This window comes from Molothrus aeneus, chromosome 1 (genome assembly GCF_037042795.1).
Source record: "Molothrus aeneus isolate 106 chromosome 1, BPBGC_Maene_1.0, whole genome shotgun sequence".
In the NCBI taxonomy this organism is placed as follows: Eukaryota; Metazoa; Chordata; class Aves; order Passeriformes; family Icteridae; genus Molothrus; species Molothrus aeneus.
In genome coordinates, this window is record NC_089646.1 from 118308566 (window position 1) to 118366986 (window position 58421).

General features: G+C 40.3%; 2 protein-coding genes and 1 non-coding gene across 4 annotated transcripts; all 3 read right to left on the reverse strand.

Annotated features, from left to right (window-relative positions):
- Positions 1–4681: 4681 nt before the first annotated feature.
- MYBL1 (MYB proto-oncogene like 1) lies at positions 4682–25779 on the reverse strand. 2 transcript variants are annotated; one of them, XM_066547052.1, is made up of 16 exons: positions 25724–25779; positions 21943–22045; positions 21749–21820; positions 18949–19041; positions 17557–17777; positions 15657–15840; positions 15360–15434; positions 13779–13883; positions 12307–12540; positions 11644–12003; positions 11037–11179; positions 10704–10818; positions 8985–9101; positions 8788–8892; positions 6708–6887; positions 4682–4869 (listed from the first exon to the last, which is right to left on the reverse strand). In XM_066547052.1, the coding sequence occupies exons 1-16, from the start codon at positions 25741–25743 to the stop codon at positions 4741–4743; spliced, it is 2256 nt and encodes a 751-aa protein (XP_066403149.1). In that variant the 5' UTR covers positions 25744–25779; the 3' UTR covers positions 4682–4740. The 2 variants fall into 2 exon arrangements, with proteins under 2 accessions (XP_066403149.1, XP_066403141.1); XM_066547044.1 differs by lacking the exon at positions 6708–6887 and having other exon boundaries at positions 25724–25743.
- Positions 25780–26535: 756 nt separating this feature from the next.
- TRNAY-GUA (transfer RNA tyrosine (anticodon GUA)) lies at positions 26536–26625 on the reverse strand. Its single transcript is given in 2 exon segments — positions 26536–26571; positions 26589–26625. It is a non-coding gene; the product is annotated as a tRNA-Tyr (tRNA).
- A 10131-nt stretch (positions 26626–36756) lies between these two features.
- VCPIP1 (valosin containing protein interacting protein 1) lies at positions 36757–52633 on the reverse strand. The gene is made up of 3 exons (XM_066563622.1): positions 49945–52633; positions 44901–44987; positions 36757–41964 (listed from the first exon to the last, which is right to left on the reverse strand). The coding sequence occupies exons 1-3, from the start codon at positions 52631–52633 to the stop codon at positions 41093–41095; spliced, it is 3648 nt and encodes a 1215-aa protein (XP_066419719.1). The 3' UTR covers positions 36757–41092.
- Positions 52634–58421: the final 5788 nt, after the last annotated feature.

Genomic DNA, 58421 nt, shown 5'->3' on the forward strand with positions numbered 1-58421 from the left:
ACTTTTGCAAGGAGTAACTATGACCAAGTAACTGGTCAATGGTGGGCAAGGAAGCAGGTGCTGAGTATGCAGAACTCTCCCTCCCAAAAGAGAAAAGCACCCCTTCCCCTCAGACAGTGACACAGGACAGTGACACGTGTCCACCACTGCCAGCCAATACACAGCCCATTCCCATCTTGCTTGCACTAAGGCTGTTAACATCCATTCTCTCTGTAATCAGAGGATGTGATGACACAGGAAATCAGAGGTCAGGTAAAGTAATCCAGAGGACTCTAAAAATAAACCCAAATTAGAACCCAACATTTCTGTAATACATAGTAGCAGGTAGGCAGACCTCCCATTGCAATAGCAACTGCATCACTGGGGTGATACAGCCCAAGAGTGGGCACTGTCAGAAGGCTCCTTTCAGTTCTGTGCCTCACAAAAACCACACACAGCATTGAAGCAGAAGAGAAAATGAAGTTAAGAAAGAAAACCACACCACCAGCAGAAGCTGAAACTGAAGAATGCCATATTGCACATCTCCTACTTCAGAAGCAAACAGATGCTGCACTACTGAAGTTTGTTAAGGTCATCTAGTATGAGCATTTGGATTTTTGCTTCATACAAAAATGTACGATTGTATATAAATGTCCAAAGCTTACCTGTTCTTCCAACACATCATGCTAGCAGAACTACAAGGATCCCATTGTTCCCTTCAGCTGCAGGGCAAGAATCCAACCCACTCAAGGGATAAACTGGCTATCTCCAGGGGAAGCCACACACACCAATATGCTGCAGCTTCAAGAGGGATGAACCTTTTGGCTCTGCTGGCTCAGAAACAGTAATCCACAGCTTCCTCATGAAAGTAAGCATTTAAGCCTGTGAAGCTTCAGCTTATCCAACGTCAAGGAAACTTATGAAAAAAAATTACATGAGGTCTAGCATTAGAAAACATCAGTGTATTTTCTGTCTAGGTACTGAACCTTTACCAGAGTATTGTTACAAAACCAAATGCAAGGATCTATTTCAGTTTCAAAATTTTTGTTGTTGGCATTGTGCGTCTTGGTCACACAAGGTATGGTGCAACCTTGGTGTGGGTCCATGAACATTCAGTGTTAAAACCCTTATTTCATAAAGCTTGATTCACTCACAGCATTGGAATAGTTCTAGTTTGGTGCAAACCTAGTAGAGTCATTCTCATGCGAAATCTGATTAACAGCAGTAGGAACTGGGATAGTTCTCACCAATCAATTCCTAAAGACCATTTCCTCCAAGTAAGTCAGACTCATAAGAAAAACTTCCTGAGTTTTCATATAATAAATCTTGGGATTGTAGTTCCTGCCAAACCTGCCTTATTTGCTGTCCATCTGCTCTACTTTGTTTCACTGAGAAAATTCAATTCAGAAAAATGAACTTGCTACATCAGTAGACTTTGCTTTCCTCTACCTACACTTTGCTCCCATTTCAGACATCAGCAGCCAGCACAAACAACAGCTCTAGTCAGTCCACCTCACTTGTCCCAAGTGATGGAAAACTTCACTTGCAAACACGCACAAGCATGTCTGCAGGTTACTCATACAGTGGCTATGACAGCCAAAGCCCCTGGAACAGTCAAGAGTTTGCTCATACAGCTTAAAGCTAGATGATACAAATTACCAGGACCTATTTCTGAAGAAGTGGCTCATGTTAGTCCCTCTTGTCCTTCTTCTTCAACAGATTACCTTAGTTATCAATTATACTGTGACAAAACTGGGAAAGGAAACTGAAATTTTGCATTGAATGCCCATGTTTCGATCAAGAGAGTTTAAGTCTAACACTAACTCAGATTAATACATGTATGTGAGAACTACTTAGGGGAGGGGAAAAAAATCATACTGCATACCTTACACTTGCATTTACCTCCCAAGACTCAGGCACACATACTAAAATACCTCTATCCTACAAATGAAAGGAATGTAACTAGAGCTTTACACTATCAGCATTCATCACTCAAATTGTCTTCTATACCTAAAATTTTGTGTTACAGCTTTGAGAGACAAATATAAACTGATAATCAGGTACAAGTAGGCTTACATGCAGGTTGTATTGAAGCAGGTCAGGCACTGCCAAGGGACTCCATCCTGCTGTGTAACCCACTCTGCTGTCTCTGCCCAGGCCAGAAAACACAGGTCTCTTGCAGTTCCACAGGCACACATACATACACGTTGCTTTAAGAGGACTGAGTGTTACAGCTTTCAAACAAAAGACACTTACAGTAACCTGGTACATAGATGCTTTATTTCTGACATTAACGCGGTCTGTATTGTGAGATCCTCTTACATAAAGGAAAAGTTTGTAGTACAACAAAAACTAAGATAAACAAGGCATTTGTTGCACGTTATGTCAAACCTTAGAACAAAAATATGGTGTAATATGTATTTAGGTTTCATGCAAGTTTGGCTGCTGCATGTACAATTTACCTATAAACTGAAAGAAATGCAAATGCACACAACATTCAAAAAGTAATAAGATGCCTGACATATGAAAGATTAAAACCTTCCTGCTAAAGCAACAAAGTAGGAGTTAACTAAACGATCCAACCAATACCAACACAAATTATGACTACTTACCATAAATCTATGCTTAAACTTGGTATAGGTAGCTTTGATGATACCATTTCTACTTCAACATACCATCCAGATTCTAGATAGTCATTCTGTCTTAATGTCTGATTTCATTTTTTGTGAATTAAATGTTGTCTCCAGCATTACATGTTGCTGTTAAATCCATTCTGGTAATGCACACCTAAATCTAGTACTGCCAAGAATTCCAATTGACTCCTTTAAATTTTGCTAGGTGAGGAGTAATCCTGGCATGATGGGCATTTTCTGATCCCTTGCTTATAATAGGATTCCCGCCCCCCTTAAAATTTTGATGTGAATTAAAAACTGCTAAAAATGTTTGTGCCTATTACTATCAGAGCCAATATCAAAAAGCTCATAAAAACAAGGATTGTATAAGCTTTGAAATGCTTTAAAAAAGTTTAAGAACCCATTACCTTCCTTGTGCCACTCATCACATGTTAAATTTCTCCATTAATTAATTCTTCTCTACCATCTCTGATATTAAAGTGTTAGGAACACTTTCCACACCCTGCATAGTACTGGTTGATCTCATAAAGTTAACTAGAGAACCTGACATCGTGTAATTTTACATACAGTGCATATGATGCTCGCTCTTTCCATCTCTCATAGCAGCAAGCCGATTCTGCCACGATCTGTAGCAGCACACCCGGGAGTGGAGAGGAAGAGTGTTTGAATTATAAATAACTAAAACTACAGTGTACAATTCTATTTACCTGTCAGTATTCTGTTGAGAGCACTCCATTATAACTTGCTCGAAATTAACTACATAAAAATCTCTACAACAAAAGCAAACCAAAACATTCCTTCAAAACCAAAAATAAAGACATAAAATAAGTGCAAATACCTAAAATAGGCAACTAAAGCAAGTGTTGTGACCTGTATACCTTTAAATAAGGACAAAGACTTTTCATAAATAAAAGAATGTTCTCTTTGCTCTTCAAACATTTAGTCAGTATATAATGGTCAAAGTTAAGTGCAGATAAATTGTTTTGAGATCCAAGGTGCCAAGTTTCTTAAAAAAAAAAAAAAAGGAATAAAATATACATATTGTAAATGCATTAGTTTTTAGTTCCTATGCAAGACAAAGTACTCCTCAGTCACATATAAGACCCCACCATTTCTTTCTAAATATATTTAAACAAGGTACAGGAACAGCTGCTGTATAATATAGGAATACCTTGTAATTATGTTGTAGACCAACATGATTTTAGGGCTATAGTGCAATCTTTATGTAGATGTAACAGAGTATAGATTTTTACACTTCACCACTGTAATTCTTCTGCCATTTCATATATTTTAAACTTGTCCTTTTTCCATCTTAGCTGTTTTAACAGGAAACAACATTGGCCTCTAGACAACCTGCATACATATAAATATCTACATTTAAGCTTTGAAATGGAAATAAATTATAAAAACAGACTCCTTTCCAATTTACAAAATTTTGCTTGTTCCTACATACTGTACAATACATTCAACAATCATCTCATTTTGAGATTTATGAAGAAAATACTGATGCTTTACACTAAACTTAATTCACCCCCCTCTGCCTACTTCTAGTACCATTTGCAAATAAATATATTTAACACTGTAGTTAATTTCATTGTTTTGCAGCATACCAAAAAAAATTAGTAGTGCAACTTTCTATCCTTCCTTTGTACTCCTTTCCATTGTGTTTCTTTATATACTAGAAAATGCTACATAAGCAAAAGCACATTCAGTCATGTATGTTGCTCATTTGGAAACCAGTAACAACCTATAAACCTACTCTATATTGAAAATGCTCTAACAGATAAAAAAGCGATGCAAGTCAAAAGAATAAATATGAAAAATAGACCTAAAAACTGTATGTTGTCAGTACTGCAATGTATTTTACCCTTCTTTATATTTTAGGGGATTACTCTTTTAATATCTAAAAAAATCATTGCAGAACTGTTTGCGGTATCCCTTCGTAAAGAATGCAAGAGCTTCGTGTCTGTTCTTTGTCAGTCAGAAGAAGAAAGGAAGCTTTAAGGTAGCTTTAAGGTTTCCCTTGGCAGACTCTCTCAAAGACTCAATTCCCAACTATGGCACGGGAATGGCCTTCAACATTGTTTCAGTTTCAATGGAAAGAGATGGTTGTCAGCTGCAGTGACCATCACAGTATCAGAGACCTTGAATTGCTGTTGGTAGCTGTGTATGTGCTCAGATACCTTCTTGCTTGTTCAGTCATGATAAGCTGGTCTTCTGTTTTTCCATAAACAACTGCCTCCCAATCACGACTTGGCTGCATAAAATAAAGTTCTGTTAAAAAGGTTCTTTTAACAAACTAAAATACTTAAGCAATTCTCATACAATGTTTCAGAGTAGTACTAAATTATTAAAGCCTAGCAATAATATATTTTACTGAGAAGGATCCAGTTCTACAGTACAGTACCTAAAAGTTGTGACAGAGCTCCCTCATCACCCCTTAAATCCAGCTCCCCAGCAGTGCATCTGGGTTATGCTTTGAGTTCAAACACACAAAATGAAAAACATTCTTCAAGAGAGTCTAACCAGTTCAACAATTAATACATAAAAGGGAAGCTAATTAAGTTATCTTCTCTTTGAATATCTTCCTCTTTAAATGCACAAAGTTCAACAGGCAGAAAAACACATTACTGACAGCTGTCTGGAGACAGCAAGGAAGGTAAAATGATTTGGGAACTGAAAAAGAAGATTGTGAAGAACTTCACTGAACCAAGTGACGGCTGTGGAAGAATGGTCAGATTTTTGGGGAATATATTAGAAACAGCAAAGGAATTGAGAATGATAATGATGAATGGAATTAAGCTACTAGTCCTGCTTTTTCCATGAAGCAAAGCCTACATCTTCACATAAGGTACTGAATCTCAAGCTGATTCATTTCAGCTCCAAATTGGATCTGACACTGGCTGATTGTAGCTTGATGAAGAATGCAAGATCCTCTCCCTCCCACATGGAGCTGGAAACTGATCCAAAGGATCAGTTCCACATATTGATTCACAAAGAAAATTAGCTGTTTGAGCTTCTCTGTAAATTTAGCAGAACTTGATTCATGGAAGGGACTTGGGGTTAGAGAGGCCACAAAACAGAGGGATTTTCTCTGGGGAAAGAGAAAAAGGAAAAAAGATGGTTCAGTGAAAATATTTGTGAGTATACTATGACTAAGCTCCCCTTTTAAGTATTCTGAAGACCATACTTCTGGGTTAGATAGATGTATTCACCTTTGCTGCAATTCACAGCAAAAGAAAAAAGAAATTTTTCCTTTTTTTTTTTACTTTTAATATCACAATTAAATGAACTTTGTTCATCTTCCTCATAAGAAAAGATCAGAAAGCAATACTGCTGTCTCTCTACTTAAAAACATCATTGTTAAAGCAATTAAGTAGAATATGGAAGATCAGGCTCCAGGTGTCCTGTCTTCTGGGTTTTCAAAATTTTTTTATTAATACAGAGTAGATATTCTGAGAAGACAAAAATACCTTATACATTAGCTCCCTATTGGACAAACTGGAATTGGTACAAAGTCAGGTCAAAGAAATCTCTTCTTAAAGCTGGTGATCAGGACAGAGGGAAAACTAGCTTCAGTGATTTTACCAGTACGGAAAATGTATGTATGTAAAAGAACAGGCCTGTTACTAGAATAATTACCAAACAGAATCTGTGGATAAACTCTGCTTACTGAATCCCACTGGGCTTATTATGAAGAGTAAGCACCAGACAAATTTGAGAAACTGAAGTCATAAAGAAGTTTGGTTTGCACCAGGTCAAGTTTTCTAACTCTTAGTCTTGGGCACCCAAACCTGTTTTGTTGGTCTCCCCCTACCCTGTTTTTTTTACCTCCCACATCCAAATCTTAGTGAAACATCAGTTTGTTTCACTGAACCAAAGTGTGAAACATCAGGGTTGTGTTTGAAGAACTTAGCTATGAATAAACACTTTGCAGAAAAATGACCAACTTACAAGAAATAAGAATCACAGAAACACTGAAACTGGATCACTGCTTTCAACAATTCTAGATATTAGCGCAAGACAGAAATAAAGCAATACAAAATTTCTTTGTTAACCCACTAACAGAATGAACAGAATTCTTTGCATCCAGACCTGAAGAGTTTTCTCCATTTTGACATTTTTTGTAGCACATGCATTCAGTTTCTTCTTAATTACTGCATTTGCTTTGTTTGCTGGATTTGTATCCTGTTTTTCTGATGTCAGGTTACATCTGTTGTCCTGTATTTCCAACAATGGTGTCATTAATAAAGATGTGGTATATGCATTTTTTGACTATTGACAAAAAAAAGAGTAAAGAACAGGAATAATAATTAGTAGTTAATACAAAAAGACTTCAAATGCTGTCTTCAGAGAAGCCAAAATGTAAATAAAGTAAATACCATCAGAAAGACCCTAGGAAAGAATCTGAAAAGAAAATGTAATGAAGTACATGAAGAACTAGCCTGTCCATACTGGGATCCATAGTACAACAAGCAGCTGCAAGCATGGTTTAGGTATCACTGAGTAGACAGTTTCTTTACTCTAAAGCCATGCCACTCCGATATATTTTGTAAAGAACAAGATTTGATAAGGTGGTAACCACTGAACAGTTTAAAAGAAAAAAACCCCTCACTTTCATGTCTAGGACAATCCTTGTGAAAGTCAGGACAAGGAGACTAGAGTCACATCAATTTTAGGGGGAGGAACCGCTTTAAGAACTGAAATAAGCACTGGATGGATCATTCCAGAAGAGTTTTATATATTGGTAATGTCTATGGAAATAAACATAAATTAATTCAGCTTCAGTATACAAAAGTGGAAGACAGATATATGTCAATTTTAAAGACCAAAAGTTAGTTCACAGTAACAATGGCTAAGTATTTGCTTGCTTACAAAAACACCCCATTAAATTGCATTAAACCACCTTTAAGTATTTATTCTTCCTCAGACGTTATTCCTAAATTATCATCACATGGACACACAATTTCAACTTAAAGATTGGTATATTTTTCATTTTAATTAAGATACTACCACTATCTCTCTTGCTAGGAGTGAATGTTCTTGTTCCACCAGCATTCCTTATAAAAATGCAGGAAAAACCAACTTTTCCCCAGTCCCCAGCCTTTAAGAGACCAAAACATCACGGTGTATCTTAACCTGGACTCAGTGATCCACAATGATGTGTGACAACAAGACATAACTAAGAACAGCAGGCATTTTGGTCATGACTGGAATGGCTGCAGCACTGCTGCTCCTCCCAAAAGATGTTCCTGGGGAAGCTGGCAATTCCCACTAGGTGGCAGAGCACCCAATACCCAGCAGGAAGATTCCAAGGCTTGGCAGGCACAGAGTCTAAGAGGCACTTTAGAAGGGAATTTAGAAAACCAGCTAGAAAGGAGTATGACCTAAGCACCTTACACTGACTTTTTAAGGAATTTGGCACCTACATCCTGTATATAGCCTTAAACCTCATCAAGAATCACAGACATTTAATCTTTGAGCATTAAACACATACATGCATTAAGAACTCATTAGAACAAAGTTTTCCTACAAGACTAAAGAGTAAGCTATTCAATTGCTCAGCTGAAAAAACATTGAGCTTCTTTTTAAAGGAAAGAGGGATCAAAATAGCCTCATATCTGATTTCTTCATGTCCTGATTGTTAAGGCAGAAGTACTCAAATTCCTTTAGGCAGAAGAAGCACACAAACTTCATCTTTTACATGCTTGATATTTGTTAAAGTATTCCCCTACTATGTGAAGCAGGAAGAACATGCTGCCTAATATGCAATTAGGTATTTTTAGAACACATTTGCCAGACTCAAACATGCACAGCACAGGAGCAAATGTCACCTTCCTGGTATATTACAGACAATTTCAACATGCTGTGTAAGCTAAAGTTTATAGACAACCAGCATGAAAACAGCTTTGCTACAAACTTGTAAAGCATTCACATTATTTTACCTACTCTGAAGGAAAAATTCATGCATGAATTCAAGCCCAGTGCTCACCTATTTCTTAAGTACTTAAAACAATATTTCAAACTGAAGGTACTTTTCACTTTCTAGATGCATTAATCTAGCAACTTCAGTCCAAAAATTTATTTTAATGGGCAGAACAAAAGATACACAGTTCCATATTAATATTGCTGCCAGTGATGCTCTTCAGTTAGATTAGTTTAGTTTAATTCTTACCTGTACATCTAAACTATTATCTTCTGTCAAACGCTGGGCCCCAACCTCTTCTTTATCCTGTGGATCTAGGACCAGTGATTTTCTGACTTTTTTAGAAAAGTTGTGCTGAAATAAACATTTTGCAAAAAAAAAAAAAAATTGTAAAATATTATTTCAAAGCAGTTATTACCTATTTGAAATTACTATTGTCGTATTACCTCCTGCTTGCAGTTTTTATACAAAGTGTCATCTTCCTCCTTGGGAAATATATCTGTTCCAGTTTCCTCTTTCAAAACTTCCCTAATGTCTTCCTCCGAGAAGGCAAGTGGTTGTGACTAGACATTAATTAAAATTGAAGAAGAAAATACAGGAAGTCTATTAGTGGCCAGTTCTTACAACATTTGACTTTCAGCTAATGTAGGCCAGAAAAGAGATCTTGCAAAACATAGCATGAAAAGACCTAAGCTACTGTAGTTAAAAACCACAGGGCTACATTTCAAGGCTATGAAGATTATTTTAAGTTCATTTTACTCCACATTATTTTTAGCCAGATAAAACATATATATGCACACAAGGCCTCAAAAAATGCAAGGTAGCATTGAAGAAGACAAACTACTTGTTTGCAAATGGTTATCCACTGATAAAAGGGATAAAAGTAATTTATATATACTAAATACCTACATAAAACCCATATATGTATATATACATGCATAAAAACACACTAAAAAACTGTACTGGAAATGTGTAACTGTTGTTGTGAAATGAATTTGTACCAATTTTAACACAAATCTTTGAATAAGACATTGATAGTCCTAAGTACAGTACAGAATTTCACAGAAGCCATACAGATGGCTCCTTTGTATACCAACAGGAGAAGAATTCCCTTAAGCCCTCAAAATTTGATTTTGAACAGGAGGTTAATAGTGGACAGAAACAGGAATGCCAAACCACTGCATTTGCATAGTGAGGGACTGTGAATCTATAGGGTAACACAGATGGTGCCAAGCCCTGTGGCAAAGTCTGAGCTACCTTCTGTGTTTGCAGAAAAGAAGCAGTCAATATATATTGGCTGGAATCTTTTCAGAATTTGAAAAGCATATGTCTCCTGAATTCCAAAAGTTATTATGCATTAACATACCTTAGCTAGGCTAGGAAGAGAACAAAAATTTAATTCATTTGGAACAAACTAACAAAAAAAGGTAACATTATCCATAGTCAACAAAACAAAAAAAAAGAAGTGTGTGACAGTGTGACAGCCAGCTGAATCAGAGGATCATGAACTGCTATACTAAAATTTTGAGATTTAGGATGAAGAAAACTGCAAACATCAGTCAAGATTACCATACTGTGGTAAACATCTAGTTTCAGTCCTAGTGCTGTAGAAGCACCAAAATCAAAGAACAACTCAGCTCTTACATAGCCCAGAGGATACAAAGATAATGCAGTTTTTCAAGTGAAATGTGAAAGTTCTTTAAAATAATGAGGCCAGTCATACTCAACTACAGCAGTTTGCTCTTACCAGATTACCCAGCTGGAGGACCCACACCCATTCATTCTCTGATTTATAATTTTTCTTTTGAAAAAATAGAATCCTAAAGTATTAAATTTCAGGCATTTATGCAGCCACCTTGTAAGAGATACAGTTTTAACAAGGATAGGCAAATTTAAAACAACTCACAAACATGAAACTGATGCATTTAAGATTACTGTGGATCAAATGATTATATGTACTAAATTACTATTCAAGAAGACCATGCCTTCATACTACACTGAAGGATACAAGTCTAACAACCACATCCAAAGTGGTTTTGATTCACATTCTAGCTGTTCTCTAGGATAAGTAAATGCTTTTTAAGATCACACTGAGGCTTCCAATACCTCAAAACTAAGAGGGCATTTAGACTTCAACAAAGAAAAGAAACAGTATAACCACATACCATAAGTCTGAGGGGACCATACTTTTTTTCCTGAGCAGCCAAAGCATTCTTAAAAGGAGTTGGTGTCCTTGGTGTTGAACCCAAAAGAGATCTTCTCATTGTAGGACTTCTAAAACTATTCAAGCATAGAAAAACATTCATAAGTGCATATTTTAATATTTTATCATTAGCAATGTGATAAAATTAATCTAAGAAACATTTTAAAATACTTTCATTTACACAACAGATATCACCACCATGCATCTGAAAGTACTGAGATGACCGTAACATTACCCCATGTGTATTAAACTTAAATTTAATAACACCACCAGATGTTTAATGTAATAAACCTACCCCACATTCTCCTTTTGATCTTGTGGTGTCATTTCCTTGTGTAAGGGAGTCGTAATAAGAACTTTCTGCCCACAGATTGGAGTTGATGTAAATGCAGGATTTTCAAAGTTAAATTGTTCATTTCCAGAACAAGTGTTGAAAAACTAAGCACAAGAAGAAAAAAAGCAACCTTACAAGACAAAATTTCACCATTGTGCTGAACAGCAAAACCCTCCAAATTATATACATATATCTTGAAGACTTTTACTGACAAATCCCAATACTCTATTCTTGACTTGCACTTATTGCTGAAACCTTGATTTTCTTCTTAAAATCCCCACTCCTTAATTAGGTCACAGAAACAAAAGGTCTCTATCAACAATTTTTTGCATGAGAAAGTACAAGCTGAGACACAGGTTGCCACTGCTGCTACCACCTTCCCCATTAGTCTTCAAAATAGAGGCTGTTTAGCAGTATATCTTTAATATATTTACCCTTATGCAGATGTTTTAAGAAGTTTTTTGACATGTTTATTTAGGCTACAATGCACTACCAGGAAGAAACTATTACAATTTATAACCCACCCAGCAGAGTCTTCACATTTAGCAGTATTTACAAACACACTCACCTGTGATGGAGAGAACGGTAGTGTTTTCACTGGCGTGCGCTTTAGTGCCACATTGACGGCATCGTTACACAAACCGTCATTCAGCTCGGGAACCGGGGACTGCCCAACACGCAATCTCTTCTTCTTTCTCAGGATAGCAGGTGGATTGCTGAACTTGTTTGAGGTTGATGAAAAAACTGTTTCCTCATCCCCACTGATGCTGCTTTGGTTTTTGCCATCGAGCATCACGCCGACGTTATACTGGCACTCGGCAGCCCCGTCGCTGTGCTGGAGCCGCATCAGTTTCACTGGGGCCGGCTTGACAGGGGAGACAACGGCCTCGGAGAGCTCAAAGCACGTATCGCTCCATGCTACCGGATCCTGTGGGGCAGGGGGCAAAACACAAGCAGGCTTATCCAAGACTACTTCAGCATGTCCAAGCCAATCTATCAGCCCTCTACCTCCACAAGGCATATTCTGAATTATTCTCTCTGTGTCTTTCATACAATCATAAAACACTGGATATTTTAAGATACAATTCTTTCCAAACAGGCAATAAAGCAGTTGAGAAAGCAGAAATTATACACGAATACAAAATAAGGTAATTTAAGAGTATTTTACACATATTGCGTAAGTTGACACTCCTAATTAAACATTTATTTTTAACAAGGAATACAAACTTACGATTTCCATAAGATCTAGTGCCTCTGCAAATTCTGGAATGGTCTGTAGAGGTGTTAACATTCTATTTGCTTCTACACCCAAATACTTAGGTGGTGAATTCTGCTGAACAGGTGTGATGCGGGTCTCATCCATGCTGTAGAAATTACTTGTTTGTTCCTCAAGACTACTTAGTGTATTAGGCATACAATCCTCCATGATAAAATTTCCAGACCAACAAGACAAGCTTCCAGCTTGCTAAAAAATTGTGAAGAAACACATTAATCTTATTCAACTTAGAGGCTGAAAAGAGTCAATTATGTGACTGCAGGGTGGGAAAAAAAGTAGTGTGTGGAAAGACTAACTATTAATTTTGGCATTTTAAAATACTAATTATCTGTTTCAATTAAAGAAATTAGCCTTCTCTTTACATTAACATGCTCAACATTCTCAAATTGTGTAAGATTTTTATCTTACCTCACATTCATATCTTATACACATTCACAACTTAGGTAATTATGGGCTGTATTGGAAGCCATCTCTGATGCAAGTTTCCTGCATACCTGAACACCAGTATATGAAGTCATCTTCAGTACAGAACACTGAACGTCTAATTTTAAGATAAGAAAATGTTTCTAGAGTGTGAAATACTACTTGTTTGATCTGGGTTTTTTTAATGCAGATTTTGCATTAATAGCTGAGTAAACTTCTAAAAGGTTATCCCACATCAGTAGACTGCTTAGTACTCAAGAAACAAATTTTCATTTTCACTGGAAATCTAGAAGCAAACCACATGCTACTAGATAAGCAGAACTGCACTGTTTCAAAAGAATGCCAGGAATAACTCTGCCACATAAAATCTGAAGTTCACCTGTAACCTAAACTAGTGATCAATACGGTTGGGTTAGTTAGGTGTCTGATACGCACAGCCCCCTGAAGAAATCAGTGATTGCCATCTGCAAGTCACCCTAATTCTACGGAATTAGGGAAATTCCACTGAATTTACACACAAATTGTGTACAGTGCATATTTATTTAGTGTTTGTCATGTCCAAATGTGGGTATTAAGTATTGCAAGCACTCACACTGAAGTTTGAGGAAAATATAATCTACAGGACATTTCAAAATCAAATGGGGCAAAACCCATGTATTTTTCACCTCTACTGGGCAGAGGCTCAACATTGCTGATCCATAAAACTGAATGGCAATGATATCAAACATGTCACCTCCTGAAGAGGATTAAAATACTGGGTCTTAGGAACTGCCAAATTGCTGGTCATATTGCTGCTGTCTTCATAGTTTAGAAAACTGCACTAAAAGTAAGTTGTCTCAGCTCTAATATACAGATTTTTGTTTTCCAATGCAACAGCCATAGGTTTGATTTTAGAGGGTCAGGTGAAAAAAACACCACACTAAACCACACAACCATTACTGAATTTCTGAGGATTAACCTCAGTAACATAAATTCAAATATTTAGAGAAATTTACAGTCCTTACAGAAGACATTTGTTTTCTTCTGATTTCATTCTCTGCTGACATAAGTAGCAATTCAAGTTCCTTTATTTTCTTTTCTTTATCAGGATCATCATCAATAAATGGCTGCTGAAAAATTTAAGAAAGAAGCCATTACTACTTTTTATTTCCACCTCCTCTTCACAGTAAAGATTTTGCATTATAACACAGTTGTATTTTTAACAAGAATCCACACAGAGAGGGAACAGAACTGTTCAGGCTGTATCCCATTTTGTAGTACAGAAGTCACCCACAACTGAAACAACTCTAACTACCAGGAGACGGATCTGATGTTAAGTGGTGTGTAAGGTGGTATTTTAACTGGATTCTAATATGGCCTGTAAGTTATCTGTGTGCTAAAGCACATTCTAAACTAAAGTCACTATATTCTATCTTTAATAGAACCAAGTGCTGGCACACTCTTTATATGTTTGTGGTTTCACATTCCTTCTACAATTCTGTGTTATTCATCCTCACTAAGTGTGCAAGAAAGTGTTTCAAATCAGCATTTGCTGACACAGTATTTATACAAGCAATCCCACCACTACTATCAGAAAAGAAAATTAACTAATTGGTTTTGATTGGTTTGTTTGTTCTTAACCTCCTTAACACCTTCCATTATTGCTATAAATACAGGTGAGGATATATGCTATCACCAGTTTACAGAGTACTTCAAGGAGCAGAAAGTATCTTATACTTTCTGTGTAGGGCAATCCAGACTGTCAAAAGCCAATGAGCTTTGTTGCGACTTGTATTCCTATACCATTATCAGGGAAGAAAATGCAACATGAAACAGATGACCTGCACAGGGAAACTTCAGGTTAGGTAGAGAGCTCTACAGAATTCCTCTATCTAACACAAAAAAAAATCCATGTATTATTCCCTGTGTCTTCTTTTACTTCTTTTACTAATTCCAAATAAACAAGAATTCTTCCAAGGCATCATATTAGAAACCAAGATCTATATTCATTCTGCACCACATGAGGAATTTCAGGTATATTCCAAGTGAGCCGAAAAAAGCAAAAGGAAATAATATATCCAATTTCTATTTGGTTTAAAATTCCTTAATTCTTCAGGATTTAGAATGCTGCAGAAGGGCAACTGATTGAAAGATATTTATCAGTGACAAAGAAATAAAACCTAATGAGAACAAAAAAGCACAGCCAGAAGTGTAAGTCACAGTAAGTTGAGTTTTTCAGGATAGGGTTATATTTATTACATAGATGTAAATAGTAAAGTCTTGTCTTTAAACCTCTCATAAGCTAGGTAATACTAATATAGGTCACCACAATTTAGCTCAAGATTTAACAAGTAGACTATGTTTTAAGCCATATTTCTGTCAGAAATAAGCACAAACATCATGTTCCTGGGATAGCGAAACAGAGCTTCATTTTTCCTACATAAAAGTACCAACTACACTAGCAAGCTTACTTACAGAGGAACCTATATAAATGTAGGTGAATGATAAAGACTAACAGTCATTTTGAAGATACACATCTTTTCATTTTACTGAATAATACTATGCAGTAAATTCTCTTTAATTTATGAAGGCTGTTAACAATTTACCTGAACTATGTTGGAAGAAGATGGAGCATGCTCTAGACAGCTGCCTTCTGGTGAGGCATACTGATATGCTGGAATCTAAAGAGACATAAAACATTTTACAAACCTTCAAGAAAATGAGGATATAAAATTAACTCTAGTTTATTATATATTAATTATTTATGGTTTACAAATCCTGAGTTGCCATAAAATCACAAAAATACTCAACAGATCTTCATTTTTTCAGATGTGTTTCTTGTTTCAAATCAAATCAATTATTTGAAACTGGGAGATACTTATTGTTCTAAATTTTGAACTTACATGTGTCTGAACAGGCACATAAAATTGATTCTGAGTGTGCAAGTGTTCCATAGTCAGACAAGGTTGGGGCTGAAGTTCAGCAGAACTAGCACTTTCAGACTTTATAACACTTTGCAAATATCCTTCCTGTTCCACCTTTCTTCGCATTGTTGAATTCCAGTGATTTTTAATTGAATTATCAGTCCTAAAATGAAAGCATAAAACAGTGACTGCTTTCCATATCTCAAAATTAATTATATATGACACAATTGACAGGGTTTGTACAGTATGTTAATCTGAAGCCACAAATTCAGAAAGCTCCAGCAGCTTAGATCGAAAGTTCTGTAATCAGTAGTGTTTAGGCATAATGACTAGAAAGCTCCTCTTTTTAGAACTTCCTTCTACTAAACTTCAAGTGTGCCAGAAATTAAAAGCAGAAAAGAAGAAAGCCTTGGTTCTGACTGTAATCATGATGGGGAGCCTTTTTTTCTTAGATACTTGGAATAATTGAATGAACACATAGTTATTTACCCCTCTGCTATAAATTTGCAGTGCAGGTAGCTAAGAAAATCACCTCACTGTCCCAGAACATAAAAAAGGCACTTGGGCTGGTGTTTGCTACTGGAAGACATCTCTTCTAAAACTGACAGCCTGCAGCCCCCACTCTGCATTTTTTGTGCAGCTTTGTGGAAGAACATCCTACTACCTCTTCATGCCCTTGATTGTGGATAGGATAAAACAGGCATGGCATTTTGACAAGCAGGCTGAAATCACTCCAAACACTAAACAAACATTAAGACAAGAGTAAACTATAACTGCATTGCTGTCTAAAACACTAGTATTATTATTCCTAGCCTTAGGTAGAGGTACACAGAAACAAAAATTGGTTAAAATCCCATTCTCATTTAAGGGCACTCCAAGAAGTATTCCCCTTTTTCATTCCAGTAGTGTTGGACTCTACAGCTCTTCTAGGTCTATGATCTTTAGCAGTCTTTAGCTTAGAGTGTCAGATTTATTGACAACAAACAAGCTAGTAAATAGGAATTCTTCTGTCAAACTCATCTTCCCTCTCCAAAATTCTATTTAGATGCAACCCATTCTCTTCTCATTCCTCCAAAGCATTTACTGTGAGCTGTGGATTGTGCACTTCATCAAAACACAAAGTTTTTAAGCACGCATCCCTCGTTACACCAAGGTAACAAATGCTGATATTCCTCAGGCACAGCTAGACAGTCACCTCTTCAACACATAAACTGAATTCAGAAAGGGACAGCTTAATGCTGAATTTCAGTTAACAGTACAAGGTAAAAGAATTACTTCATTAAACTGATCACACACTAAAATTTTGTTTTCCACAACCACAGAAATCGGCAGTGAAACTTGAAAGAAATATAAGGCAAACAATGCATACAATTAATGCCTAACTTAGAGACTTCATGACAACCAACTAACTTTGCAATGCATGACTCCTAAGTCTGGACTTGTGAAGGTTACTAAGATTTTCTTTTACAAGTGTCCAGTTCAACAAGTGCTACACCAAAAAAAAAAAAAAAGTGATCTTAAACCAGGAAAGTCACCCTCAAATACATACCAATGAAGGCACTTTGAGATCAAGTTTGATATAAAATCACTTTTCTACTACTGCTTGCAGTTAATTCAGCTCAGCTTTATTATAGAGGGTTTTTAAGTGATCAGGAGGAATCTGAAGACACCTTCAAATGGTTAGAGCTCTTTCTATGGGTGTTACATCTTTTTAAGAATACAGGTCAAATATGAAAGATTTTTAGCATCTATCAAGATAACTATATTTTGATGTAAGTCTCAGCAGATGCTCTCTAACTAACAAGTTAAGATTTGAAAAGGTACTGAGATGAGCACTTTTCATATTCCAACATTTAACACAAATAGAGTTGAAAAGCACCTTCCAGGAAGAAGCTTTGCTATTTCAGCCCATCGGTTTCCCAAACGCTTGTGAGCTTCATAGATTATTCTGTCCTCTTCTTCTGTCCATGAAGACTTTTTTACCTCAGGATTGAGATGGTTATGCCATCTTTCTCTGCATTGTTTGCCTATTCTTCCTTTCAGGTGTTTTGCAATTAGAGACCAGCGCTTTGGACCATACTTTTGAACTAATTCAATAACCTGCAATACAGATGAAAGCACATTATAATTTCAAAACCTAATTTACCTAATCAAAGGCTGAGAACACTGATAAACACACATTTTAGAATAGCATTCTAATAGGCAACTGATATTAGGCTTAAGGAGGCACACAGTGACTTGGGGTTTTAAAAATGATTTTTCAAGAAATCAGAAATTACTAACTCCAAACTCTCTCTCTTATTTAGAATATAAGTGTATACTGATGAAAATTTGGAAGTTTCCTCTCTATCACCCACTGCATAAGCTGACATTAGGAAAGGACAAAAAAGAAACAGGTAAATGTGTTTGACTATTTTCAACAATATCCATGAGAAAAGACCCACACCTCTACATCTAGAATGGAGGTTGGGAGTTTTTACAGAGTAGGAACTTTTTCTTAAAAGACTAATGAAAACTGTAAAAAAATAGATTAGAAAGACCATATTCATAAATTGGCAAACAGTAGTTTAAAATATCTTAGAACAGTTTTAAACAGTCGGAAAAAGAAACCAGTTTGAAATACCATAAGAAATCTGTATTTGCATCTGCCTACCAGGCAGTCCAGATTGTGCAGGCAAAAGGCTACAGTATGGATTAACAACAGTGAGGTGAAAAAGAAGCCTAAACCACTGATAGCTTCTTTACACAAGGAAATGGTTTCACAGAATATTCTGAGCTGAAAAGAAACCAGAAGGATCATCAAGTCCAGTGGCCTATTCTGGGATCACTCTCACAAGTTTGGCATTATTAGCACTATGGCCTAACTAAATGAGCTGATCTCAGGGTTGTAACAGTAGGTTATGAAATAATTTCCCTTATTCCCAAACCCTTCAAGTCTGGTGGTTTTGAGGAACAAAAGATGTAAAAGAGACCTTGTCCTTTAGTGCTACCAAGAGATCCCCCCTACTTGGTAAGTTACAGTAATTCAGCCAGCAATCTCACTAATGGGAAATTAAATGCTTGAGCAGACCCAACATTCCATCTACTTAAGAGACAATTTTTTCCTTTTCTTTCCAATTCTTTCCATTTCTCATAATGTAATAAAAGTATCCACATCACAAGATGCATCAGACATCAACTACATGGAAATGGAACTTTAAAAAAAGTACACATTCTTAGCAGTCATACATCAATTTTATTAAAGAGCAAAGTATCAATTAGCTTTTGTTACCCTCTGATCCTCTTCTTTAGTCCAGGGCCCTTTAATCAATTCTGGGTTTAGAACCTTCTGCCACCGATGCTGGCACTGAAAATCTGAACGATTCTGAAACAGTTTTAGAAGAGCAGTACAGCTGTTATACTCTCAAATACATAAAGCTGTAAATATATTCTACCATGAATTATTAGCTTTTTTCAAATTAAAAGACTTATTTAGAAATTTGTTCTAAGTATAATCGTTAAATTCTCCCTTATTATTTCTTATTCCATTTGCTTATAAAAAACTCTTCTCTGGAAAGAAAAACAACCTTGCATTAAGCTCTCATTTAATTATTTCAATGTACTAAATTGATAATCAAATTCAGAACTTACTCATCTTTAAAGAAAAATTTATATTTATATTTGTCCTCATTACACTTTCAACTTTGTGGTTGATCTATTTTTGACATTATCTAAAACTTAAATAAGGGGGAAATTTTTTAAGGAAATACTTTTCCTTTAAAATAAAAGAATACACTTTTCACTAAATCCCAAATGAATGTATTCTCAGCTCTTTACTAGAGTGTTAAGGAAAACAGATTTAGATCAAATTTAGTTAACATATACTAATTAAACAACATTGTTTTTGCTGGTCAGGACAGATGGTGCCTTTCTGTAGCCTCACTAAGGATCTTTTGAAATATTGTTCCCAGTTATGAAAGAGAAGTAACCTTCACTTCGCCTCCTAAAAACTGTCTATATGAAAGGGCTGGTCAAATGCTTAGAAATATACAGGTAAGAGCCTGCCCCAGGACAGCACATTTTTTTAACACTGGGACATGATTATTTACTTGCTTCAGAGCAAGCTGTTGGATAGCAAGTACCAATTTCAAGTTTTTCCTCGTCTTGTCTACCAAGTAAAGGTGTTACCATGCTAAGATGAAGTTAAAGTAGCAGTCTGCAAGACCAGAAAAAACACCCAGAACACTAGCACTTGAAATTACACTGTTCACAGTACCTTCAAGCTAATCACAAGTAGTAACTGTATGATTAAAAGCATACAACAGTTTTTTACAAAACATCATCATTTCCTGTTGAAGAGAAGCTGTAAAAGACAGACTCAATATAGAATAGCTGTTACCATTTGGACAAAACCATTTTGAATTTTGGCCTTTTAGTGCTCTTATCTTCTAGACATTTCTGAAATCATAATATGATTTGGAGAGAAGAGCAAAGCAAATGTTAGAATGAAACAATAATTGTTTCAGTCTGCCTTAGCCACAAAAAAAATCAAAAGTGATTACAAGCTACACTCTCACTCTTGAGAGTGACCTTGAAGCCATCTTCACTTTTTCCAGGCAGAACAGAGGGAAGGTTTATCTGTGCCCAGTCCAGCAAAGAAATGAGGGTTTAAAAGCACAGCAGTTTGAGGGCCTTCACAATTCAAGATACATTTGGCTTTCCTAGCAAAAGACCATCAGTAACAAGGTGAGTGTGAATTATGCCAGCCTCTATTATTTGGCTGTTGCAATAGGTCACCTAAAAAGGCTGTGCAGGCTCCATCTGTGGAGAGAATCAAACCCAAGCCCCGTCCTGGGCAGCCTGATCTTGCTTGAGCAGGGGCTGTGAGCCAGATGATCTACAGAAATTCCTTCCAACATCAATGATTCTGCAGCGGGCACCTGATTATGCACATTTCCTATGATAACTGGGGAACGTTCTTTCAACCTCATTTGGGACCAGCTGAACAACAGGTTTTTTGTCTCCAGAAACATTTTTTTTTTTCAGATGAAGAATTTTTTACTAAACTGTTAGATCTGTTAAAGGCAACTCTATACTACACCTGCAAATCAGTATCACCTAAAGTATTTTCAAACATCTTAATATTCTCCTCTGCCATCCACTCATTTCACTGATTCTTATACGGGAATAAGGTACATGTAAGGCATATGGATTTGCTTATGCATGACTTAAATTTAGAAGCTTGGAGTTTATTACCTGCTACCTATATTTTCCACTTGGAAAAAAAATAGAAGCACCACAGTTGCACAAAAATAGGATGAGAACAATGCAAAGTTATAGTTGTTCAGCATTTAGAATTCAAGTCCTTTTTTACCTTACAGTGGAAGTTCATACAACCACATCATCCCACATAATATTGTAAGAACCTCAAAGGTAGAAGGAGATGCAATTTTTTTGATTTCTAATATTTCAATATCCAATACCACTTCTAGGAAGTGATTTCAGCCTTATATTCTATAGCAGGCATTTTATAACATTTGTTCAGAAGAGAAACAAACACCATCAATTCTAGTTGTAGTACTTTCAGCTGTTACCTCAAGCAGTCATCACTGTAAGAAAAAAATCAAACCCAAACAAACAAAAAACCCCAACAGACACACACAAATAAATAAATAAAACACACATGCCCCCTTGCCTATGACAGTTAAAAATTAATCCTGCTCCTTTCAAGCAATCTTTCAGATGCAACCCACTCTCCTAACTGCTTCAGAAGCAATCTGTGAACTGTGGATATATAGCCACCATGAGTGATGGAACCCGTATTCCATAATGAAAACAAATAGCAAGTGTGAACAGAAGGTGTTTTGATCATTTCAGACTATCACTGAAGACTGATAGTCTGAAATGATCAAAACACCTGACCCCATAAGGTTCTTCAAGGTCTGAGCTAGATCAAGCCTGTTTTAGAAGAATCCTCTAAAACAGTTTTTATTATGTGCTTCTCATTCTATTTCACTACATTTCCCAGCTAGACATATAACCAAAGTAAATAAATATTGAGAGAACTTAACTGAAACAGAGATTCAACTTACTTGTAGATGACTAGCAATGAAAGCCCAATCATCTGTACCATTTTGTTCCACCAGCTTCTTTAGCCTTTCATCCTGTTAAGACATAACCTCAGCCAATAAATTTTACAAGCTACCCCAATACAATACTAAATAATAATATATTTCATGAGCTAAGATCAGGTAGGGATCAGAGTAAAACAAAAAAAAAGTATTACCTCTTCACGGGTCCATTTCACCTTGCTACATATCTTCTTCAAACCTTTTTGCTGTGGTACTTCATAGTCATGATCCATATATTGAAAGTCATCGTCTTCCTCACTGCAAAATACAACAGATGAGTGAAGAAGATCAAAATAGAGTTTAAAATACCTCTGAAAAACCTTTTTTTCTAATTACTTGCAGCTTTTTTCTAATCTGTACATATTGTTCTAAAATGACACATGGGATTTGCATGATCACATGGTCTGCCTCTAGCAGTTCACCATGTCAAATTACCAATTTAATTTTAATTTCAAGGCCACACACTGGACAGATAACTCCTTCCAAGACAAGATTTAAATTTGAAGTAAAACCTACTTTTTAAGATTCCTGTATTTCTAATACATTTTTTCATCTTTATTTTACATCACCGAGCTTACAGAGTGGTGTTAGGCTGCAAAACACATTCATGATCCACCTCCATAAGTGAAACAACAAACACAACAAGAATGTTAAGTAAGTAAATCTCAACTTGAGATTTTACGTGGGCTCCTGACTTGACTAAAAGCGTTGCCTCGGTGTTACAGGAATTAGATACAAATCTTTGAAGACAGAGATGTTCCAGAATAAATAATTTGGGCCTCAGCGCTGAGCCCCGAAGCGCAGAACAGCCAGGTACCGCTGCGACTCCGCGTAGATCCCGCTCCATCTACTGGAGAAACGCGGAACTCCACAACCTGCATAAACAAAGCCTTCCAAACAGGCGGCACAGGGAAGTGCTTCATGGAATCATCGCTTAAACTTCTGTCAGTGACTCATGTTAGCATAAATTCAAACACATGTGGAAACCTAGCTCTAACAACAAGAGCTGCTGTGCCCCTGCATTAATTATACCAAAGGCACAAAGAAGGGACTCCCATCCAAATACATCACTTAAATTAAAGGCAGTTTCACAGGGCAATTTTTTTCTCCATTTTATTATTGGTACAAAGCATGATAAAAAAAAATAAATTCGGGTTCAAAACAAAAATTATTTCTTCTCATCCTTGACAATTGCTTCAATTTTTTAATCAAAAGTATAAAAAAAACCTTTCCCAGTAATGAAATTAACCTGTGCTGGTGTCCCAAGAACAGATTCAATGGACAGTATCTCCATTATTTTCTAGAATATGCAATGATCAGCACAGCACGCTGATTAACCACTTACCCGTTATTTGTTATCTCCCATTTTATGTCTGTTCCCGTCAGCCACCGAGGACATACTTAATTCAAAAGCATTACCACAGGATACTAAGTGCCCAACTCCTGCAGACTCGCTTCTACATCCTACACCACATCTGCATTCGCCTCACTTAGCTTCATGATGCAGCAGTAAAACATAAGCAAATTAAAACTTTGCTGAGTTGCTGTAAGACAAGGCAGCAAACTTGTGGGAAGGTCAACAGCAAGTTCTTCATCATACTTTCAGAAAAAAAAAATGAGCTGCAAACGCTTTAAGAGGTTTGCATTAAGTGGGCTAAGACTTACAAAAACAGAACTTAAACTCAGAAGTAACAGTTTTTTCTGCCTCCCGACCAACTCCTCTTTTGTCCTTTGACAAACTTCAGGGATCTGTCTTAGGAATACACTTCTCATAATACCACTTCATAGCAAGCAAGCCATACAGTTCACTTACAACTAAAATCAGGCCTTCTTGTAAAGCCCTTTGTCAACACGACCTCCTCACCCACTGCAAACTGGTTCGTGAGCAGTCTCCAGTAAGGAGAAAAGTCACGGGGACCCAAAAGCAGAGCAGGGCTCCCTGTGCACGGGGACCCAAAAGCAGAGCAGGGCTCCCTGTGCACATGGAGCGGTGAGGCCGATGAGAGCTCCAGTGCCAGAGCAGGTGGGGGCCCCGCCCGGGGGCAGCTGCGGTTCAGAGCCCGGCATCAGGAGCTCTCCAGCCACACCGGTGCCTCTGCCAGCCAAGCAGGCACTAACCTCTCCTGCACCTCCATTCCACCTGAACAACCACCTAGTCCTGAGTCTTGCTTAGACCAGTGCTATGACAGACTATAAATCAAATCCTGATTAATGAGTGGGACTACCACTTGAAGTTTTCAATTAAAAAGACAAGATTTTTAAACACATGGGGTTGTTATAGCTCCTTTGACAATTCTTTTGCAGTTATGAAACTGCTAAAATACTGCATCAAAGTGGAAGGCATCCACCAAGTTTCATCAAATATGACATCTGGGACAATAAAGTACATATTTTGTGAGATCTGCACTAGCTGTCCTTGCAATTCTGAGTTGAGTTGAGGACCATTAAAAGAAAAAAATCAAGCTTGCAACTGCAACAAACAAGAGAAGTTTAACATTAAATGAATGTGAGATTAAACTTAATATCGTTTGGTGCAAAACAACTACATTTTCTTCTGACTTCACACCTAGATTAAAAGTCTTGAAGGCACTTTCATGAAAACTCATAGCTTCAATGATTTAGTTTTGGAGATACCATCATCAGACACTGACACAACATCCGCCTCGGGCTACCGATCTCTAACCAAACCTTCCTCTGCTATCCACAACCCGCTGTACTTTCAATCATGAAATCAAAGCACTCCACAGCCATGGGAGAGATAATACAATCTAAAGCTTCACAAAAATGAAACCACTGTAATACCACAGGTGAAAGTCCCTTAAACTACAAAATGCTGATTGGGAGTGCCAAGAAACATGCTGTCTCCGAGCCAAGAACAGATAGCTTCAGCAGTCAGCCTCTGCAAGCAAAGCCCTTTGTGGCTTACACAACTAGAACACCAAAGCATTGTTTCCTTGTTTTAGTTGCAGCTTTGCAGAAAAATATTCTCTTATAATTTTTCCCATGTCAGAGGAAAACGCAAAAGCAGTTTTAATATGCATGACTTTGAAACCACCCCCAATTCCATGAAAAGTATACATTCACAACAAACCCCAGATGCCACAGATAACTCACCAAGTATCCTTTCCTTTCCCAATCCTAATCTTTCTCCTATATTTCTTTATAACTTTCCAGAAACTGATTTAAGACAGGAATAACCATAGCGACAAAACAGTTCTCCAAGACCATCTTCTAAATACAAAACAAAGACACACCCATTCTCGTATCAATATAACAAAAGATGTATGAAAGCCATCTAGGGCAGCTGCTAGAGCTCTAGTGCAAAATGTGATCTCTCAGGAATATTTCAGGCTAGATTGTGATATCTTCAGTCAAAGAATATATCAGCTGAGAAAAAGTAGGTGCATTGAACATACTGAAAGAATCAACAGGCCCAAACCTTATATCAAGGCTGTGCCAAAGCCACTTGGGAGGTGAAAAGGAAAAAGTGTTACTCCAGCAAAAGGAAAATAACCAGCACGGAAAGCTACTGCGGAGGCAACGTAGTTGTTACTGACAAGAGTAGCTGCCCAGGTGAGCTACAACAAAGACGACCTGAGCGAAAGCACAGAAGTGAGAGCAGCTGCCAGGGGAAAGGCGGGATTTGTACCCGAGAGGTGGTGCCCAGAAGTCCGAGAGAAGAGATACCTGCGAGGGTGCCGGAGGGGGGAGGGAGGTGGGCAGTGACAGCCGAGGCCGGGGCGGTGGAAGGAGGCCGAGAGCAGCGCTGAGGGGCGGGGCGGCACCTGGCTGGGATCCCGGGGCGCGGGGGGAGCACCTGGCCGGGATCCCGGAGCGCGGGGGGGCACCTGGGCTCGGGACGGCGGCGTGGAAGGCAGCACTGCCCGGGAGGGGAAGGGGGGCAGAAAGCGCAGAGCGCCCCGGTCCCGCACTCACCTGCGCCGTCTCTCCGCCATCCTCGGCGCGCACCATAGGGGGGGCCGCCACGGCCGCGGGGCGCAGCACGGAGCCCCCGAGCCGCCCGGGCTCCTTCTCTCACAGCCGGGCAGGGACGTAGCGGGGCACCGGCGGCTCAGAACGCCTCCAGCCGGGCAGGGATCCTCCCAGGGCCCGCTGCTGCCCGCGGTGCCCGCAGCGCCCCGGCGGCCGCCCTCAGCCCCGGCCCGGCCCCGGCGCGTCAGGCATGGCTCGGCCTGGCCGCTGCCCGCAAGGACGGGGCGCGCAGCGGCCCCTTTCTCGCCCCTACTGCGCCTCGCTCTCCGATGCTGTCAGAGCTGCCGCGGGCTCCGGCGGCGCCCGCCGCCCTCCTTCCCTCCGTCTCCGGGCCGCTCTGTTCCGCTGCCCTGCCCTGTGGCCGCCCGGCCCCCGCCGCGCACCGGCCGCCGCCACCGCCGCTCGGGCTCAGCTGCCGGCGCTCGCGGCGCGCTCGGCCGGTGCCGCCCGAATCTCGCGCGCAGCCTCCCCCCCGCGAGCCGCCGTTTGAATCTGCGCAGGCGGACTGACGCCCCATTGGCCGCCGCCGACCGCACGCGGCTCCGCGCGCCGGGCGGGAGGGGGCGGGGCCTCGCGCCGGCGGGCGGGCGATGTGACGGGGCCGGGGCGGGGGGAGCGGGGCGGCCCCGTCGCAACGCCCCGCCGCGAGCGCCCGCGAGCCGCCCCCGCGCCCGCGGCAACGGCGGCGGCTCCCGACGGCAAAAGAGTGATGAACGTAACGGCGGGGCCGCCTCCGCGCGGCAAAACCGAGCGTCTCCTTCGAGCCGGAATCGAACCAGCGACCTAAGGATTCCCGCGGGCCGCGCCTCTACAGTCCTCCGCTCTACCAGCTGAGCTATCGAAGGGAGCTGGCCACTGGCTCTGCTTTTTGGTGGAAATCCTTTCTTCTGGGTGCCGCTGGTGATGTTCGTCGTAACTGGAGGTGGAATTCCTTTCCCGAGAGCGGCTGGAGCACGGAGACGCGCTCGGGACGGACACATGGAACTCCGGGACGGAAACACGGAATTGCGAGCGGCCCAAACGCCCGGCGGCGGCTCCCGTGCCCCGGGCCCTGCTGCCCGCGGGTCGCTCAGCGCAGGGGGCGCGGCGTTCTCGGCTTCTCACGCTCCCGCGCCGCGGCGACCTGTCCCGGCGGACGAGGGCAGCGCTTCCCGCTTCCCTCCCTTGCCGAAAAACCCATGTCCTGTCGTTGCTTGCGTGCTTAAGGAGAGGGAAGCGGGGGTCTCATCCATCAGCCAGCCAGCGCTCTTACGGGCTCCTGCTCCAGCCTCGGCACGGGTCTGTTGGGAAGAGGCCGCCCCCAAATAGAATCAGGTTGGAAAAGACCTCTCAGATCATCGAGTCCAACGTACGACAACAACACCGTCAACTGCATCACGGCGCTGAGTGCCAAATCCAGTCCTTCCTTGAATGACCTCCACAGGCGGCGACTACACCACCTCCCTGAGCAGCGCATTCCAATGTTTAGTCACCCTTTCCATGAAGAAATTCCTAATGTCTAACCTAAACTTCCCCTGGCACAGCGTTAGACTGGGTTCTCTCATCCTGTCACTAGTTGCCTGGGAGAAGCTGAACCCCACCTGGCCACAGCTTCTTTTCTGGTAGAAACATGGCATCGCATCCTCGTGTGGCTATGCTGATGGACACGTGGGCTCCACACAGCTCCTAGGAGAACAAGGTGGGAGCACCTGCTTTAAAGACAGGTATTGGCAGCTGCACAGTCAAAAAACCCCAGAAAGGGTAGAGACAGCCTTTAAAGGTCCTCAGTCGTGGTGTTCACTTGACACTGGAGCACTCACATCCGTCACAGGGACAAAACATCACTTTTTATTAAATGCAATGTGATTTTTACTTTAGTGGTACAAACAAATCACCAAAACCAGCAGATGGTTTCTTATCCATCATCTTCTTTCCAAATATATATTTTTCAATAGTTTACTTAAGGAAATTTTCTAACCACCACCACAGAGGCAATGACCTCCTGAAGCTGTCACCATCATGAAGTAAAAGCTACATTCCAGCACAACCTCTCTGTGTTCTAGGTATTTCCCAACACAAGTATTTAGCTGGAACTATAGAACGATTGGGGTTGGAAGGGACCTTAAAGATCATCAAGTTCCAGCCCCCATGCAATGGGCAGGGACACCTTCCACTGGACGAAGTTGCTCAAAGCCCCATCCAACTTGGCCTGGAACACTTTCAAGGATGGGGCATCCACAACTTCGCCAGGCAACCTGTTCCAGTGCCTTACCACCCTTAGTTAAGGGTGATCATTTTTTCCAAATATCTAATCTAAACCTACTTACTGTCTTTCAGTTTGAATCCATTCCCCTTTGTCCTGTCACTACATGAGATGTTTCAGTTCTGCTTTAAATTGTAATGCTTTAAATTGTATTTAAAAAGAGGTGCTCCACTCCCTTAATCATCTTTGCAGCCCTCAGCTGGACATGCTGCAGAAGCTCCTTGTCTCTCTCATCCTGAGGAGCCCAGAACTGCACACATCACTCCAGATGTGGCCCCACCAATAGAGGAGCAGGATCAGCTCCCTCCACCTGCTGGCAATGCCCTTCCTAACGCACCCCAGGGAACCTTCTTGGGCGCCAGGGCACACAGCTGGCTCATGGGCAGTCTGTTGTCCTCCAGGATGGAATACACACAAGTTATCTGAATAAACTAAGCCATGCGTGGAGTCTGTACATCCCCACAGCACTGGGGCTGTTCCCAGTGCATCCCCAGAGCACTGTCAGTGTTCCCAGTACATCCTCACAGCACTGGGGCTGTTCCCAGTGCATCCCCAGAGCACTGTCAGTGTTCCCAGTACATCCCCACGGCACTGGGGCTGTTCCCGGTGCATCCCTACAGCACTGTGGGCTGTTCCCGGTGCATCCCCACAGCACTGGGGCCGTTCCTGGTTCATTCCCACAGCACCACCAATGTTCCCAGGGCATCCCCACAGCACCATGGATGCTCCCGGTGCCTGCGGGCGGGAACGCCGGGCTCGCAGCGCCCCCTGCGCGGGCACGTAGGAACTACAGGCGGCGGCGCAGCCCCCATGGCACGGGAGGGCAAAATCGCACCAAAATCGCACCAAAATCGCACCAAAATCGCACCGTTACAAGGGCGAACTAGTATCTTGCATCTTTCACAGAGAAAATTAAGTCCTTGAGGGTTTTATTTGTAGTCTTTGCTAATAGGTCTTCAGCACCAACCTACATTCCCTGTGATGCACTTTTAGTATCCAGAGATGACAACGCAGCAGGTTTCCCCACATCAAAGCTCTGACAGGAGTCTTTGAACTACAAAAGCTGTAATGAAAAAGTAATAAAAACCACCCTGAGACAGGATTTGTGTCATCAGCCTCATACAGTATGAAATGGCATCTTTTAGCACTCATTTATATTTAATTCACAGTGAAAGGAGCCTGAAATAAAAATATTATTGTCTAAATAGGTGCCTTGTATATTCCCATAGTAACACGTGTGTTCCTAATTTGCAGGAAATAGATCCTGAAAGTATTAGCTGAAGCAAAATGCTAAAATAATAAGCACTGATGGCCCTGTTGTTAAAAGGAATAATAGCCTAAAGATGTAGTTTGTTATGACATCCAGTAAACATTCTCCTTGGAGTACACCAGTAAGCACATACACGCCTCACTTCTTTTTTTTCTTTTTTTTTTTTTTTTATCCTGTTTCTGTCCTGTGTGACAAGGTCTAATGTTTGGGGTTTCTTTTGCTCCTACATGATTAAAAAAAAAAAAAAGTATGGAGATGCATTCCCCTCTCTCTATTTCTTCTTAGCTTCTAATAACTTGACAAAACTGACCCGGAGGTCTACTACTCTCTTCAGTGACCTTATAAGAATGTAGGCACAAACAGACACTGTCTCTGTAGCTGGATTTGGATTGTCCCCTCCCATTCCATCTGAGCTGCCATGGCCCACAAGCCACCAGACTCAGTTTCATAGGCTTCTGATAGGACACACCAGCCAGCAATATCTGAGTCCCATTGTGCAAGAACTGCTTTCTGCCTTGGTTTGCCCTGCCCAAGACTCCCTTGTGACAAAGGACAGCCCAGTTCCAGCCTGGACCCAAAGACCATGACCAGGTGCTGCTGGTTCAGGGTGTCAGGAGGAGGCAAATCATAGCTCATAGACCTTGAGTCACAGTGACATACTTCCAGTGGCATTTTTTGCCACTTTCCCCTTACCTTAGAACTGTTCTTTGAGTCTCCTGACAAATCAAAACCAAACACTTGAATCAGCTGTTGGCATTTGGATCTTGCTTGGGTTTTGTAGTGTTGCCCAATTGCTATGGCAGTGGGCAACACATTTCCATAGACAGGGACATTTGCTCTTACCCAGATAATTCAAAGGGCAAAGTGCCCTGGAAGAGTGATGGTCCTATCATTTGTTCCATTATTTATTCCTTCTTGTTTAGTTTCCTGCTGATCTACAGGAGGAAAACTTCTATTAGGCATTCATTATGACTTTATCTAACAGCAGATTGTTCCTGCTGGGCAACAGATCCCTCCCTGTGCAACACTGATGCTTCAAAAAATGTCACCAAGCTGCCATAGTATGAAGGTACCACACTACAAGGTTATATATAAAGTCTATATGTATACTACTATTTACTGCTCTGATTTGGTGAGAGTTCCATCTATTTCCTGACAAAGCCTTTAGTGAATAAAAAATAGCAGTCATGATCCCACTGCCTATTGCCAAGGAAATGATAGAAAAACTCTGAAGTCACATGCAGAAGTTTGTAATTCTTTGCTCTTATGCACTGGAATTTCATTGTGAATTCAGGCAGCCAATTTAACATTTCTCTGGACAATAAAGCAGTACATGGATGTTCCTTGGGAGGCTCAGGGCTTAACACCACTGACTTGAAGTTAAGAATAATCAGTCCGTCCCAAATGTTCTCTCTGTAGGTTTTTTGGAAACCTTACCACAGAGAAGCCAGAGTCTTTGTGAGGATGATTCTCAGCACAAATAATCAACAAGGCAGGCAACTGATTTCTTAGTATGAGAGAAGAATCTAGAAAAATTCCTACAAAGTGAACTCAAGAATCATTTTTTGAATTGTGGAAAACAGGAGGCTTATTTCCTCAGCAAACAGTTTCCCAACCAATTGCTGCTGGTCTCACAGAACTATGATCTATAAAGTAAAAGAAACACTTGACGATTGTAAAATAAAGAAAAAGCTCAGGGTAGGTGACTTCACAGGTCTTTTAGCAGGTACTTTCCTTTTAGTAGTTTTCAGTGCTTTATCACCAGCTGCTCCAATGACTGCAGTCTTCAGAGCTCAGCTCTGGCTGAAACACCAAATATGTCAATCAAACCACGTGTATCCATCAAGTCTTCAGCCCAGCTGCTTGACTTGGTCTCGATTCAATGTCACAGCACCAGCATTCAGCAGCCAAGGTGTTCTTCCTTGCATCATCCTAGTGGGGTTGAACTTCCTCCTCATGTTTGGAGAAATTCCCAATGAAGAGCACAAGGATGCACACCAGATACTCTTTGAAATTAAAATAGTTTTTCATATGACAGCACCTTATTGTCTGCATCTGTTCTATGTGTCGGTACTGAAGATTCCAGCTTGTCATCTGTACTCCAGTCATGTCACAGCCAGTTCAGGGGAGCTGCAGTTCAGAATAATTTCAATTTGCTATGTGCCTTCAGTCATACTTAGTCGTGTTTTATTCTTTTCTTTTTTTCCATCTGCTTGGTATCAAAGATTCTGAAGGACAATATTCTGTTCATGGCTGATCTGATTTTGTTGAAATTCTCCCTAAATGCTTCTTATAACATTCTCCTAAAATGCTAAGTCTTAAAGGATCAGCCCCTTCTCCCAGAAAAGTTAGAAAGTTCTGGGCACTTTGACTCAACCAATTTACAGAGCCTCTTGCAGAGGGGAAGAAATAGTGTTACCTTTGCTTAATTCAATTAGCCTGTGTTCAGACATTCTGAACACAGAAGAATTGCATGTACTTTGTGATTTCATGAATTTTACTTTACTGCATTGACAGTATTCATGCTAGAGTAGGGAGGGTGGAAACAAAAGGCTTAAAGGCTACCATATCACAAAAATACCAAAATAATCTAGTGTATCTGGATGGCCTCAGAATTTATTCTGGTGCATTAACCTTCCTGACAATCATGCACACAAAACATCTTGCATGTTTCCAAAGCAGCCTATATCAGCTTATCAAGGAGGCTGTACAACTATTGAAAGAATTCTGAGGTGGCCTTGAAATCAAGCCTTGGACTGAAAAAAACAACCACAGTTCCCAGGCTCAGAAGACCAGTAAAGCAGCTCCAGGGATATAGCCCTGCCAGAGACCAACACTAGGATCCTCTTCCACAGAGTGCAGGGAAATGGTGTCACTGCATAGCTCAGATGGATGCTGTCACTTTGAAACCAAGCCCTGAGCCTCACCTCATCTGCTGTGCAAAGTACAGTGGCAGCTAGATTGATTGACAGCATTCCTTTAAAGAGACAAGTTTCATTTGGCAATCACATCCTCTATAGTTTCATTGGCATGAGCATTCACTTAAATGAGGCACTGTACAGGCAAATATTAATTTTTAGGGGCTGAAAGTGGAACAGCCTTGAATCAATGAAAGAGAGAAAAACATTCTTAAGTTTACACCCAGACATTACCTATTATCTTGCTATCAACTCTCACAATAATTAGTAATGATACCACAGCAAGATTAGATTATAATATTTATCTCGGTTAACAACCTTTCTAATTTCTCAAATTCCACTTGTTTATGTTGGAAATTATGAAGAAATAATTTTACTAGTTCTGGTCAAGTATGCAAATGTCTTTAAAAAAGTATTTCACCAACATATTTACAACTTTGGAGATCAAGGGGGACATATGCAAGTCACCTGTTAATCAGGTACCAGCATTACCCCATGGTTTTAGAACCACATCCTAGCAAGTCATGACTAGAAATGCAAGAGAAGTCAACTTAATTCTCAGATATTCCTCAACTCCAGGAGTAAACAATTACTCTTAAAGAAAGGGACCAAAGCTATCAGAGCGAGACTGAGCCACTGACAGGCAGGCAGCAGTAACAGTGTCCTGGCAACTGCCTGAGCTAGATTCAGGCAAGCCTAGATTCAGCCTAAATTCAGTAGTATCCTGGTGATAGATGAAAAGCACTTGCTCGACTTTCTACCCAAAAATCAAAACTACTTGATAAAAAGAACAGTGTTTTGATTGCCAGCTTTCCAAACTAGCAACAAGACTCCCAACGCTAATTACAAAAATAGGAACCACACAGACAAATCTGCCAGGATCACAACCAGCACTCCCAGAGGTGCTGGCCCCTGCTGCTTGCACAACAATGGTTTGCCTCTTTGTCCAAGGCAGTGTTTTCCCATGCCCTGCAGAATTCCAGCAAGAGGAGAGAAGAGAGATCAGAGGGTGCTTACAGATCCAAAAGACTGCATACCTCCATACCTGGATCCACTTCTCCAGGCAGAACAGGTGTACATGAAAGGTCTTCAGTCACTGTAAGTGTATTTTCTGAGTTTGTGAAAAATGGGAGTTTATGAGAGTTTACAATTTAGAACCTCAGGGTTAGGGTTGGAAAGAAACAAAATGTCAAATAATAAAAGGTTATTTTCACAGTGGCAATAGATAACTGGGAATTTTTGGGCTGCTGAATTAATAGAGACCTGAGAGTCCAAAGTTACCATGCTAAGGAGAGAATGGGCCAGCTCAGCTGACCTCAAATGCAGGGAAGAAAATAAACCAAAAAAAATGTTGGTGAATGTGGCAGGGGAAAGAAGTGGTTACAGTTAGGAAAAACAGAGGGAACAAAGAAGTAAATCATGGCATTTAGTTTTTTCCATTGTACCATGCCTTGACTTTTCTTATTTTGAAAGCCAAAAGAAGCAGGTACTCTTGACCTTTATTTTCTGCATCCCTCTTTGCTGCCTGCAAAAATAATTGCTATTTCCAGCATCTGTCTTAGGAAGCCACGAAGAGCCTTATTCTAAGAAAGACACAGTGGAGAAAGAAGTAGTGTTCTTGTATGTGAAGTGATCAGATGTAGGATTTGGTATGCACTGAGCAATGCTTGGGCAGATTTGAGCATACAAATAGAAATAAGAGTTATGTCGTTCCCCCCACGTTTAAGTTAGGCTCTTGCCTTTTCTGTGTGTTTTGGCTTTTTTCTTACTGCCACAAAACCTCTTCATGGGCAATGTGTGTAAGGTCTCACCCCTTCTCTCCCATGGGGTTGAAATGTATATATTTGGCAGCTTCTGTTCCTGGGAGAAAAAAAGGTGGATCTCAGGGAAATCTCCAGATTGGGAGTGAGCCACTGCAGCCTCTAAAGTTTCACCATGGAGATGGAAGAACACAAAACATGGCTGCCTACCAAACAATGTTAATTTTTACAAACACTGATAAATCCCTGTGCATCTTCTTCCCTTCTGGATATGCAGGTAAGTACTCCCATCTCCCAGCAATCTCCCTCTGTTCCTTTCTGTGCCATATAAGGTTTCTGTGCTTGCAATAAGGTTTTCTTACACATCAGTCTAATTTGTGTGAAATTCAATCATTTGTTGCCTCTTACTGTCTCTAAGAGGCACAGTATAAATAGAGGACAATAAACTTGCAAAAATATCCATGGTAAAAAGGATATAGACTAAGAGTTCAAGAGGCAGATGAAAAGCAAACAGGAAAGGCAGTCCAGTGTCAGAAGACCTCTTGAGGATTTGCAGAGGCAGCACAAATGCATGTGGGAAAGAAGAATTTAAGATCAGGAGGTAGAGTCTGGAAAGTATTGCTCTACATTTACACAACAATGTGACAATCTAAAAGAAACTTAATTTTAAAGAAAATCTTATACACTGACTTGACAAAGTAGCCCATAAAATCAAGTTTTCTTATTCTGAAAGAAGTTGCTTGAAGTATGCCTTGTGGGTGTGTAAGAAGTGACTGTGCATTTCATACAGCCAGACTCCACAGACTGTTGGCTAATAAGAACCACAGTACCATTTAAACCTTCTTATAATTTCTAGTAACTTCCTTCCATCTGCCATTTTCTTTTAATTTTTCATTTATTGATACGAGTTTCCAAACAGCACAGACCCAGTCCAGACCTACAGGATCACTTTAGAAGTGAAATTAGATTTGCTACCAGCAAGACAAGCCACTAGAAGTATTATTTCCAGTGGAAAACAAAATTAGGCAGTCTTTTAAAAACAGAGGTGGATGAAGTCCAAACACAAGTCTGTGCAGCTATCTCATAATCAATGTTTTTCAGTAACAGAACAAAGAATAGCAGTCTTTTCTGAAACCTCTTAAAGTGCCTGCAAGTTACTGCAAGAGAGGTCATGCTTACACTGAAGCCTAATTCCTCTGTGTTAACAGATGTTCAGAATAACCCAGTATACATCAATTTAAGTAATTCAAATCCAAGTAATCCATTTCAAACCAGCTGCAGCAACAGGGTTTCTGCAATGTCAACTTGGCCATCAAGTCTACTGTGAATCTAAACACCTACTTTTCTTCATCCATTTCTGAGTAATAAATACTCAAAACTACACAAACCAGTAGAAGCCAACATATATCAAAGCCTCTACATCAAGCAAAGCAACATGATTTCAATTACCTTCTGCAGACAGTATAAGGTGTTTGAATTGACTTTGTAATACCAAAAGCACCGTCCATAACTTGCTACACATGCTGATGAATATCCAAGGTTCACTCTCACCCTGGCCCTAGGGATAAGATTGTATTTTGAGGAGTTTTATGGTGACAGGAAGATGGGGTTTTACAATGATGTTACAACAGATTTCCTGTGGACATGCATAAGAAAAAAATGAGACAGACAGACCAACCAACAAATAACCCAAACCAAACAACTCAAATCCAAAATAAAAATTTAGACAGATATTAAGACTGTACAATTAAATGCAGAAGTAAAATGAAAACACTTTGAAACCACACTTAACTTTGTTGCTTCATACATTCAGTACTGGTCTTGGCTAAAATGATAAGTACTGTATTAATAAAGATGAGCAAATTTCTAGCTTAGCATTAATCATTTAAGCTTTTGAAATACAAATCTTCTGAAGGATAATTTTCAATTCTTCATGACATGACATGCAATCAAAATTAACAGTGTATTTACACCCATCATTTTAAAGAAGGCTTTAATGCTAGCACACTTGGAATTAAGGCCTTTCAGTAAATACAGGAAGAAGTAACACAAAAGTTTTGCAGATGGGTTTTATGGCTTGTTTCTAGGCTCAGAAGTCTTGATTAAAGCCAATTTGTGAAACAAAGTACCACATGTAGCTGGTGGGAAAAGCATAGAGATAATTTAGATAGTTGTCAATATGTTCATTTTTGAGTATTGCCAAATTTTCAAAAGCGGATTTCTTCCAAATTGTACTTATTCATACTTGAATATTACATGCACACATTAAAATTTTGCTTTGAAATACACTTTGACCAATGTTTCAAATCACAGATTGCAAGGTATCTTAAATGCTGACTTGGTCAGCATTTTTTTACATCTTCTTCATGACAATTTTGAAAAAAAAAAAAGATTCAGGTCTTGAATTTTGGTCTCAAATATATCAAACATATGTGGTTTAGAAACCTCAAATTCAAAGGTCCTATGTGTTCAATGAAATACTTAGATTAGGCATGAGGTCAAAAAACTCAAGTTTTTTTTTAAAGAGCTTTTCTCTCAAAAAACTGTTTTGAAAAAGAACCATTACTAAAGCAAAATGGGTAACATCAGGTTTTACTTTTCTAAGAATTGTATCAGTTTTTCAACCTCTGTACTAGTATTCATGTATGGAAGTAAAATGCAATTTATATGCAAAATGCAGAAATTAATACATTTTCAACTGACTCATTTTGTAGGCAAATCAGCATTAATGAAACAAGCTAATGTGTGAAAGGCTAGATAAAAATACACATTATAAACCCAAAGCAGATGTTTCAACTTATAGTTTTAATATAGCAATCAAAGAAAATTCCAAATACTGTACAGTGAAGTGTAGTATAGTACACTATATACTGTTATAATACACTATTGTTACATTACTGATAAAAAAATCAAATATAATTAGTACAGCAATCACAAATAGAACAAACCAAACCTTGCTGGATAACAGCCAGTACTGTGAGATGGTATAGTTTCTATGCTAATTTATTTTTAATTCAACATGTAAAGCACTTACTTTTTAAAAAGATTTTTTTTCTAAATATATACACTATTTTAATTCCTATTTATACATTTTAAATAGCATTCCCTCCTAAAAGTGCACTCTTTCATTTCTTGGCAATAATCCTCATCAAATGTAAAATAACTCTGAAAATACCACTCTTGTTTCAACCTTTTATTGCTCAACCACAGGCATAAGGGCTCAGAGGGAATCCTGCATTCTAAAGATCTTAAGCAACTTCTTCATGAAGCTAAACTGATATCCACAAGCAAAACAAAGAAACCACTCTCTGTTGTGGCTTTTTTTAACAAAAGGATTAACTTCATATTCATATTATTATTATTTTACAAAAGCATGTAGATTCTGATATTTAAAAATAGGAGCCAAACAAATGTAGAGATAACAGTGGCATCTTCTTAAATCATTCATTTTCCATACAACTCAGATCGAGCATCACTCTCCCAACTGTAAACATACCAAGAATTTTGTTACCTGGCATTTTCAGCGCCTTGAAAAAGTAGCAACAACTCCACTAACCCTGTGACAATGACAACAGATTCTACTTTATGAAAGAGTGTAAATCAAGTATTTTGGCCCTGCAGGGTTGTTAGCACACAGCCCCGTGGCACTGTGCCTCTGTGACACTGCTAAAGCACTCTGGCAGAGGCAACATCTAGCTTGTATTTTGCAGCCAGCACAAGACTAGTAAACTACATGGAATTCACAAAGCCAACAATGCACACAGCTGTTTTGTGACTACAACAGGGAAGACATCCCAAATATATTTCTTTGATTTCATTTGAAAATCTGCTATTTATTTTCCCTTGCTGAAATGCAAACAATTCAGACAGAAACAGCACTATCAAAAAGTCAACTAAGCAGCCAGCCATTTGAAGTAGTAAAAGCCTTGGAAAACTGATCTGTTCTCCCGAGGTTTCCCATATGCTCATCAGCAATCTAGTTCATTCCCTTTTTTATTTTTGTACTAGGCCTGTATTTTTAGCAATCATCTTTTCTTTGGGTTATACATACTAAGCCATAGTAGCATTTAGGATTTTCTAATGATGTGTCTTCTTTGCCATGAGACACAGTGTAGAAGATCCTTGGCCTTCAGACAAGAAGGTAATCAAGGTGGGTACTCAAAACCACAACCTCTTTCCACAGGCAATTTGGTAGCAAGAATTTGGGTTGGTTGCCTTCACTTTTCAAGAAAAGGGCACCATTCTTGACATTTGAGAAGTCCTACTGACACATCTTCTCATCCACAATGAGCCAAGTCTTCCCTGCCCTTGTACCCCAGCAGTATTTTCCTGTCTCTAACAGGGAATTCTAACAAGCACACTGGTGCTCCTTGGACAGGCACACAGATTTGTCTCCACTTATATTTGCACCCACTGCCAGCAACCAAATGAAACATCTGTTCCAACTTACACTTCAGTGTTCTTTATTTCACTTCTCCTGCACAGTCACATCTCACTGGCACATAGATGAAGTTTAGCTTCACTTGAGAGTACCAAGAGCTATCTATCTTTCTCAAAACCACTGATATTAAATGCATGAAAAAGCTACGTGAGATAAGAACACTGCAAAGAAATATGCACAATCCTGCCTTCCAGAATTCACACCAGCAGATCTTGTGATTGACATTTTACCAGTCCTGTGAGACCATCTTCTTTTAGGAACTGGAGGGTTCTGGTCTACACGACTTGAGTGGGCCCGAGATGACACTAATGGTGAGTCAAACAGAGCTATTATCTGTTTCTATGCCATAAGAAGGAAAATGTCAAATTACTGCTGAAATGGGAAGTGTGTCAAAACTAAACCAAGCCTTCCTCTTTACACTGTAAAAGGCACACAAACTTCTGCAGTCTTCCCAGAAAGGCATGAAAGAAGTAAGCATTTTTTCTTGAAATAGGAATGATGGGCAATAAATATTTCAATTTATTTCAAACTTGAAATTCTGTCATATACACTGCTCACTCATTATTTTTCCAGCCAAGGAAGACTTTTTTCCCCTAAAGAAAAGGTCATAACTATCAAAGCATTGGCTACCTGGTCTAAAATGCAAGAAATCCAGGAGATTCCTCCCCCCCAGCCTCTCCCAATTGACATTCTTTCCCAGAACAAGTCACTGCTATACTTTTTCAACACTGTGACAAAGCACAAGCCTCTACTCAACATTTTCTATATAGATGTAGCCTTCAGCGAGCTAGACTGATTCATGGGAGACTAAATGTTTTCGAAGTCATGGCAGGCTTCCAGGTGCTGCATGTGCATCCTGTTTCTCACTGAATAAGCCCTGCCAGTTAATCAGTGCATCAGCAAGGTCAGTTCTGGCAAGCCAATTACTTCATACATTCCAAGTTTCCAAATTGCTAACTTACCGGATAGCAATTTGAGATCTTAACATTTTTCATTTGTGAAAATGTGGTATTTATATTTTACCTCTAAGTAGTGTATGAAATCATAAAATATTTGTACTATCTACATAAAAAGTTAACCAACAGAGTAATTTTAATTTACTTTGACAAAAGAGAAGGGCTATTCTTTAAGTGACTTGCTTCATTTCAGTTCTACATACAAAAATAAATCCTTCCCCATGGGACATTTTCTCATACTAATGCGTAGAACTGTTTAAGTGATTAGAAATGTAAAAAGTGAGGAGACTTTCCTGAATACAAACATATACAACACAAACCACATTTGTGAACTGGTAAAAACCTACATGTGCACAAACACAGACTTCAGTATTTAAATGCTCTTAATTCCTTTGAAGCTGTATTAACATCTTTTCATCCATTCAATGTTATTTTACCATGAGAAGAAGCAACAATAGTGCATTTAAATGACTATGAAGATAGGAAGCAAAGTGCAGTATCAGAAACACATTCCATCCTTAGGGAGCAAGCACAATGGCTGCTTCTTAAAAACTAGCACTACAGGTCTGATGAACACACTGCTTAAGTGGATACCAGCTCTATTATCACTGATGCAGGGAAATCTGCATCACAAACTGAAGTGAGGTTGAGAGAGGTGGGTAGTCTTTGTAGACACTGAAACAGCTTGTATCCCTTGCTCCCACAGAGTAAACAGTGAGCTTCTAAAAGCTCAATTATCACCAAACACTTTAGGATAATGCATGTTAGAGAGTCATTTCCTTCCAATAAATTGTTAATTTGCTCTTAAGAGGACTGCTGTTATTTCATTTTTGCTATTTCTAACCAATGCTAACAATCTAAGTCTTCTAAAAGAAATGGATTTGCCATTGAACATCTGCTCTTACTTGAAATTGCCAACTTGTCTCCCGTAATTGTCTCAAAAGTTGCACAACCACCTGACCAGTTTGGTATTTGGGAGGAAATGCTACCAAGAGAGCACCAAAATGGTTGTGTTGGCTCAGACAGCCATGCATAACCACACCACATTCAATGTACTTCATCATTTGCTATGTGGCCTTTTTTAGAACTTGCTTTCCATCTGACAATAGGAGAACTTAGACCTCAGTTTACTAAAGTTATACCTATTCCAAGATTTCTGAGAGGAGGGTATGAATGAAAAAGTTATTAAATTGGAGAAGTGCCAGCAAAGTGTAATTAAAAGTACTGTATATGCTGCATTATCAAATTGAGCAGAAGTTTAGTTTTAGTTACTTTTTGAAATGTATGTCTAATTTATGACAATAGGGTATTTTTTTATTGGAATTAAGTATCTGGGACAGAATTAACTTTGCCATGTTTCTAGTTTTGCCTGTTCTAGCCCTTCCAGTAACCTTAAGCTAGCATGGTAAGAACCTTGCATGGGCTTAAATTTTAAGACTTCTAAGAAATTAAAAGTTACAAAGAATTTTCAAGAACCCACGTGTACAGCAGATATTAATCTCAGTGCATTTCCTAATAACTAATTTACAGGTAACAGAGCCAGCCTGGGCAGCAGTATGGTAATATTGAAAGCTATTGCCAATCACATGCTTATCATGCACTGAATAAGATGATATAATCTTTGACATACATACAAGATTTAATAACTAATCACTTTGTGTGGCCCAGCCAATAAACATTACATTTGAACAGTAATTTCTTCTACCCTTATTAGATTTTAAGCTATCAAGAGTGATCCATTGGCTCAGTTGCATTAGTGATTCCTGCATCTTGACTATCCATCTCCTCAAGCTCCTCAACAGAATTTCCCTTTTGTGCTTTAGACCTTGCAGGGAATGCTGTTCCCACAGAATTCACCATGTTACCATCAGTTGATTCAGTATTCAAGTGTTCAGTACCACTTGGTGCAGAGAATGATTCGGGTAAGGCAGCCTGAAAGCTCCCAGTTTTAGCAGTTGAACTCACTGCCTCTACTTTTCTTTGAGATACATCAACTGATGCTGACTGCTCTGTATTCTGATCCCGCAAATGTCTATCCATTGAAGCCTGAATAGAAGAGACCATTTCCTGCAACTTTTTTCTCTGTGCCTCAATCAAAGTGGGGTCAAGCTGCCTGCTGTCTCTCATTGTCACAACTCCCGGTGCAATTCGAATAAGCTCACTGTTACCAGAAGCAGCTGTGAATACAGAAGGCTCAATTTTAGCAGAAGGACTGAAGTCCGTTTCTGTGCTATGCTTTCTTAAAAGTGGTGTTTCCCTGGCTCTTTGATCGTGTTGTTGACTACTAGATGCAGTTCCTAGGGAATGACCCTTTCCTTGAAATGCAGTTATGTTATGTAGTTGTTCAGATTTCTTTTTCACTACTCCACCACTACCCAGCTTCAGTATTCCATGTGAAGGACTTGCTTCCCTGCTTCTTGAAGCAGCTTCTGCCCGCACTTGACTTAAGGCCTCTTTAACCAGCTCTTCAACATCGGGACCGATCGGGAAGTGCCCAGCAGCATCCACACACAGCTCCAGTCTGTCTTCTGCTGCATTGTACACAAAGTTTTTACCAGGTAGATGTGGAAAAGTGCAGTGCTTGCCATCAGCCAAACCTATAAAGACAGGAAAAGTTATTCAAGGTGCTAACATATTTTAAGGCATGCTCTGAACACACAGTAATTACTTTATTTAAATTTACTGAATCAAGTATGTAAAATCAAACACTGAAAGCTACTACTGTGGGAGAAAAAACGTAGGCTTTTATGCCACACAATAACCACAGCATGCTGCAAAGATGCTGCTGCCTTCTGTGATGACTCTGATGAGGAGACAATACTGTACTATTACAAGATAAAATGACCACACTGCTACGACTTGCAGTTCTATGCTTGCAGTAATGTAAAACAAGCCAAACCCCATCACTACCACCACCCACACCCCCAAAATCACACAAAACCAAACCATCAACAATCAAAACCCGAAAACTGACAAGGAGAACATTTCAAAACACTATCTGGAGAAATACTATTTGAGACTACTTCCATACTAGTTAGAATTGAAGCAGGATTTCTGGTTGCCTAACTGCTGCTAAGCCTGAGGAATTTCAAATTTGCTATTTTGTCTTGTTCTCTGAGAGGAAGTGTTGCTAGATTAACAGAAGTGTTTCAAGCTTACTGTATTTAGTAGTCCCAGATATTATAACTATTAACCTTTACAAAATAAACATAAGGCATAATATTATTGCTCTGCTGTTTGTTTAATTGTCCCACTTGACCAGTCTGTTAAAATTGAGAGTTCACTAGATAATTTTATGTTCTGAAGTTTCTTTGTGCCAAAAATGGACAACATTCAGTTTTTACAGTTTATCATCATAAAACACAAAATAACTCTTTCAACTCTGTCCCATGCAGCCTTTGGTAAAAGCAGTAAGGTATCACTTCAGTGATGGTGGCTTTCTGTGAGTTAAAAGCTATCTGCAGATGAAAACTTGGCTGCAACCATTCTCTTCACTTTAGTTCCATCAGCTATGCATGGAGAGCTACAATGAAAACAACACAGTTTAAAAGGTGCCAGGAACAGGTAAATGGTTGGGATTTTTCCTCTCATTCTCAAAATTCTTGAAGAAAACCACCAGAAATTATTCAGAAGCAAAGCAACACAACAAGCAAATTCTATTTCTGTATTACCAAATACAATGCTTTCAAAATTAGTATTCTAGGCAACAGTGGAAAAGGTCATTCAATAATTTGATAAGTTATTAAACTGTTTTCATCCTAATGAACCTACTTATTAGTCTCATCCTCCACAGCTTCTGATTCATACATGCACAATTACAGAAGACCTACAAATAAGATTTTATTCTGAGAGCTTCAGGCATGTAGCTCCTTTCTTTACATATCCATGGGAACCAATAACCAAACAGCCAAAATGCAGAACAGAATTTAACCTCAAACACCTACCTGTCTAACTTCGCCTGAAGAACATATTTTAAGTACATAATTTAGCAGCTCAACTTTCATTTGCAAAACAGAGAACTGAAACAATTCCAATGATTGACCAAAACTGCCTCTGAAACTGCAATCCCAAAATCTCAAAGTAGGACCTTAAACAAGATCTATTAAATCAAGTTTCAATCAATTAACAGTACCTACACTTCACAGACAGCTTTTTTCCCAAGGTCCAGTATGATAAGTACATTATTACATTACCTAAAAGATTACAAATAGATAAGTAGCTTCTTAAAGTGGAAAGATAAGTCAGATTGTTGCATACTGAAATTGTAAAAGTGTACTAATGCTGAAATAGGAATTGTACCTACCAAGACAGTCTGTAATTGAAATTATTGCACTTCTCTGTATGCAGGCATTTTACACTATTATCTGCTACAGCCTTATTTCTCACACAGTAAGCTGGGAAAAAATGGCTTTTAAGTTAGATATTTTCTGTGAGCTGGGTTAAAATTCCTTGGATTCATTTCAGGATTTCAAATCTGGCTAGCCATTAACTGGTCAAAAATACCCTTTCCATCAGGCACTGTTTAAGCTGATTCACTTTCCACAAACAATGCAGCACTCGTTACTGCACAAGCATAGTAAAAGAAGGAAAACTAAAAGGAAACATATAACACACTTAGCATGCTAACTCTATTATAAGGCTAATAATTCAGTGAGAGTTAGTGAGCATTGAGTATATCACACATTTAAAATTTCCAGAAATAAGTAAGATAAAGTTAAGGTTGATAAAACTGCCTAAGAAAAAAATCAAATAGCAAGAAAGCAGTAAAGAGACCATTGTAATAGCTGAAATCACAACAGCTAAACTGTGAATGCAAAGATTTCATCAAGAAAATAAACTTGGGGAGAAAATAACTCCTTAGTACTTTCTTCTCTAAAGAAACAGTTGATATTTTTTGTGGGCAGTATTTTTAAAGCCATCTAAAAATCAAATGTACTCTATTTGCTTGGTTATTCTGCACAGAACCCAAGATGCAATATTCAGCAATTCAAGAAGGGAATGGATAGTTTTACTTTTGAACTATAATCTTAGGAATATGAAAAACAAATTTAAGCAACCATTTAAATTTAAAACTTGCAGTACCCTGTATAAAATATCTACTACGAAGCACAAGAAAGGTAAACTCCTTATCCAGTAAGCATCTTACAGTAAAGGAATAGGTGTCATGATTTGCTTGTTGTTTGATCTTTACAGGAGAAAAAGATTAAGAAAACAAAAAATCAGTTGATTTTTTTTTTTTGGTCATATTGTTACTAAGAAAAAAAGAAAAAGAGTTGTTTGTACAATTCAGGAAGTGAAAATTTCAGGAAGTAAGAGGTTTAAGTTCAGTGAAATAGGTTTAGGCAGATTCCCTAGTCTTAGGCTGTCTGAGGGAGCATTAGGACTTCTCCAATATTTAAGAATGAAAATTTACCATAGTAATAGAATAAAAAAATATATATTTATGCTTACAAGTGACTCAATACCAATTGACAGTTTTCAGGATTTGGAAACAGAGGAAGGAAGGAATAAAAACAAAACAAAAAAAAAATACCTGTTGTTTTCTTCATTATGCTGTAGAAGACTCCACCCTGCTGAAACAACTGAGGAAGGCCCTTTGCGTAAGACCAAACATCCTCTCCTGTAAAAATCAAACACAAACATTAAAATTAAACAGTTGTATTTTCATATTATAGACAATGGCTGAAAATGTTACTCCTTAAATCAAAAGTGGAGTCCTCACTATCTTCTATGCAATTAAGAATTTGAATTTTTATTGCAAATGCACAGAACATGAGCCTGGGACATTGAAAGACTTTTAGAAAAACATACCACTGTCTGCAGTCAAATATCCTACATGTTCCAGAACAAAGGTTCCCAAATTTGATTTGATCCAAGGTGCAGCTCCCTGTTCTTTGCCAAGCCCTAAACATGAGTCTCAATTCCCCTCCTACCTCTGCTTTCAACATTAAACTAGGAAATTACTAACACGCTTCCAAAATTCAAGCATATATCCTTGCTCATTAAAACTTGAATTCTATATCCCTACACCTTCTCAAAAATCAGAGCTCAATTTCACAGCTGCCACACAGTAGACTTAATGCTGCAGCTGAGACACAAACGTCCACCCAGGCAGCTGCATAGAAGCTGTGTCTGTACCTTGCTTTTCTTGAGAGTTAGAAACAAAATACCAACCATGAGGCCCTGGCAGTCCTGTATAACCAGCGTTTCTCAACAACGCCAAAAATGGCATTGAAATGTGACAACTTTAAATGCCATGGAGAGGAAAAAAACCCAACAACCTAGACTACATAAGGAAAGGAATATAAAAAACCGAAAAATTGGGTTACAGTGATGGACTATCAGTGACCTAACAGCACCTGCTCAATCATTTCAGATCTGCATTTTGCCTATACCCTTTTCCTTATTATGCTAACCACTTACCTGCTTGAGAGAAGTGACTTGTGCTGTAGCTGTCTAAGCAGTACAAACAGAAAGTTCTAATAAATTCTATTCTCCTGATGCAGAAACAATTACTGTGCATACACATTTTCAGAAAAAATTGTTTTTCCCACTTTCTATCAAATATACAAGGAACATATCGATACATTTTAGACAGAAATTGCCCCCTTCTGTAGGGATTGAAATCTCAATAACAACATCTCTCAAATTTCTATTAAGATTGCAAAATGTAAATCTTCAACTATAGTTAACTGGTTGTACTACTTGGATAGAGAAAGCTGGAATGTGTGAGGCTGTAAAATATGACCACCAATATGTCTTTGCTTGCTGTTATAGGGAAAATAAAATAAAACAGCACAGGAGGCACAGGACTCCCTGCTCGTCTGTTCCCCCACAACTGTCACCTCTCCACTGCAGGCATTACTCAAGCCCCCATTCACTGTACAAAAGTACAGTGCACATTCACCACAGTCTGACTTTGGATGTTTTAAAGACAGGAGACTGATATAATCTGATTAATTTTGAAAACATTCCTTCAAACCATATGTGCTCAGGTTCATTGCATTCATTTGCACATCAAGCTCACAAATTCAGCCTTTGCTTCCAAGACGAACATTGAAGTAATAAACCAACTGCTCTTCTTTCTTATTTCCCATGATCTACTGAAGGAAGTCTTCTGTCACCGCCACCTGTGTCCTTGCTCTCACTGGCAATTTGAAATGCACCTCCCTATACACAGTGCCTCCAGAGCAGTCTCCCTGATGGTTTAAACACTGCCCACAGGAATCAAAACAACCACTGCACTGAGAACTATCAGGATACAGCTACTGAGAACTATCAGAACACAGCTCTCACTCCACTGAAGCCTGAAGAGGCCATGACCAGCAGGACTCCATACTAAGGACTCCTTTACTGCTGCATTGAGCAATCCATTACTATTTGAAAGACCCCCTTTCATTACACAAGACAACCACTGGACTTAAAGCAGAAGTCCAGTCTTAGAATTACTGACATTTTCCTAGGAAAGATTCCCTATTTGCTGTGGGCATGATTTTTCAAGCCTTGCACAAAGGAAGCATCACTGTTTAGACAGCCTTTTATGCAATACTAACAAGTACTACATGCAGGAAAGCATAGAGAGCAGGGCTCACAATACAAAAGCATCAGCCACTGAAAGAAATACAAACTAATGACACTGTTTTGATAGACATCTCCCACTGGAAGGAAAAAAAGCCCAGAGTTACAACTGGACTTTCCCAGATCAGAGGAACTAGTGTGTGTGACGCAACTGAACTACATTTGAGGTTTGCACATTTGTGTTGCTAGCTGAGTTTTACCATTTGTTTTGGATTTGTTTGCCATGGTAGCAAGATGTTTATAGGTCACAAGTTAATTTGGATGAACATTTAGTTAGATTAAAAACTCCCTCAAGATACTACCTTTATCAAAGAGATTATACTGTTCCTACTCCAGCACACACTTCCTCAGCCAGACCCCAATCCCAGAACATTAAGGTATGGGAACAAATCAAGACTGTCCTACTCACAAATAGGCCTTGTTCACTGATATAAGTTAGCCTGCAGCTGCTGCAAGCCCAGGACTGTCACTTCAGAGAACAGAGAGAACACACAACGTGCAACACAAATAAAAAACTCAATTGATAAACATATGTTATAGGGAAGTTCAGCTGGCTTCAAAGCAAGCTGTTTAATTCCATGAAAATTCTGGTATCACATAATACATTAAATTTAAATCTGGCTATTTTGATTCCTTGTGTATGGATGAATTCATCAGTGAAAAACAAACCAATCAAAATAAATTCATATCTGGCTTGCACATATTCAGAGTGCTTCTGCAGGGATGTAAGTAAATCTGATTTAAAATATAATGTTTGAAATATGTTAATGCAAAATTCCAATTCCTTTAGTAATTTCCCTACAGAATTCTGCATTTTGAGCTAAAAAAAAAAAAAGAAGAGAAAGCTTTAAAAAAATCATGTATAATATGTTAATTGGTCCAGAAATTACAGTATTTAATTTCCCAGGGCTTTTTTAAAAATTATATACAGAAAAACTTAAGAACATGATCTAAAATTCTAATAAGTAACTGAGACCAGAAAAGAAAAATTTTAGTAGCTGAAATAAGAAAAATTCTTAATTCTACAGGAGACTCTGTATGAAAGAAAATGTTTTAATCACACAGAATGCATAATTATGGATGTCTGAAGACACACTTCCGCTACAGGCACTGGGGAAAAGAAAAGTGTGCCCAGCCCAATGAGCTATAATCTATCACAACAGCATCTCCCCTCTACACATTCTAATCTCACTGTATTATAGGAATGTTTTTAGCAGAATCAAGTTACAAAGCTGGCTCTCAGATCTTTACAGCAGTTTTAGCAGTACAGAAATGCTGTTGAAAAAAACTAAGGCTTCTTGTCTCAAAAAGGCTGAATATGCCACCTTGAGGAATTGCCACCCTTAAGAAAGTGCAAGGACTTAAGAAGTTTGCTAATCTGTTGAAAAATCACAATTGTGAACAGTCTAGTGACTAGATTTCTCTCACAAGTATTTTAAAGGAAAATGAAGACCCAATGAGAAAAATGATGATATAATAACAGCATCTTATTCAGTAGTTGCATAAGGTTTTATAACTGGTTGGTTTATCACTTGCTGCTGCTTTTACTTCTATCAGTAATACACTATGGATGCAGCCAGAGAAGGGTGAGATAAATTCTATTCTAACTGATGCTCTTAAAGCAGAATCCAACACTAATGATGGCCAAGACAAAAAGCCTTTCTTGCATACAAGATCAGCTCACAGTTTATGGATAAGCACCTGTGAAATAATAACACACCTTAATGCTTAAGTCACCAAGATATTTTTAAAGCATGCCAAAGTTTTTTGAAGTCAGTAACTATACTTCCAGCAGTATTTCCTGCAAACAGGAAATAAGCTTCATCTTTTAAGCTTCATCTAAAAGTTAAGACAACTTTTAAACCTAACTTTTTCCTGCACTTTGGAACTGGGGTGTAAATGTCAGTGTGACGAGGGGAGTAGTGATTCAGCACACTATCTTGTAAAAGACACAGGAGTAAACAATCACACTTGGAAAAGAATCAAAGTTCTGCTTGATAAATTTCTGACATAGCACTCTGTGATTACGTAATTGTTTCGTTTCTGAAACATCACATGCTTTAGCCACACCAAATCCCTCCAGCAAAAGAGAAGGCTCCCACAAAAAAACTGTAAACATGACTATTCAACTGGTTCATAGAGCTGAATGTATGATAATTACAGTTCTACCTCCTGCCAGAAAGCAGCAAGGACTGTGAAACCTGATGAACAAAATACACAAACAGGGATCCAAGTCTCCCGAGTTCAAAAAGGAAAATAAAAAACACAGGCACCCGAGAAAAGTCCTTTTGTCTTGAATTATTCACAGTCAGATTTACATGACTGATAATTTATACGTATAGCTTTGCAACCTTATGTCCAACCTTTGGAATTCAGATCCATGTTTAGATTCTTTCAGTTTCTCCTCTGTTTATATTCTGAAATAGTACTTTTCTTAAATCTTTAAAAGGACCAGATCTTAATTTAAAACAAACAGATTACTTAAGGAGAAAATGCCAAGTTGATATGCTTAAACCAAGACAACTCCCTGTGGGGCCAAATGTCAGGATTTCCTCCTACTACAAAGGTGAAAATTTGTTCCTCAAACTTCCAATGAGCAGACACTCAGCATCCCCTTCTCACCCCTGCTCTGAATTTATTTCCTGAAACCTGAGGGAGATGTAGGAAAAAAAAGTCTTCCAATGTGTGCCTAATGAGAGGCAGGAAAAACAGAGAGACAGGACAGCAGAGGCAATGCAATCACCTCTAAACAGCAATTTTTGAAAGAGGACTTTGTAGCAAAAGAAGAACAAGTATCTCATATACCCCATATATACATTTCTAAAAGTCACTGACAGCATATTAAATGTTCTTCTAATAAAGGAATAAGGGATTTTTTTTCAGCTACAAGATTGAGCATGATTTAAGAAAAAGGGAAATGTGTATGTAACTACAGTTGGCAACATGTTATCTTCTACTTAAAAACACAATTTTGAAGAATAGCACAAAGTTATCCTTACCCATGAGCGTTGCCAGAAGGCAGAGTGAATACATCTCCTTGTCAACTTGCTCTTGCAGATCCTTCGACGAGATCTTACTGGTCACAGCAACATCTTCGTGTTTCACAGCATGGGCTGAGTGAGCTGAGGCAGCCTGCCTGCCTTCCTCCTTGCCCTTCAGAATTTCTATGGCAATCCTGTCACCGTGCTGCAAAGGAACAGGCTCGTTTTCCATGCCTTCTTTGGGAGGCAGAAGCTCTTTTGGAGGAAAGCCGTAGCGAATACATTGCAAATACGGGGGAATATTAAATTCTCTTGCTATGCTTTCCTGGAGCTCCAAGAAGGTGGTAGTGCACTTCAAGGTAAGCATTGACTGCCTCCCGTCATTGGTGGTTATCCGAATTTTCTTTTCCTTTGCAGATGTTGGAGAATACGGGGTTTTGGTTGGTGTAGCGGGTGCAGACGAGGGCCCCTCGCGAACAGCCCCGGGAGAAGCAGTCCTGGGCTGCCCTTTATGCTCTTGTTTCAATTTTTCACTTTTCCGTTTCTGCATTACAGAAGCCTGGTCCGCAATGTTCTGCTGAATAGTTCTTTCAGCCTTGCTCATATTCAACTCCTCCTTGTGCAAAGTTTTAGTCTTCTGTCCAGTCAAAATGATTTTGGTTGGAAGTTGCGACTCTAACTCTTGTCCTTGCTGTACATCATCAGCTCTTTGGGCGTGAGCACCATCGATATTTACAGGGGTATAATCATCAGGGTTCTTTTTGGCAGTTTGGTGCAGTATTGTGTTGACAACTTTCTGCACCAGAATCTCGCTACCAAATTCACCGGGGAAGTGCTTGGTAACAAGTTTCATGGCGACATCGTACACATTGCTGTTCAAAGAGGTGTCACTTTCATACTGGAACCAGTAGACAGTCTCTCTCACCACTCTTCCACCCCACTCTAGAGTTATAGGAAAAGCTTCAGGCAGATTGTCATATTCTTTACCTTCCCAGTAATGCTTGAATCCACAGCCACACTTGCCACCTGAAGACCTAGTATTAGTTCTGTCTCCATCAATATACAAAACAGACCCATCTTCTCTGACGCGACGCATTAAGTTACCGTGGCACCAGTTACAGACAGTCAAATTACTCAGACCATAGTCTGGTACCAGCACATCCTTCACAGGGTTGTAAGAACACACCAAACTGTTCAGGGGAAAACTGTAATTTTTGTCAGGCCTTAGCTGGCCGTGAGTGCTTTTTGCCAGGTTATACAGCTTCCCGCCAGGAGCCAGCCATTCTGGGGGAACGTGATGCTCTGAAAGAGCCCCACAGATGAGGCACCTGTGAAGGCGGTTGTCCATCACTGCTTTTTTGGCAGCTGCAGTGACCTCTTCAGGCTGGACCCCTATTACACCAGTCCTTCTGTAGAAATATTGATGCACATCAGCTACAAGACTGGGGTGGATACCGTGTTTACTCATGAAAACCTCCTCCATTGCAGCAACAAGCCTCATCAAGTACTTATCCTGCAAACTTCTGTCTCCTCCAATAATACAACCACCATCCTCCTCTAACATGATGTACTTTTTGATGAGGTCTTGAGGAACTCCCCAGGCTTTAGGAAGCAGCTTCCTAGGCAGCTTAGGTAAAGCAGCACCTTTTATTCCAACCAGAGGAATATAATGGTTACGTCCTGAGCTACTCCACGCAATACAGATCGGCTTGTTCAACATGCCATCTTTCCCCATGCATTTTTCCAGAGGTATCAGACCAGGGAGGAATGTTGCTGAATAATCTCCAGAGCTTCGCATTCCACTCAAGGAGTCTAACAGGATGATAGGCCGGTGAAGCACGTTGGCCAGACCAAAGATGTGAATATTCCTAAGGCCCATTGGCACACCTTCTGGAGGAACAAACAAAGGGTCACATTCATTGATAATATCCTCCCACTCTGCAGCATCAATAAAGTCATGGAAAAGTGCCTTGTAGTGGCTCAGATTCTCCTCAAAATGCTTCTTTAGATTCTCTCGGAGAGCATGCCAGAACAGCTCCCTGCCAACAAGCGCTCGTGAGACTGCATGGACAAGGCAGTGGCCATCTCCATCCACGTGGACAGGAATGAGGCACTCTTGACTGTTGTTGGCCTTCTTGATGTCCTCCAGGGTGTCGTGCAGGTAGATGAGGCTGCCGGAGCGATCCTTCCCGTAACCCATGGTTTCGACGTGCTCTGGCTCGATGAGGAAGGCGCGGTCGCCCAGGAGGGAGCAGTCAAAGATGTCTCCCTGGTTCATCTCCGTGAGGAGCTTGGCTTTGCCAGTCTGCTTGTCCATCCCATAGCGGGCCAGGATGGGGGCCAGGAGCTTGCAGTGGTAGTTGGAGAGGCCGTGGACTTTGACGAGCTCGGTGTTCCTGCGGGGCGGGCCGGCGCCGCTGACGCCCAGCAGCGCGTTCCGCAGCAGGTTGTGCAGCACCAGGTCGGGGTCCGTCACCTCCTCCACGGCCAGCAGCTGCCGCTGCTCGTGGCGCCGCCCGCAGTCCGTGCACTCGATGCTGCCGCTGCCCTGCGGCCCGTGCGCCGGGAAGAACAGCCGCGCCTGGCATTTGGGATCGGGGCAGGTGCCCGAGAAGATGCGCCGGTCTCGCTTCTTGGAGGCGGACGGAGGCGGCGGCTGCGGCTGCTGCTGAGGGGACGGCGGCGGCGGCTGCTGGGGCTGGGACATCGCTCCGCTCCTCTCCGCCCGGGCTTCACCAGCACCCGCTCTTCCGCCGCCCTCACAGGCGCATTCCCTGCGCGCCGGACAACGACCGCCGCCTCTCAGACGCCGCCGGTGCCGGTGCTGCCGGTGCTGCCCGTGCGGTACCGAGCGCCGCCCGCCGCCCCCCGCCCGACGCGGAAGCCGCCGCCGCTCTCGCCGCTCTCACCGCCCCTCGGCCGCCTCAGTGCCCGCAGCGCCGCGGCCTCGCGCACTTCCACGCCGGCGGCGCACGCGCGGCGCTGCAGGGGCGGATGGGAGCGATAGTTTCGTTCGCCACTAAGGCCCGATGTGGGGAAGGGATCTACGTGCTATGGGGAGACTACAGAGTCCGTGATGCCATGCGGCGGAGAGTGGGAGGGCGGGGGAGGGGCAAGCCCCGACGGGGTTGCTGGGAAGTGTAGTCCGCGGGCGAATGGGCCGGGAGGGACGGGCAGGGCACTCGGCGGCGCTTGTTGCGCTTCCTGCGGGAGCGCTGGGGGTGGCAGTAGGGTGTGAGGTAACACCCCAAATGTACATTCCTGCTCTGTCTCGCTCGGATGTTGGTCTGATGTGACACCTCGCGTGTATATTCTTCCTCTGTGCCCCTCAGGTGCTGGTTTGAGGCGACACTCTACGTATATGCTTCCTCTGCCCCCCTCGGGGGTGGCTCCGAGGTGACACCCCATGTGTACATCCCTCCTCTGCCGCCTCACGCCCCGCAGGAGCACCGGGCGAGGCTCCCTCCCGTGTCACCTGTGCCCCTGGACAGGCTCGGGGGGCGAGAGGCTGCTCAGCTCCGACAGGCTGCAGCCGGCAAGGGACTGACAGGAAGGGACAGGGCGGGGGCCGGCCCCAGCCTTCCCCTCAGCAGTGCCGCTGAAGGGGAATCTGAGGGCCCCCGGGGGCTCCCCGAGCACGGAGGTTTCCAAAAGCACGGCAGGCAGAGTGTCCTGCCGGGCACAGTGCCCTGCCAGGCAGCACTGCCCGCAGCCGCGGGCACACGGGCTCTGACCCAGCCGCCGCCCGAGAGCCTCGGCAGGCAGGCCCGGGAGGCGCCGGCCGCGCTGTGCCTGCCCTCAGAGCTCCTCGGGGAGCCTGGAGCTCAGCACTCCCTCGCCGGGGTTTCGATTCCCGAGAAGCCGCGCCGGGCTGCTGGTCCGGGGGGTGAGCTATCTGAGCGGAGGTGTTCCCCGGCTGCCGGCTGCTGATAGCGACAAAACAAGGTTCACGGGGACGCGAGAGCAAGCTGTTAACGCGAGTGATCCCTCCAGCTGGTGCTACGTAAGGAGATAATGAGGGAACGGAGCTGGCGCTTACGTTATCTCCAGTGGCCGTCTGAAACGATACTTTTGCCAAAATGAAATGGAATAATGTTCACAACTTCCAACCTAATTGCAGGGCTGGCAGCGTATTCATGTGGAGAACTCAAGGAGGGATACTGTCAGCAAACGGAGGAGTTAAGCTCTCTGAAGGCTATTCCAGATAAAAATTTATCCTTAAATTAAAGAAAACAAAAGCTGAATGTCGGAGGACAAGGTGAAACCTCACAGGGTGTTTCCAAGTACCGGCGACCTATTCCTGTTCACAAGGGCAAAAAAAAAAAAAAAACCACTTCCTCCCTCCTCCATCACCCTTGTTCTACCAAACAAACACCGGGAATTTACATCCCAAGGCCTCACCTATTCTACAGTCATTCAAATGATCTAAAATTAGAAAATAAATCAGAGGTTGTATCAGAGAGATAGTATTGTGCTTGTACTTTCCAATCCAAAGGGATTGAAAATTTTCATTTTTATTAATCCATGAAAAATAATTTATGCATCTGACATTTAAATTACAAAGATTCAGATGATTAATATATACAGAAAAAAATCTGTTTCTGTGCTTTATCACAGGCTTAAGGAAAAAAATGGCTCCGGGCCTGGCCCTGTGACAGACTGAGCACTGCCACCTTCCAGTGACAGCAGCTGAGCTGTGCATGCTCGTTCCCTTTCAGTTTCAGTAATTTGTCAAGCACAGAAAAGATGTGTGTATGTGTGTGTAAGTGTATGCATTCCACAGTGTAATTTTTAATCTGATCTTTTAAAATATGGGCAGGTTTGAAGAAGAAGAGATTAAATTTATGAGGCAGATTTTCATTCTTGCCTGCTACTGATATTTTTTAATGTGTATGACAGTAAGGTAGCAGCATCACCAGCTCCACAATCCTGCCAATATGCCTTGTACTTGGGGATAAATCAGCAGTCTGTGCCCATTCATTCCTTAGTCTCCCCTTCATGAGTAGCAGGAACGCAGTAAAAATGCAAATAGGGAAGGCTCTGTCCTCTGTGAAACTGTGTGGCAGTGGCTGAGAATGGGCACCATTCAGGGCATCGGCCGGTGACAATCCTGTGCTAACCCGGCCTGCATTTTGAAGAAATGTCAAAAGAATTTTCCGCTGGCCTCTGGAGCAATCCAATTTTTCACATATGGGAAATAAACACTTCTGTTACCATTTAATAGTACTTTGTAGTCAGTAATAGAGAGCACTCTGATGAAACAATTCACTTGTACTGTCAAAGCCAATGGAACTTATGATGTTTTGTTTACTTCCCCAACCAGATGTTTTTATGAAAGCACTCTGACTGTAAAGTCAAAATCATTTCTCCTTTCTATTCCTTACATTAATTTCACTGATAAATTATATTCAGTAGAGGAATCTCTCTTTTATGGTGACTTGACCCTAATTAACATGGATGTTTTTGATGAATGACATTTATAAGTTTTCCAGCTATATGCAGACTTATGATCATGATTGATTGCCCAAGCAATTTCTGCAACAATAAACTTTCATTACAGAATCTTTGATAAAAATCACAATTCTCTGGCAAACTAATAATTTATGGAAATTAAATGCATCTTTATTTACAAGCTTTATACACTGTATCTGGCAAACAGGATAAGGAAGTTCTGTGTTGTAACACTGAATACAGATTACAGAAGTAACTAAATCTTTAAGCAGTCTTAAAGGAAAATTCAGGAAATACAGTGTCTGCCTGGTTAGTAAGTACCCTGCAGAGTGTAGCAATGAGTCCTACTAGAAATCATGGCAAGAGCCATACTATTTTCACAGGCAAACAACAACATCACAGTCAAGAAAGGACGATTGAAGATCACACTGATTACAAAGTTAAGTCTATTTGTAATGGGTCAGAAGAGTGATTAATTGTCAGCAACAGGGCATACCTGAACTTGTGCCACTTCGTTGATGAGAACCAAGCACTGACAGTCAAAGTACCAGGCATTCATTTCAGGCCCAGGATGGAAGATGTAAAAATTTCAGTCTGATCTTCACCCAGTGCTATTCTGTCTCTTCTTTGTCATTTACCCTCAGGAAATGGGTCATTCCCAGGTCAAAGCAATTATTTTTCAGAGGCACTTGTTTCTTCGGAAGAGCAATGACAGAAGTTTCCAGCTAAACAGAAACAAAAGGCTTGTGCAGCATGCCAAAGAACAGATCATGATAAACTGGAAGATGGTCTGTGTTGCCAAGAAGTGAATGTTATTACCAGCCTTCAGCTACACCTCAACATGCTCTTCAGAAAGGATAGCTAAAATCTGGTGTTTTCTTCATTGAAACCTTTGCAGAGCTGATTCTGCCTAGCCTGCAAGACTAGCAGTTTAGCTTAACCTGGCTCTGAAAGCTCTCTACATGTACACTCAAGAAAGAAGGAGAGAGAAAACAAGTGTGAGCTAGAGGGAAGATGGCAATATCATCACACCCCACAATGACTGCAACATTTTTTAATTTAGATGTGACAACTTAGCATCCAAAAAGTATGTGTAGATCCACAACTGGATAGTACTTATGATATCATAAGTACTATTAGTAGTACCAGCTACAAGGAGAGAACAACAGCATGTGCTCCACTGCACAGAGCAGCTTTGAGTGTTGTATGGGCTCTTTACTTCTTGCTCCCGTTTAGCCAATTTGGCAGTGACTGCTGCTGAACTCTGTATCTTATTTTTCCCATCACCCAAGCAGGCATTGTTAAAAGCCCAAGAACTCTCCACCATGCTACCTGCAGAATTCCAGAGGGGTGTTGGTCACAGGCCTCCTCACCTCCTGGTCCTCAGAGGCAGCGTGCAGCCCAGCAGTGTTCTGGAAGGACAGGAATGACCACTGAGCAGCTTTGGCTTTCATGAACCTTTGGGTTAATTAATAGTTAGTCAATGGCAGTCAGAAAACAGCACCTGACTTGTCCTGGGGACCTGGGCTGGTAACTCGTGTCCTGGATACATCCAACTGAATAACTTCCATATCCCTCTTCTACTGCCTTCCAGTGACCTCCAGAATTAAAAAAATGTTTTCCTTCAGTGCTTTCACAGAGTCAGAGCTTGAACTGCTGCCATTGCACCGGGTTCAGCAACTCACACCACTATTAGATGTTCTCTGTTAGCAGTGATGTCATTCCTCCATGAGACCAAATTTGGGCTGCCCAAAGTGTGGAATGTGTGTTAGGAAAACATGAATGCGTTAGGAAAACAATATTAAAAGTGAAATACTGGGCAGAGCTTCCACTACTAATTACAACCATCCAAATAACCTGCTCAAAGGCTTTGCTGCAGCAAAATCAATGTTCCCAATGATGGCTCAGGTACAACCTAGTCCAGTGAGGACAGCTCTACAGCTGACTCTCATGCTAGGTCAATCTCAGCATCCAAGACAAGCTGCTCAACACTTGTTTGGGTTTGTTTACCTATGCTTCCCTTTTACTTCTTGGCTCAAAATCCAGTTCTGAGGCCCTATCTTGAAAACATTTCAAATTGATTTCACATGCAAGCTCCTCTGCAAAATTAAGGCCCCACATTTTTTTACTCTGAATATTGCTTTATGAATTGATGTCAGCACAACTGGCAAACAAAATGGATTCATCAGGACTGTCAGTGTTCAGGAATTGTCAATTGAAAGTCAATCTTTAGGGCAGTAGACCATTATAAAAATGGAGAATGTAAGTGTTATTAGCTTAGATGTGTAACCTGATTATATGGAAGCCTCAATGGCAATTACTGTGAATGTTTATCAGCTTTCCATAGTGCTCTGTCAAATACAAATTGAACGAATGGTACAATCCCATTACACTAAAAGATAAATGCCTCAAAATAAAATAGGTTGAGCACCTAACACACTCACTGCCCTATTGATTTGTATGTTCACAGTGTATGCACTCACTGATCTCATCAGCTGTTAAAGGTTTACTTAAATCTGTATAACAATCCCATGTATTTAGGTGTCCCAATTAACTGTGTGGTTCTAAGTGAGATTCTCTCTGCAAATACTCAGTTTAAATGAACAGCATTTTCAGTACAGAAGAATTGCCAAGTCAAGGATATAAATGGGGGACAAAGACATCAAATGCTTCTTACAGAGAGCACATAGCAGTGATGCCTGGCTTGTGATTATGCTTCAAGTTTGGAAGTATTTAACAGGTTGAGAGCCTGTGTTTTTCAGAGTTGAAGACAGAAGAGAGAAGCTGACACACAAATACAAAATGGCAAAATGGTGGGAGTGGATCAACAAGCTGAAAAAAAAAGAAAAACAAATCCACTCTATCAAATTTTCTCCTGAGGGTTCTTAAACTAGATATTATAACACTTCAAATTAAAACCAGATGAACCCTTCCAACTGATTTTCTGCCCTGTTCTTTGGCAACTGAGCTGAGCATAATACCCCACCTTCCAACATGCACAAACAGCCTTACCACCAGTAGCCAAATGTTCTAATAGTTTCTAG

Coding starts and splice junctions, on each gene's coding strand:
- VCPIP1 (XM_066563622.1), bottom strand. CDS start 52,633: ATGTCCCAGCCCCAGCAGCCGCCGCCGCCGTCCCCTCAGCAGCAGCCG. Junction 44,988..49,944: donor CCTTCTGGCAACGCTCATGG/GTAAGGATAACT, acceptor TGATTTTTACAG/GAGAGGATGTTTGGTCTTAC. Junction 41,965..44,900: donor CATAATGAAGAAAACAACAG/GTATTTTTTTTT, acceptor CTGTCTTTATAG/GTTTGGCTGATGGCAAGCAC.
- MYBL1 (XM_066547052.1), bottom strand. CDS start 25,743: ATGGCGGAGAGACGGCGCAG. Junction 15,841..17,556: donor GCAAAGCTTCTTCCTGGAAG/GTGCTTTTCAAC, acceptor CTTTCATTTTAG/GACTGATAATTCAATTAAAA. Junction 9,102..10,703: donor ATGGTCCCCTCAGACTTATG/GTATGTGGTTAT, acceptor ATTAATGTCTAG/TCACAACCACTTGCCTTCTC.